The sequence below is a fragment of the Crinia signifera genome, chromosome 2 (assembly GCF_055691185.1).
Source record: "Crinia signifera chromosome 2, ASM5569118v1, whole genome shotgun sequence".
Lineage (NCBI taxonomy): Eukaryota > Metazoa > Chordata > Amphibia > Anura > Myobatrachidae > Crinia > Crinia signifera.
Window position 1 is genome coordinate 286346003 of NC_139218.1, and position 72089 is coordinate 286418091.

General features: G+C 43.8%; 1 long non-coding RNA gene across 1 annotated transcript; it reads right to left on the reverse strand.

The window, feature by feature from the left end:
• Positions 1–15041: 15041 nt before the first annotated feature.
• LOC146059059 (uncharacterized) lies at positions 15042–47026 on the reverse strand. The gene is made up of 3 exons (XR_014470125.1): positions 46984–47026; positions 17892–18045; positions 15042–15904 (listed from the first exon to the last, which is right to left on the reverse strand). It is a non-coding gene; the product is annotated as an uncharacterized LOC146059059 (long non-coding RNA).
• Positions 47027–72089: the final 25063 nt, after the last annotated feature.

A 72089-nucleotide genomic window follows, 5' to 3' on the forward strand; every position in this document is an offset into this window, starting at 1 on the left:
GCTGGTATGCAATGCTATGCGGTATTTCATTGTACAAGCACTCCTGTTAATTTAACATGAATATCACATCGCACGCATCACACACCACTAAGTATGGTATGCGATGGGCGCTATGCTAGGAAATAAGTACCGGATATAATTATATCATCCAGGTTGGAAATAGTTTAGGGGTGACCCAAATAGGTGTTGAACTGCTGACTGCTCCCAGCAAGAGGTGGTGACAGGTTATCTCCTACAATGCCAGCAGTCCGACTGAGTGCAGAGAGAATTTGTCATCATAGGTGTAAAATTTGCCAAGCAAAGCTTTTTCATTGACAATGTGAGCGCCAAAGTTGCTGTGAGAGATCCACAAAATATCTGTTAAAATGCCAACACCGCTCATAGCAACTGTTTCTTTTTTGGGTACAATATTTAACTAAGCTTCATTTAATTGACTTGGCTGTATTTATTTATACTAAAAGAACATGACGCAGGTATTTTGAGGATCGCTCACTGCAACGTTGGCACTCAAAGGGTTAACAATATATTTTTATAAAGAAAATGGAGATTTGAATTTAATATTTTGCCATTCCTAATAAAATACTGATAGTCAGGTGGTCCACAGCTTATACTTCAAGTGCTATTTGTTCTTGTAGAAAACTATAGAAATAATTTTTTTTAAACCAAGTAACAATGGAAGTCCTCCATGAAGAATTTATAATTCTTGCCTTCTCTATTAATTCAAGGATCAGGGGTGTAACTAGATATTCGTATTCCCCATAGCAAAAGTTTGTAAGGGCCCCTATGTACCAATTAATAGTAATACATATACATAACTTAGACAGTAAAGATGGACCCCTTTCAACTCTGGGCCCCATAGCAGCTGTACCCCTTGCACCTACAGTATGGTAGTTACACCTTTGTGAAGGAACTACAGCTGTTTCTGGAATAGCGGAACTGCTCTTTTTGGCCTCTGGTTCTTCTCACTTAACTGTCTTAATACATTGTTGAAATATCTATCACATTGCCACGAGACCATTGTGGATGACAGAACATAATGTATTCAATTAAATTGCAAGACTTCCTAGTGTGCTCAGGGCAATTGACTATACATATATAGGGGTCCATTCTGATGATTGATGGACTGCGGGACATGTAAGGGAATGTGTCTTCGTGACACTTTCCCTCACATGGTTGCGAAGGGCAATTCTACGGGAGCGGAAAATTATCCGCCTCATCCTGGTGCACTTTAAGAGCAACATTCTCAATTTTTATGTCTAAATCATAATCTTTACATTAATTTCTACTCATCCTCCCATTTACAGTGGGTTCAGAAATGGTAGCGGGAGGTACAGAAAAGTCATACTCCAACTTTACACTTTTGGACACCCTTTTCACACCACACAAATAACCTGGGGATTTGGGGTGTTGCTGGGTTGTCCTGGGTCACTGTGAGGTGTTAAAGGGCCTTTTGAAAAATCCCGGGTCCAGTAACCCGACAATCCGACCCGTTTTTTTTTTCTGGGTTGGACCCAGGTTGCTGGGCAGTGCGAACGGATAACCTGGGTTGAGCGATCCGGGTCCCGTTCACACTATAGGGAGGAGGCAACATAACTTCCAAGTGCTGCCTCCTCCCCCACCCCCCGGTGATGCGCCGCCGCCCTGCCCTCCCGATGATGTCAGCAACCTGGCTTTTTGCCGGGTTGCTGTGGGAGCTTCCCCTTGCGAATGCTTGGTCACTCCTGAGACGGACCCATGCCAAATCCTGGGTGCGACCTGGCATTTGCGATGTCAAAGAGAATTACACACTCATGAATCTGTGATGCCATCTTCAGCTTTCGAGGTTTATTTTCAAAACATGCTTCTTAATGTGTTGATGCGTAAAATTTAAAAGGGGAATAATTTTTTTTGCAGAAAAAATCTTGCCTTTTTAAATTTAGGGTTTAAATATGATCATAAGCGTTGGTTTTACATCCCTGCACTTTGTAAATAAAACCACTACAGTTCTTTTTATCCACTGATTTGCCTGTTTTAGATTATTACAGTGCCTGAATCAGAAATGACAGACTGTGTTTGGCCCTGGATTTAAGAATAGGCATTCTAGTCCATGAAAGAGCAGTAGCAGGACCAAACCTGCACATTAAAGCCATGGTCTGAGCCTTTCCTTGCCACTGCAGTTTGTGTAATGTCATTTTGGCAATTTTACATTTTCTCGCAGCAACGTTTCCCTTCATATAGTGAAAATTGGCTTGCCTGCACAGTCTATTTTTTCCCCGCAGGGCAAGCATTGGCATCGCAAGCTGTATACACACTGTGTGATTTGTGCCAACCTTTCTTCGGATTTTGACAATATATACAAAATCAGAAGCTTATATTGCTCTGTGTATATATGCATTTAATGGGCGGTATTCAGTCTGGCACTCTGACTGTTGGAACGTCCCGACAGCCAGAATCCCGGGTCGTTTTCCCTCTGCTAGACAAATACTCAACAGGTGGAATTCAATGTTCCACCTGTTGATTGTCGAAAAGTGGGACGTGTTGGTGAAAATAGCTGCAGATTGTCGAAAAATGGCAGTGAAGTCAACAATCCACGGCCGTTTTTTGACAAAACAGATCCAACTTCTTTAAAATAATTTTTCTGTTTTGTCGGAATCCGCTTTCAATGGTGTCGGAAACGGCAGCATTGAATAGGCGGTAAGCTCTATTTCCCCTTACGGAAGTAGCGGCCGAGATTGAATAATCCCCTCTGGCTACCAGCTTTCAATCAAGATTCATGATTGATTTACACCAGGGCAGGAGCAGGAGATTGTACAGAAACAATTGACAATACATCACACTAACATATTTATCATGCAAGAGACACACAATGTATCTTTCTGTATGTTGTGCAGGATCACCAATTAAATTACATTCAACAAAAAGTGCAAGCACTTTTATGCTGCTTTCACATCGCCTAAACGGGTAATGACCTGGTATTTCTAAATGGGTCTTTAAACCAGGGCCATCTTAACAGTATTATGGGCCCCTGGGCAAAGCTGTGCAGTGGGGCCCCCATCTACACAACAACTCACAAAAATTTAAATTGTCCAAACTTAGAAAAGAAATGGAACGTTATGACATTATTATGAATAATTTTTATTTAAATTATATTTTTTATTGACGCATATGTATTCACAGAAGAAGAAAACCTAACATGAAATAAGACATGGTCAAACCGTTGAGTGTGTATTATTCCAGATGCAAACACAAAAAAAATATGCCAACCTTTCAAGGCTCTCAAGTCCCTTAGACAAGGCTGTGTACAAGGTGGAAAAGGTGAATCCTTGTACACAGCCTTGACAAAGGGGCATGCTAGCCCCAAAATGTTGGCATATTCTTTTTGTGTTTAATATACTGTAATTATTTTACACAGGCACAAAAATTTAAATTGTCCAAACTTAGAAAAGAAATGGAACGTTATGACATTATTATGAATAATTTTTATTTAAATTATATTTTTTATTGACGCATATGTATTCACAGAAGAAGAAAACCTAACATGAAATAAGACATGGTCAAACCGTTGAGTGTGTATTATTCCAGATGCAAACACAAAAAAAATATGCCAACCTTTCAAGGCTCTCAAGTCCCTTAGACAAGGCTGTGTACAAGGTGGAAAAGGTGAATCCTTGTACACAGCCTTGACAAAGGGGCATGCTAGCCCCAAAATGTTGGCATATTCTTTTTGTGTTTAATATACTGTAATTATTTTACACAGGCACTGGGGTGTTGCTGGGTTGTCCTGGGTCACTGTGAGGTGTTAAAGGGCCTTTTGAAAAATCCCGGGTCCAGTAACCCGACAATCCGACCCGTTTTTTTTTTCTGGGTTGGACCCAGGTTGCTGGGCAGTGCGAACGGATAACCTGGGTTGAGCGATCCGGGTCCCGTTCACACTATAGGGAGGAGGCAACATAACTTCCAAGTGCTGCCTCCTCCCCCACCCCCCGGTGATGCGCCGCCGCCCTGCCCTCCCGATGATGTCAGCAACCTGGCTTTTTGCCGGGTTGCTGTAGGAGCTTCCCCTTGCGAATGCTTGGTCACTCCTGAGACGGACCCATGCCAAATCCTGGGTGCGACCTGGCATTTGCGATGTCAAAGAGAATTACACACTCATGAATCTGTGATGCCATCTTCAGCTTTCGAGGTTTATTTTCAAAACATGCTTCTTATTGTGTTGATGCGTAAAATTTAAAAGGGGAATAATTTTTTTTGCAGAAAAAATCTTGCCTTTTTAAATTTAGGGTTTAAATATGATCATAAGCGTTGGTTTTACATCCCTGCACTTTGTAAATAAAACCACTACAGTTCTTTTTATCCACTGATTTGCCTGTTTTAGATTATTACAGTGCCTGAATCAGAAATGACAGACTGTGTTTGGCCCTGGATTTAAGAATAGGCATTCTAGTCCATGAAAGAGCAGTAGTAGGACCAAACCTGCACATTAAAGCCATGGTCTGAGCCTTTCCTTGCCACTGCAGTTTGTGTAATGTCATTTTGGCAATTTTACATTTTCTCGCAGCAACGTTTCCCTTCATATAGTGAAAATTGGCTTGCCTGCACAGTCTATTTTTTCCCCGCAGGGCAAGCATTGGCATCGCAAGCTGTATACACACTGTGTGATTTGTGCCAACCTTTCTTCGGATTTTGACAATATATACAAAATCAGAAGCTTATATTGCTCTGTGTATATATGCATTTAATGGGCGGTATTCAGTCTGGCACTCTGACTGTTGGAACGTCCCGACAGCCAGAATCCCGGGTCGTTTTCCCTCTGCTAGACAAATACTCAACAGGTGGAATTCAATGTTCCACCTGTTGATTGTCGAAAAGTGGGACGTGTTGGTGAAAATAGCTGCAGATTGTCGAAAAATGGCAGTGAAGTCAACAATCCACGGCCGTTTTTTGACAAAACAGATCCAACTTCTTTAAAATAATTTTTCTGTTTTGTCGGAATCCGCTTTCAATGGTGTCGGAAACGGCAGCATTGAATAGGCGGTAAGCTCTATTTCCCCTTACGGAAGTAGCGGCCGAGATTGAATAATCCCCTCTGGCTACCAGCTTTCAATCAAGATTCATGATTGATTTACACCAGGGCAGGAGCAGGAGATTGTACAGAAACAATTGACAATACATCACACTAACATATTTATCATGCAAGAGACACACAATGTATCTTTCTGTATGTTGTGCAGGATCACCAATTAAATTACATTCAACAAAAAGTGCAAGCACTTTTATGCTGCTTTCACATCGCCTAAACGGGTAATGACCTGGTATTTCTAAATGGGTCTTTAAACCAGGGCCATCTTAACAGTATTATGGGCCCCTGGGCAAAGCTGTGCAGTGGGGCCCCCATCTACACAACAACTCACAAAAATTTAAATTGTCCAAACTTAGAAAAGAAATGGAACGTTATGACATTATTATGAATAATTTTTATTTAAATTATATTTTTTATTGACGCATATGTATTCACAGAAGAAGAAAACCTAACATGAAATAAGACATGGTCAAACCGTTGAGTGTGTATTATTCCAGATGCAAACACAAAAAAAATATGCCAACCTTTCAAGGCTCTCAAGTCCCTTAGACAAGGCTGTGTACAAGGTGGAAAAGGTGAATCCTTGTACACAGCCTTGACAAAGGGGCATGCTAGCCCCAAAATGTTGGCATATTCTTTTTGTGTTTAATATACTGTAATTATTTTACACAGGCACTGGGGTGTTGCTGGGTTGTCCTGGGTCACTGTGAGGTGTTAAAGGGCCTTTTGAAAAATCCCGGGTCCAGTAACCCGACAATCCGACCCGTTTTTTTTTTCTGGGTTGGACCCAGGTTGCTGGGCAGTGCGAACGGATAACCTGGGTTGAGCGATCCGGGTCCCGTTCACACTATAGGGAGGAGGCAACATAACTTCCAAGTGCTGCCTCCTCCCCCACCCCCCGGTGATGCGCCGCCGCCCTGCCCTCCCGATGATGTCAGCAACCTGGCTTTTTGCCGGGTTGCTGTAGGAGCTTCCCCTTGCGAATGCTTGGTCACTCCTGAGACGGACCCATGCCAAATCCTGGGTGCGACCTGGCATTTGCGATGTCAAAGAGAATTACACACTCATGAATCTGTGATGCCATCTTCAGCTTTCGAGGTTTATTTTCAAAACATGCTTCTTATTGTGTTGATGCGTAAAATTTAAAAGGGGAATAATTTTTTTTGCAGAAAAAATCTTGCCTTTTTAAATTTAGGGTTTAAATATGATCATAAGCGTTGGTTTTACATCCCTGCACTTTGTAAATAAAACCACTACAGTTCTTTTTATCCACTGATTTGCCTGTTTTAGATTATTACAGTGCCTGAATCAGAAATGACAGACTGTGTTTGGCCCTGGATTTAAGAATAGGCATTCTAGTCCATGAAAGAGCAGTAGTAGGACCAAACCTGCACATTAAAGCCATGGTCTGAGCCTTTCCTTGCCACTGCAGTTTGTGTAATGTCATTTTGGCAATTTTACATTTTCTCGCAGCAACGTTTCCCTTCATATAGTGAAAATTGGCTTGCCTGCACAGTCTATTTTTTCCCCGCAGGGCAAGCATTGGCATCGCAAGCTGTATACACACTGTGTGATTTGTGCCAACCTTTCTTCGGATTTTGACAATATATACAAAATCAGAAGCTTATATTGCTCTGTGTATATATGCATTTAATGGGCGGTATTCAGTCTGGCACTCTGACTGTTGGAACGTCCCGACAGCCAGAATCCCGGGTCGTTTTCCCTCTGCTAGACAAATACTCAACAGGTGGAATTCAATGTTCCACCTGTTGATTGTCGAAAAGTGGGACGTGTTGGTGAAAATAGCTGCAGATTGTCGAAAAATGGCAGTGAAGTCAACAATCCACGGCCGTTTTTTGACAAAACAGATCCAACTTCTTTAAAATAATTTTTCTGTTTTGTCGGAATCCGCTTTCAATGGTGTCGGAAACGGCAGCATTGAATAGGCGGTAAGCTCTATTTCCCCTTACGGAAGTAGCGGCCGAGATTGAATAATCCCCTCTGGCTACCAGCTTTCAATCAAGATTCATGATTGATTTACACCAGGGCAGGAGCAGGAGATTGTACAGAAACAATTGACAATACATCACACTAACATATTTATCATGCAAGAGACACACAATGTATCTTTCTGTATGTTGTGCAGGATCACCAATTAAATTACATTCAACAAAAAGTGCAAGCACTTTTATGCTGCTTTCACATCGCCTAAACGGGTAATGACCTGGTATTTCTAAATGGGTCTTTAAACCAGGGCCATCTTAACAGTATTATGGGCCCCTGGGCAAAGCTGTGCAGTGGGGCCCCCATCTACACAACAACTCACAAAAATTTAAATTGTCCAAACTTAGAAAAGAAATGGAACGTTATGACATTATTATGAATAATTTTTATTTAAATTATATTTTTTATTGACGCATATGTATTCACAGAAGAAGAAAACCTAACATGAAATAAGACATGGTCAAACCGTTGAGTGTGTATTATTCCAGATGCAAACACAAAAAAAATATGCCAACCTTTCAAGGCTCTCAAGTCCCTTAGACAAGGCTGTGTACAAGGTGGAAAAGGTGAATCCTTGTACACAGCCTTGACAAAGGGGCATGCTAGCCCCAAAATGTTGGCATATTCTTTTTGTGTTTAATATACTGTAATTATTTTACACAGGCACGGTGCCTCGCTACGCTCGGCACACTATTTTATTCTCCCACCACGCCCTAGTGGATGGTACAGATGTAGCGGGATTCATCTTTGCAGGGGATGGCGATGGCGTCGCCATCCCCTGCCCCGCCGCCATCTGTATGCCGGAAGGGGACGCGCGTGCACGAGGTGCGCGCGCGTCCCTTTCCAACGGTGCTGCCCTTGGTCACCCGGTGCCCACACCCGGTGCCCCCCGCAGCCTCCTCGGGTACCCCCCCCCTGCCTCCTCGAGCGGGAGGCGGACAGTAATGCGTCCGCCTCGCCGCCCCGCCGCCCGGATACTGAGACGCTCGTGCGTGGGGGACGCACGCGCGTCTCAGTCAGATAGTGGCGCCGTGTTCCTGGCGATCCGCCAGCAGCATGCTGCTGGCGGATCGCCAGCAAGGATGAGCCAGGATTCATCTGTAGGGCATGAAATACTGCCTGTCGGCACATGTTGGCTCAAAAAACAGTGAAAAACCCCATGTCGACCTTTTGACTGTCGACCTAGACATTGTCGAACTAATGACCTGTCGAACTAACGATCTTATGACCTATAACCATGTTGACATTTTCCCATGTCGACCTAGACCCTTGTCAACCTTTTCCAATGTCGACCTAATGGTGTCGACCTAATGACTGTCGACCATCATGCTGTAGACCAAATGAACCCCTTAGTTTGGCAGCAGCAGCTTACTTTATTTTGAAGGGCCAGGGAGCCAGCCAGGACAGGAGGCTCAGAAGGAGGATTGTCCATGGTTGACTGATGTGGATGACTCCCAGTCCCAGTAATGCTGTGCAGGGCTGGTGCGGTTGGGCATCGCCGATGGTGATGGATGGCAGTATTATTCAGGGCCGTGTCTGCCGGTGTAGTATAGGGGTGCAATCAGGGGTGGGGGGCCTGGCCCGGGTCTTACTGATGGGGGGGTGGAAGGCTTTGGGCCCTCAATGTTTTGGGGCCCTAGAGCAACTGTCTTTAAAGCCCATGCATTAAGAATGCCCTGCTTTAAACGGGTCTGAGCCATAAAGACCCTTTCCCACTGCATGTATATTACTGGTTAATTACCGTTTTTGTACCTTTCACATAGAAGCCATTTTGAAAGGTACAAAAACGGTAATTCACCAGTAATATACCACCCATTCCCTTGCAGGACAGGTACCAGGGGAGGACGAGGACTAGTGAGGGATCTTAAATAATGTTTAAGATCCTTTCTCACTGCCAAAAAATGGCTCCTAAACGTGTAGGACACTGCTTTTTACCCGTTTAACAGATACCGGTATTTGTTAAACGGGTAAAGCACCCTGGAGCTTTCCCACTGCAGCTCTACCCCTTTAAAAAGGCGAAAAAAATGGCAATTTACTGTTTAAGAGCTGCAGTGGGTAAAGGGTATAAACTAAATATATATTATTGTTAGGAGAATGTTCAAAGCAAAACAAAAGGTAAAAAGACAGAAAGGTGAAATAGATCTGATTTACACTGTTACAGTTTAAGTCAGTATGATGCAGATCGGAAACCGTGAAGCGAGGGGGTAGAGGTTAATAGGAACTGCAGACATACCAGACACTGCATTAATACAGCTTGAGGGCAGATAACATAAGACATGAAAAAACAGACACGATAACTGCAGAGACATGCACAATGATTAAATAGTGGCGGGGGCTTATTTACACTTGAATGAAAAGTAAAAATCTGTATCTAGAAATATACTAGCCCGCATTCTAATTGTAAACCTCCAGGGACTATGGGGGTTCTTTTGGTTCACTCTTTCTGACAAATTCCTTCTTAGATGGACAAAACCATGAGCACTGCAGGTGGGGCAGATGTTACTTGTGCAGAGAGAATTAGATTTGGGTGGGGTTTTACTTCAAAGTGAGATCTATATTGAAGTGTAAAAATAAAGCAGCCAGTATTTACCCTGCACAGAAACAAAATAACTCACCCAAATCTAATTCTCTCTGCACATTTTACATCTGCCCCCCTGCAGTGCACATGGTTTTGTCCATCTAAGAAGGATTTTGTCAGAAAGAGTGAACTGGAATAAGACCCTATGTTACTGGCTGCAATACTCCTACTACCACAGCAGTTAGAAATGTTGACATCAGCCTGCTGAGTATGGACTGAACTCCTGTACCAGAGGAAGTGAATGGAAATACTTTTTAGGTTATTGCAGACTTTACTTATTAATTGCATATGGCAGTGGTTCCCAAACTGTGTGCCTAGGCACCCTGGTTAGCCTCAGGACACTTGCAGGGGTGCCTTGGGATGGTGGACCTAGATCAATTCAGATTATGAATGGTCAATGGCAGCCACCAGCACTGGTTTTGCCTGTTACAATCATAATATATGTGGACAAACAGAAGCAAGTCCTGTCCCTCACCAGATAACTATGACATATACACACAATGCACTTACTTTAATATTTTTTTCTGAATTTCTCGATAAGAAGCATTTGGCCTAGGGGTGCCTTGAAATTATTTTGATGCTCTAGGGTGCCGTGATTCAAAAAAGTTTGGGAACCCCTGGCATATGGCAAAATGCACCCCCTACTGGGAAATATAGGGTTGGTACAGAGGAGCCCTGTGCCCTGCATTATACCTTACAATATATCAATATTAGTTTTATGCCATTAAAATAAGAATATATATTTTTATATTCTGATTACAATTGCTTTATATTATGGAGTATTCAGTTTTGTGTTAATCATCTATTTTTAATAAAAGAATGAACAGCTGTGTCTTACAAGGTGACTGTATTAGTGACAAAAGGAGGGGCTGGATTAGGGGGGACATTTAGTATTTTTTACTATGTTTTAATGCACTGCACTGAAAAAGAGGAAGAGAAGATCTAAGTGTTGCTCGAATACAACATAAGAAAAATTGTATTGTATAATATGTGTCAGTTCCTGACATGGATGTCCCAAGCCTGGAGAAGTGATGTAGCTGACTGTTTAGGGGGAGGGTCTGAGCTCTTTGTATCATTAGACTCCACCCCTATTACATAAAACTGTTGTGAATCACAAGTCCATGGGCAAAGGGTGAGGCTACAATGAAGCAAGTGACATCATTTTATACTTGCACCTTCCATATGGGCCTGCAATTTCTGATATTATCTCCCCAACCTGCCCACTTCACTGGAGATCAACCAACTCTTCCGGCAGTATGGGAGACTACTCAGAAAAATCTGATGTTTCTTGCACCTTCCAAGAGAGTAAGCAAATGTGTATAATACCCAGCAGCTGAGGTGCCACAGGGAAGATTGTGGGAGGTAGGAAGAGCCAACAGAGACCTTAGATAGCAGATCCTGTAGGGCAGACTCACATGCTTTTGCAATTTGTTGGTTGCAGAGCTGCTGAGATCCCAGGACAATGTTGCAGTAGATTGGTGGATGACAGCTACGCTGCTGCTACCATTAAGGCTAGGAGCCATGTGTGAAGTCAAAGCCACCACTGAGAGTTCGGGATAGCAATTGTTGGCCATTAGAACTTGCCTGCCGAGAGAGAGAGATGCTTGTGCGAGTGCAGCCATGAAAGTGATGCCAGGAGAGCCAGGATGCTAAGAGCCAGTGCTTTGGATGCAGAGACACATGGACAGCCCACAAGAACCAGACTCTGAGAGAGTCAGGCTGCAGTGGAGGAGACGCTAACAGTGCCATGGAACAGGTCTACTAGACATAGTAAGTGCACACTTGACTCAGACATGTGTCCACTGAGATCACAAGCAAGACACAAATATACGTTATTTGTACTTGTACTACTTTAAATCATGCTCATTGAGGCATTAAGCTACCTACAAGTGGAAGATTTTTTAAGATTACAATATGCAGTGCAGCATCTACAGTTTGAAGTCACCCTGACAACTCCTGCTTATTTTATCAATGATTGTGGCCCAAGCACAAGCCATTAACCCAGATGTTATACTGTGCCAAGTTTACCCACAGTACTGTAAGTTCAAGCAGTAACGGGCAGTATATTGTTTCTACAGCTGATGAAGTTCAGTGATTTAATTTAAATGCATTTAAAGTCATTTCTACATCTACTCGGGATAACACATAACACTTCCTGTGATAAGGCTTATGCAGCATACAAGTCAGTGAGCTACCTTACTGTAACTGAGACTGTCAAAACTGAGCATCCTAAAATCTGATTGCCCCCTTCACCCACTTTTATGTGCGCTGAAGCAAGAGCCGGCCATTTAAGTCAACACCTTCTTTACCAGAACCCTTTGTGCTAAGTATCTATACAGGACTTATTGCATAAATATAATTGTTGAGTAATGTGTTTGCCTTCCATTACTAATTTAAAGTAAATGTTATTTATGTTGTTACTTATGTAGAGCTACTGTAATACATTATGAAGTCATGGATGTGATTTCCTATATTCTAGTCTTAAGTGTATTATGGCCATAGTGTGTGTTGCAGTAGGGCCTTTCAGTCACATGACCAGCATTCCAAGTGTACAGTATTAAATCTACTGGATGTACTGCAAATTCTAAAGTATTTTGATTTCTGTATTTGAATCTTATTATTTCTGAAACCAGACATGATCCCAATTACACACAACACACAACATTAGGGGTGTCATGTTAGTATAAAGAGATATTAAGTTCAACCAATGTGCAATAAATTGACAAGGCATTTATGATAAGGCCACCTTAGAACATGAACACCAATGCATTTCAATTACACCTATGGCAACCATTGGGGATTGCTAGCAACCTAAAAGTAATAAAGCAAGGTATGTAATAATATAGGGGTTTATTCTAGCTAATTCTTTCTGACAAAATCCTTCTTAGATGGACAAAACCATGTGCACTGCAGGGGGGCAGATGTAACATGTGCAGAGAGAATTAGATTTGGGTGAGTCATTTTGTTTCTGTGCAGGGAAAATACTGACTGCATGATTTTACACTTCAATATAGATCTCACTTTGAAGAAAAACCCCACCCAAATCTAATTCTCTCTGCACAAGTTACATCTGTCCCACCCACAGTGCACATGGTTTTGTCCATCTAAGAAGGATTTTGTCAGAAAGAATGGACTAGAATAACCCCCATTGTTACAGAATAATTGATAATAGTAGTAGGCGATACAATGCATAAACCATGTGATTATTTATAGCTATAAATATAAATGCTTAAAAAAGGGAAATATAAACATTTGATTGGATAACTATACAACTAGTCAAGAATCCAGTAATCTAACTAAACTGATTAGTTGAGTAGAAATTTCTATAATCAGGATGTATTTTAACTTTGTATGCCTGGATTAATGTGCTTCCATGAAATCCCATTTTATTTGGAGAGGAGGTAGTAATATAAGTGATCTTAAATATTAAAAAGTTCACTGATATTCAGTCTATTAATGCATAGCGATGTTCAGCTGAGTTGGATGGATCATAAATATCTTGCATTAGATGGGGTCTTCATTCACATAACACGCCACTGAGAAACTGGAAGCAGTCTCCTAACATGGTTAAGCTTACATAGCCAAAGGGTCGAGGGTATCCAATTAGCAGCATGGTTTACTGCATGGCTAGTAACCTGCGCTATCTATTCAATTAGCAAGGTTTACCCCTGTGCATTAACATTAGAAATACACATCATATAGAATCCAAACAGGTAAATGACACCACACTGGCTTTCATTTATTTTATTCAACATGATGAAATATAATGGGAGACCCCTCTCTATGCTGAGATTACATTTTAGAGGAGCGACTGGAATGTAGTTCTTCCTCTACCTATGATTTTTTCTGGGCGTCTAAGAATGAATGTTTTTTTGGTACTTGTTTCCTAGCAGGGCGCCCATCGCATACCATCGCATACCATCGCATGCCTTAATTAGTGGTATGCGATGGTATGCGATGGACCCGATTTTCAGGTCCTAAGAGCCGCACTGTACAATTTTAAAATCGCATGCCATTAAAATGGCATGCGATGTGATTGATGCGATGAAAACAATGATTTAATTGTACACGCTGCGCTCGCCACGCTTTGGGTTGGCGTTAATAGTGGCAGTGGCGTTAACGATGGAGGTGCATATAACATACTAATCACCCTTCAGGGTGATTGTACAATGAAATCATCGTTTTGATCGCATCGCATGCGATCTGGTCGCATGCGATCCGATGCGATCAAAACTATGTAACAAGATTAAAATCGTGGGTGCCGTGCTAGGAAACAAGTACCGTTTTTACTTACATTTCCTCTAATAAAGCAGTTCTTGGTAGTAGGAAATAATGCTGAGAACAGCTTTCATTGCCCAATTGCTTTGTTCCTGCTCATGATATGCATGGTCATGGTGATGCTAGTCACCTTTCACATTGCCACCTAACAAAGTTAACAGCTCCTTTGCAGCCTATAACTAACATAAACATTTCTCTTCTCTGCTAAGGAAGGTAAGACTCGAGGAGGCATTCTTTTCCAAAATAAGCATGTTTCATCCTCATTGAAGATAAGCTCAGAAGGGTAACCATCCTTTTCATTTCAAGCTTTGAATTTTGCCGGAAATCCTGACTGCCTTGCTCACTGTTATAGCAGCTTCACTGGAAATATGTTTGTTATGGAGCTTATTTGCACTAATTGACAGCATTAAATGAACCTTAGCCATGTACGAATGTTGCCTATGTTTTCTCTTCTTGAATATAATTCAATTTACTTATTACCTTCTTCATTATTTTTTCCTGATTTAGGTGGATGCTTCATCGTGTTTGTTCATCCACACATATATTCATTTTCTATTTTATTGAGCAAATGGCTCCTTGATCAAATCACCATCATTAAGGATAACTTAGCAGGTCATCTTGGCAGTAGCTTTTATTTGTCCACTTTAAAAAAAAAAATGTTCTGATGGTAGATATAGACAAGTTCAAAGACACCCTAAAAAAAACTTGCACTCAGCTTCATCCACACGCCCTATCCATGCTAATGCTATTCCATATATATATTAGTTGCACTTCATTGCAATTTTCCATAGATTATGGGTGAAAACTGTCAATGCAGTAAGAATGTTTACACATGTGGTGGATGCAGAGTAGTGATGAAGATGAGGACAGGTTAAGCATAAGTGTAGCACTCTTATTGGCTGATTCAATGGTAGCTGCTAACTGGCATGATAATAAAAGTGTGCTTCAAACAACAGAGAGAGTTTATGGGGTACATTTACTAAGGTGGTAGTTAAATTGAAGATGGAATGTTTCCCATAACAACCAATCAGATTCTATCTATTATCTTCTAGAACTTGTTATATAAATAAGACATAGAGGGGGAAATTTACCAAGATGTGTATTATACTTCCCATGTGATGTTGCTATGGGCAACCAATCAGATCGACTATCTTTTAGAGGCTGCCAAGTAAATAAGAAGGTCTGTCTTTAAACTATCAGAACATACTATACAACAAGGGATAAGCTACTATAAACATAGGTTGAACTAGATGGACGCAAGTCTTTATTCAGCCTCACTTACTATGTAACTATGTAAGGTTGCCCATAGCAACATCACATGTAAAGTAGAATACACATCTTAGTACATTTCCCCCAGAATCTCATCGGTGCTATTGGCAACATCCCATCTTCAAAAGAACTCAAACCTTAGTAAATGTTCCCCTACATGTCACAATAATGTTATCAACATAAGATATTACACATTACATTTTAATTAGCCACATTTGATATCCACAGTAATAAAATATCACATACACATTAATCAGATATGTAAAATAAGTCAACATTTTCATCATCCACAGACATTGAAAGAACAACTATTACAAGCATAAAATACAGTCAAAATATATATATTTACATAATAATATACTCTCCACTGACCACTAAACATGAGAGATAAATATAGGTATAATTCCTACTGGAGTGTTGCTCCTGGGTTGGGTAAAATAAGTTATAGGGCCAGATGCACTAAGCTTCAAAACTGATAAGATGGATTGGCTAGTTGTTTATCACTCTCCATTTTATCACTTTTGAAGCTTAGTGCATCTAGCCCTTAGTCTGCTCTCTGTAGTGGTCTGGGCCCATGGATTGTGGTAGATGTAATAATACTCTGCCAACATGCAGCTCTTCTTCTTCTTCTTCTTCTGCTGTTGAGCCACCTCTGATAGTGCTTCCTTTTCCTGTTGACCCTTTCTCTACCTTCTTTTATCTTCCATCTCTTTTTACTGTACATTGCAGAAACAAAATATTCAAAATAAACTAAGAAATAAACTTTATTTTTTTACAAGATGGTTTAAGATTCAAGTTATTTACTTGAGAGTATAGTGGCAGAACAATGATATATAGACAATCCAACCTAAAATAATTCAGCACCAATTGGACTAAATTTAATAAGCAGCAGGTTTGGCGTCATTTTCATGTCAAATGGCAGCATTTACTAAGCATGGGCTTTTATTGTCTAAACTGAAGACTCTATCAATTGTCAGTGGTTTCTAAATGATAACCCGTCATGGTATGTTCTGTTTGACAGCAGTTTCTGCTGTAACCACTATGGAATAGAAGTTAAGCACTAGACAATCAATGCACAGCTCACATGATCAGTGCACGCTTCCTTAACTGTAGAAGTACAAATATATTTCAAAATTCAGGGGTAGATTCATTAAGCTCGGTGAAGTGATAAAGGGGGAAATTTACTACACATCAATACGAATACGAATTGCCATATTTTCGGGATAGTAAATGTCAAGAATAAGTGTATTTCTGAATACAAATACACCTATTTTTTACGAATTACCTTTAGTAAATTTCCCCCATCATGTTTACCAGCCCCAGACTGGCCAGTGTAGGGATTGAATCCCTCAGGAAGTTAGGACTACCCACAAAAATGAAGTTCCACCTCCCTAGGGACAATGACTATTCCCTGCACACCTCGATGGTGGTTACAGGGTTAATCTTAATACAATAATATTCATTACAGGCAGTTTATAATTCTCAGGAAGCCAGAATGCTGGTATAGACTTCCTGGCACTTGTAGTCTCCATATATAAAAAATATGCAGGGGCGTGACTGTTCGTAAAGATGTGACCGTGTCTTTACACAAAAAGATTTATGAAAAACCAGTAAGCTCAGCATGGCGTTCTGCACAGGGAGGAGATTGCTGCTGCATGCGCTGGGAAGAGGAAAGAGGCTGCTGCTGATAGGTAAGAAGTGGAGGCTGGGCCGTAGTCCTGGGTACCTATGGCGACCTTCCAAGCCCTGGACCAAGTAAAGAGTATCTCTCCCTGATCACTCCTGACTTTAGAATCACCCCTTCCACCAAATGAAACCTTTCTCTGTAAATAACCATTTGGATTAGGCTTATTGATGGTTTATATTAGGCAAATATGCAAGGGAACATCAAGACTAGCTTATTTACCTATCATCTGCCATAACTAATTTGATTTACATTAATTTCAGACCCCTACAATTTGTTGTGCTCTCATTGGCTAGCACCTCTCATATACCCCAGGCATCCTTATTCCATATTGTACTGACTCTCTGATTTCATGATTCCACTAGATCCAAATGTATCTGTACTCAGTATTGCAAATATTCATGTATGTTCTTACCTGTTACCCGCATATTACATTATAACACCTCTATGCTCCGTTTCCAAACAAAGGATATTTTAGCAATAAATCTTATTTATATCATGAAACCATAATACATAAGCCAATTAGATATGCTATTTGAAGCTTAATAAATGTGTATGTAGCTAAAGTGTATATAAACAATGCTTTTATTGAATAGATTGAGTCTTTCACAAGTGCATTATTTGTATGTGTAGGATGTATATACAATACAGTCATTTTGTATTGATGGAAATCAGTAAGTCCCGTTTGTACTGAGCAGCACTCGCAAGTTATTTACTTTGTATTTACAGTAGCCATTTCTGGATAATGAGTTGTTGTTTTTCTTGAAAAACATTTATTAGAATGAGCACAATATCCTTCTTAACCTTCAGGAACACTGTGCTTACTGAACTAAAGCCTTGTATTCCTTGCAGAATGAGAGCCACTCCTGTTTAGACACTGCAGCCAGGGTTTGAGATCAGTCGACAATTACAAAGACTGCTCTTTCAATTTAACAATCGGTGCATTAGGCTAAAATAGTCGCACAAATACTGCCGCAATTGAAAAGGTTTGTGGTGCAGAAGCAATGTCCTCCTTTTACCTGGATCTTATCCCCGGTGAATGAACATTAGCAGAATATTCTTTTTTGGCCTTTCGTTTCACCTTGATCTTCTCACCAAATGCAGATCAACATAATACTCCCATTTCTATAGTATTTATTGCCTTGGTCATGATGTGAGGGCCCTTTTTTCAACCTGAATAGTGTAAAAGGGGAAACATATTATTGCAAAGAGTCATTATTGTGCTGGGAATGTATAAACAGCTGAGAAGAATAGAGCGACATGCTCATAATGGGCAGTGAAAGCTCTTCATTTTGTTAGCATTGTCTACCGTTCCTTTCTAAACAACCTCCCTTTTTTCTAGCTATCAATACAAAGTTCTTTTTAGTAAAATGAAGTGTATTCATGCTGACTGAAAGAGGCTTTTAAAGTCGAACTGTGCCCACACAATGGGAAGGCCACGCAGGAGCAGATCGCGTAGGGAAGGGAAACTTGGTCAATGTTCATTACTCAAGGCAAGACACTCACGGCCTCAGTAGCGTTTTGTATAGAATCAGATAAACTTTCTCCATGATCAACAACTGAAATAATTTTTCTTAGCTGTCAGGTTTCTTTCTCTCATTCCTTCCCCCTTTCTCACACTTTTTTTGCAGCCTGGCAGAAGCTACTGATCTCATCCCTTGGATACTGGTCTGATAAATGGGCTTCTTTCAGTTGGTGGCAGGCTTCAAGCAAAATAGATAATCCTGGATAATGTGGACACAGTTTTCATTTCTTGTCACCCAATTAAACTGCAATTATCCAGAGTGCAACAGCAGAAAAAGTGGAAAGAATGGAGAGAGAATAAGAAGTGATGACTCCCCGGGCCTCTTTATACTGTTCACATTAGCCTAGATGTGTTCTATTCTGATAATAAAGTGCGAGTCTAAGCACACAGCAAGAAGCAGGCCAGCTGCAACCTGTCGCTACAATAAAATGCTACAGCAACTTCTATGGGAAATGTCACTTTTGGCTATTTCAACATGAATCTTTCCCTTCTCACCAATGACACTGAACCGAGATTACGTTTAACTGATTGTTATATAAACAAATGGACTCTGTTGTGACCCAAAGCATCATCCGTCAGTAGAAGATCTATGAATTGTATAGCTATTAATAATATACGTCTTTGCTTAATTCCAATTGCAACACAGTAGTGATTCTCACAAATAAAACTGTATATATTTTCTTTCAACAATGCCTTGCTGATGTAACGCTCAGTAAGTGGAACATAAAAAGTCATTTTGTAGCAAATGAAGTAGATCGCAGCATATCTTTCGCAAGAGTGCCCTTTGCCAGGATTTATGGTACACATCGCTGAACCAGAGAGCATCTGACAAACATTCATTGAAAAAGTCTTAAACATTTAAAGGGAATGTCAGAGTCATTGCTTGTTACATTCATTTGGTCAGGGGCTACCACCACTAGTCTCTCACTCACTTGCAACCCTCTACAAAATTCTCCAGGCTAATTAAATTGACTCAACCAATCATAGAAAGAAGTAAATATGCTGATGTGGAAAATGAGAAAGTAATACAATTAACCCACTTACATTTTAAGTACTTACAAAAAATATATATATATTATTAATAATAATAATAATAATAATAATAATTTCATGATCTTTTTTGTGTATATTGTTTTTTTTAAGAACTTCATGTAAGTTAATAGAGAGGCATTTTTGGAGCATATTATAACCTATATTCACACACTCTTACAAAATGTATTTATAGAGGTAACATTTAAAGAAACATTATCATAAAACATTGAAACTTCAGGAACAGGCTTCTATAAATGTAACAAAATTACTCCCATCAAGCCACCAAACAAAAGATAATTGCCAGTAAGATATCATGCTATGTTCTACTTTAATATCAACAATACTGAAAGATCTGTAAATGTAACATTTAAGCCTATTGATTGCCCTCAGACAGTCAATAAACCGAAACATTATAAGATCCGTGTCATCCGTGTCATCTCGTGCCTCGTGTCATCTCGTGTGTGTGTGTGTGTGTGGGCCCTAGGCAAAGCAATGTAATGGGGCACCTACCTAAGTAGAAAAATCATAATGCCCTGTGGTGTGTCCAGTGGTGTAGCTAGGTGCCACGGAGCCCGGAGCAAGAGCATGTTTAGCCCCCCCCCCCCCCCGTTTGTAGTAGATGTTCAGCATTTGCCATGGTGCTCTGATGCCGCGGCCTGCTGAGGGCTTCTGTGGCATGGGAGCAATAGTACCCCCAGCCCACATACAAGTAACAGCATGGGGCCCCTGTGAGGAACACTTCTGAACAATACGTTTTGTTGTCTGAAATAATGAGAAAACACAAAGATAGCAGCCAGCGTGTACCAATCCTCTACTGTGCGCGTTCATGCCAGGCTGCCCAAGGTTACAGGTACCCAGTCCCATAGGGCACCACATGGTGCAGGGTAATACATGGCACAAGGTAAGACATCACATAGTGACACATCGCACATGAGAACACAGGGGGCACAGGGTAACCCATGGCAACACAGGGCACAGGATAACATAGGGTAATCTATGACACAGGGTAACTCATGGCAACACAGGGTGACACAAAAACAAACGTGACAAAGAGGGTCACAGAGTCATACATGGTACAGAAGGGCATGGAGGATCAAAGGGTACAGGGAAGTGCAGTATAATAAAGGGCACAGCAGTGCACAGGGGGGTACAGAGTAACACATAGCACAAGCGGGCACAGGGGAGAACAGTATAACACAGGGCACAGGTGGGCATGGGGGAGCACTTGCCACAGAAGATCAGAGTAACACATAGCTCAGGTGGGCACAGTATAACACAAGACTCAGGGCAGCACAGAAGGCACAAGGTCACACATGACACAGGGGGCACAAGGTCACACATGGCACAGGAGAGAACAGTATAACACAGGGTCATACATGAGGCACAGAGTAATACAGGGCACAGTATAACACAGTGGGCACAAAGTAACACATAGCAAAGGTGGGCACAGGGGAACACATGGCACAGAAGAGCGCAGAGTAACACATAGCTTAGGTAGGCACAGAATAACATAGGGGCACAAAGTTATACAGGGGCACAAGGGCACAGAGTCACACAAGGAGGCACATGGTAACACAGGGGGCACAGAGTAATACAGGGGGCACAGAGTAACACAGGGGGGCCCAGTATAACACAAGGGCACAGAGTCACACAGGGGCACAGAGAAATACAGGGGGCACAGAGTAACACAGGGAGGCACAGAGTAATACAGGAAGCACAGTATAACACAAGGGCACAGAGTCACACTGGGCATTACGGGGGGCGGGAGCTCATTCCCCACTAACTCTGCTGCTGCTGATGGTGGTGGCATTACCCTGGCACAGAGGGAGGAGGGAGAGGACGGGCACAGTACCTGCTGCTACTGGTGGCCGGCTGCTGGGTGACACTGGGAGGCAGGCGGCTGTGACTGTGGGCGCCGAGCGGGGCACATAGACAGACTCACTGCAGCCAGGTAGCCCGCATCGGCGCGTCCCCTCATCCAGATCCAGCTGACAGGGCTTGCAACAGCCCTGAATGCACTGCCCGCTCCCTGCTGTGCCCGGGAGACGTGCTGCTATTTTCAATTCACGTCTCCCACTGGACTGCTAGCCAATAGGTGCTCGCGGTCCAGCAGCCAACAGTTGATTGGCTGCTGGACCGCAAGCGCCTATTGGCTAGCGGACCAGTGGGAGACAAGGAGCCAGGAGCGGGCAGGGGCGCGGGCGAGCTGGCGGTGCCGGCACTGGCACAGCTCCGGCGCCATGTTATCATACGGCCCCCGGAGCTGGTGCTCCGCCCTCGCTACGTCCCTGGGTGTGTCTCCACCTGCTATCAGCCATCCAGCAATTATTATGGTTACAGCCAGTAACTGTTTGGGCTGCAGGCCGGTAGGGAATGTTACCCAGCAGCTCTGATTTCGTGTAATTCACAACCAAATCAGACGGGCATCAATCTTTATTAGCCTCACAAGAAACTCCAGAGGCACCAGCATACCCCCGCTTGAAGTCCCCTAGAATTGTGGGGCCCTAAGGCAGCTGTCCTGCACATCTATGCCTTAATTTGGCCCTGGACAGATGTATAGATGAACAATGATCCATGGATTGGCACTAATCTGCACTTAGGTGTATCGCCTGCATACAGTAGGTTGTCCTAAAGTGTATAAAATCTGTAAATACTAATTAGAAAGCAGTGTTACAAATGCATATATTTTGCAGTTAGACGTGTGATCAAACAGTCATTAACACAAGCACTCACTAAACTAAGGGGCCGATTCAGATTCGCTTGTATCGATCTGAATTTGGCCCCAGTCCCGATGGTTGGGGTCTGAGCATGCACATTCCTGCGCATGCTCAAACCCCGACAATGCGCGGCTTTGGCGGTGAAGGATTGCCGGGGACAAATTGGTGGTGGACACAAGGCCGGAACAGGGAACCCCATAAAAACACTGGGCATTCCCCTTGGAATGCGGGTGAGCCGATGCCTGGCAGGGGTTAGGCTGCCCGTCTTCGTCCTAGTGCTCATAAATAAATTTCAATTCAGACTGCAATTTATTTGCGAAAGTAGGAGAAATCATTTGATGGCCATAAACCATCGAATGATAACGCCTGCATGCGAGGGGATGTGTTCTCGTACACATCCCTTTGCATGTTACTGAGGGGATTCGGTTGTGGTGGGGGGTGGCCTTCCTGGCGGGCGGCTTCAAGCCGCTCACTAAGCAGCGATGGACCGCTGCTTGGCGAGCTGTACCGAATTACCCCCTAAGTACAGGTAAACACTTTAAAAACCCAACTAAACACAATTTTTAGTGTTTATTAAATCTAATCAGACAATGATGTTAACTGTTATTTGTCACCTGAATTGGTGCCATTTTCATAAAACTCTTCTTTGGAAACAAATATTTCTCAATTTTTGGTACAGCCATCTTTGGCTTGATGTTGGCAGGCTGAACTTTACGTCATGCATCAACATAGATCAGGACAATGCATATGTTAATCTTTGCCCTTTCCCTTGTGCATAATGTCTACACTCCTGTTCCCAGCAATTTACATACACCCAAGAGTGCTTATTTTTATATAACACACCAGGACAATGGTGGTCCATTTGTGGAGGGTATCTTTTGTCTTGTTGCATTGTGCATTCTCCTGAACTGAGTGCAGGAAAGTACTGACAGTGGTAGGCATTTTAGTTGCATCTTCCCTTACAGATGCATCCTCATTCCTGCAAGTCCTCAACAACATCCTCTGCCATCTTGTATGTACAAGCAAGGGGATACATACTGTAAATGATCCCAGCAGTTGGCCGTCAAAAGACCAACACTGGCATCCTGCTACAGAGGATACAGACAGGGGCTCAATAAGTGACCTAATCCTCTCCCTCTACCCCCTAACCCTGACCCTCCCTGCCTGCAGCCTAACCCTAACCATCTCCACAGCCTAACCGTAACCCCCGAACCCACCACCTAAACCTACCCCCACCCGACAGCCTTACCCTAAACCAGCAATCTTAGTTCCCAAACCTAACAACCCCTCCCTGCAGCCTTACCCTGACCTTTACCCTATTATAACCTAACCCTAAGTTCCACCCTATTGCCTAACCCTACCTGACCCTTACCCAACCTAAACCTAATCCCCCTGGCATACTTTGTTTGGGGTGCCGGCTGTCGTGGTTATGTTGTCAACTTAGTAAAGTGTTTTGGAAGCAGATGGGATTCCGGCACCTGTATTCCGTCAGCAAGCATCCCCAAGGTAAGGGCCTTGCTGTGGAATGCAGCATGGCCCCCAATACATTGCTGCCAGCATACACACTTGCCAATATCAGCTCTCCACCAAGTCCCCATCACTAATGAGGTCATGCTGGGTACACATCGCCTAGTTTGTACCCATCATTAGTATGTACTAATCATTCTTATGACAGACATCAAGCCAAGTGTATATAAAGGGGCAGCAACTACAGGTGAAAAATATTTTTTGCCTTTACACAAAGCTGGAGCATCTGTAGCAGAGATCTACATGATATCATTTAGTAATACATAGAATATAGAAATAACAATCTAGCAATTGTTTGATAACTACAATCATAATAATCAGTGCACACTTGTACCAGCCCTATAATAGGTAAAATAGATGTATCTATATAATAATCGTCTGTGGTCTTTCCCATCTCTGTCATAGCAGTGGAAGCCAGAGTGCGTGCCTGTGGTGTTGTGGTGGAACCAACTGGGGGGGAGGGGGGGGGGGAAGAGCAGGGGTGGACCGAGGGGACCAAAATATGCTTGGTCTAGATCCTAGTAATAAAGTGTCCTGTTTATGTCCTGTCCATGATATATAAACGCCTCTCTCTGCATTTACAGCATATACACAGAAACATGTCATTTCTGCAAATGAGGTAATATGTTATAGTGATGTTTTTGAGAAAAACAAAAGACAACAGAAAAAGCTGCAGGGTTGTTTAAAACACCCCTCAGTTCATCCTATTGTTGCTAAGGGCCTTATCCTAGTTCACTCTTTCTGACAAAATCCTTCTTAGATGGACAAAACCATGTGCACTGCAGGGGGGCATATGTTACTTGTGCAGAGAGAATTAGATTTGGGTGGGGTTTTACTTCAAAGTGAGATCTATATTGCAGTGTAAAAATAAAGCAGCCAGTAGTTACCCTGCACAGAAACAAAATAACTCACCCAAATCTAACTCTCTCTGCACATGTTACATCTGCCCCCTGCAGTGCACATGGTTTTGTGCAACTAAGAAGGATTTTGTCAGAAACAGTGAACTAGAATAAGGCCCAAGTAACCTGTAGTGAACATATTCCTACAAATACCCTGAAAATAAAATCTACTCATTGCAATAACTGGGGGCCTTATTCTGGTTGGTGCGGATATGTCCGCGTGCGTTCGTTCCGCCGATGTTTTGTGTCTGCGCATGTGCAGAGGCATATCTGCGCATGTGCAAAAGGGACATACGTCCAAATTCCGCATGAATTGTTTACTCTACGAACAGGGGGAGGAGAGGGGCGTGAAGGGCTGTTTGGGCTCATTACCATATGTGTACACCCCGCGTTTCATGGGCGCTCCCATGAAAACGCTGGGCGTACGTATGGTAATGCGGCCGTGACGCACGTGTGGGGGGTGGACTTATGACATTGCCGGATGTCAGCTGCCCGCCCAGATCCCTGCTTTTGCATGGAGAAATGCCCGAGTGGTCTGAGCACGCGGGTGCTGCCTGACCACTCGGGCCTGCATTCGATGGTCTGCGACCATCGAATGATGGGGGAGGTTCCCAGAGATTGAAGAGGTGTATTCATGAGAAATCCACTCGTGCTCCGTGCGGTCAGCGGCTTACCGCATTCGGACGCAGTGAGCGATCCGTACGAAAGGGGGGGTTTAGGACGCTCGGTCCTGGCCGCATATTCGGATCCGGCCGCACCAACCAGAATAAGGCCCTGGATTATTTTCTTACAACCCTGTGGTAACGATTGTATGGCTTAATACAGAAGGAGAACCATTAACCCCTTCCCGACATTTGACGTACATGTACGTCATGGTCGGGAAGTACTTCCCGACATTTGACGTACATGTACGTCATGGCTTCTAACTGTCACTGCGTCTATAGACGCGGTGACAGTTAGGAGATGTCTGCTTTCCCTGACAGCAGACATCCCCCCTCGCCGCCCAGGGGGGGCAGGGGTGCCCCCCCCGGTCGGCGATCGCTGTGATTGGCTGTTCAAATCTGAACAGCCATTCACAGCGTTTCCTGTGTTACCGGCGGCTAAGCCGCTCGGTAACACAGAAAACGGTGGTGATCGGTGCAGCACCGATCACCACCGATGAGCAGCACCCCCCTCCCACCCACCCGGCACTCACTCGGCAGCTCCGGGGCAGCAGGCTCACCCGGCTCCCCCAGCAGCAGCAACAGCCTCAGCGCACGCAGCGCTTCCCCCCTCCCACCCCCCCCGCAAGCCGCAGCAGCAGCAGTAAATAATAAAATGGAATGGAATGAAATATATATATATATAAAAATATATATATATATATATATGTGTGTGTATGTGTATATATATATATATACACATATATGCAGGGCTATTTTTGTGCAGGCTCCAGCAGGAACTGTGGCCCTTATTCTAGTTCACTCTTTCTGACAAAATATTCCTCAGATGGACAAAACCATGTGCACTGCAGGTGAGGCAGGTGTTACTTGTGCAGAGATAATTAGATTTGGGTGGGGTTTTACACCTGCCACACCTGCAGTGCACATGGTTTTGTCCATCTAAGAAATATTTTGTCAGAAAGAGTGAACTAGAATAAGGGCCACAGTTCCTGCTGGAGCCTGCACAAAAATAGCCCTGCATATATGTATGTGTATATATGTATATATATATATATATATATATACACATATATATGTATATATATATATATATATATACACATATATATGTGTATATATATATGTGTATATATATATATGTGTATATATATGTATATATATATGTATATATATATATATATATATATATATGTATGTATATGTATATATATATATATATATATGCTTCCAGACAGATATTCCCGACATATGACGTATATATACGTCATGGTCGGGAGGTACTTCCCGACCGAAGACGTATATATACGTCATGGTTTTATAAACTGTCACCGCGTCTATAGACGCGGTGACAGTTTGGAGATGTCTGCTGTCCCTGACAGCAGACATCCCCCCTCGCGGCGATCGCTGCGATTGGCTGTTCAAATGTGAACAGCCAATTGCAGCGTTTTCTGTGTTACCGGCGGCTAAGCCGCTCGGTAACACAGTGATCGGTGGTGACCGGTGCTGTTAAGTACAGCACCGATCACCACCGATCGCCAGCCCCCCCCCCCTCCCACCCGGCAGCCCCCCTCCCTCCCACCCGGCCGGCTGCCGCAGCGCCAGCACCCCTCCCAACCCCCCACCAGCCGTAGCGCCAGCCCCCCTCCCAAAGCTGGTGACCAAAATGGGGTCACATGTGGGGGGGTTCCACTGTATTGGTGCTTCGGGGGTCTTGCTAATGCGACATAGCACCCACCATTCATTCCACCACCAAAAATCACTCCTTCCCTTCTGAGTCCTGCCATGCACCCAAATGGTATTTTTGGGTCACATATGAGGCATTGCCGTACTGGGGAGAAATTGGGGCACAGATTTTGGGGTGCTTTGTCTCCTTCATTCCTTGCGAAAATGAAAAATTTTGAGCCAGAACTGCATTTTTGTGTAAAAAATTACATTTTTTTACACAAAAATGCAGATCTGGCTCAAAATTTTTCATTTTCACAAGGAATGAAGGAGACAAAGCACCCCAAAATCTGTGCCCCAATTTCTCCCGAGTATGGCAATGCCTCACATGTGACCAAAAAATACCAGTTGGGTGCATGGCAGGACTCAGAAGGGAAGGAGTGATTTTTGGATTTTGCAGCACAGATTCTGGTTGAATGACCCCTGAAGCACCCATACAGTGGAACCCCCCCACAAGTGACCCCATTTTGCAAACTACACCCTTCAGGGAATTCATCAGGGGGTATAGTGTACATTTCAAACCCCCAGGGGTTTCACCAATTTTGATACAACTGAGCTGTGAAAATGAAAAATTAAATTTTTTCATTTTCACAGCCCAGTTGTATCAAAATTGGTGAAACCCCTGGGGGTTTGAAATGTACACTGTACCCCTAAATGAATTCCCTGAAGGGTGTAGTTTGCAAAATGGGGTGACTTGTGGGGGAGGTTCCTAACTTTTAGCACTTATGGTGCCTAGAAACCTACATGGTGCCTAAAAAAAAATCTCATAAAAAGGAGGCTCCAAAATCAAGTAGGTGCTCCTTCTATTATGAAGCCTGTGGTTTGGTCAACGTGCACACTAGGGCCACATATAGGATATTTATGAAAACAAAAGAATTGGGGGAATCAATTTTTAGTCACATTTCTCTAGTAAAATCTACTGTGTTCGTTAGAAAAATGTATTAAAATTGAAACTCTGCAAAAAAAAAGAAATTTTGAAATTTCACCTACACTTTGTTTTAATTCCTGTGAAACACATAAAGGGTTAACAAACTTCCAAAATGCTGTTTTGAATACTGTGAGGGGTGCAGTTTTTGAAATGGCATCAATTATGGGGGTGTCTCACATACAAGTCCCTCAAAGTCACATCAGAACTGAACTGGTCCCTAAAAAAATTAGTGTTTGAAATTTTCTTGAAAATTTGAGAATTTGCTATTCATATTTGAAGCCTCCTAGTGTCCAAAAAAATGAAAAGGAGGTTGAAATAATGATTGCAACATAAAGTAGACATATGGTCTTTGTTAGTTATTAACTATTTTGAGTGGTATGTTTATTTGTCTCACAAGCAGAAAATGTGACATTTTGCAAATTGCAAAATTTTCCATTTTTTCACGACATTTTGGTATTTTTCACAAAAAAACACAGACTGTATCGACCCAAATTTACCACTAACTTGAAGTACAATGTGTCACGAGAAAACAATCTCAAAATCACTGGGATAAGTAAAAGCAAAAAAAAGTTATCCCCACTTAAGTGAAACATGTCAGATTTGAAAAAAATGGCTCTGTCAGGAACGCAAAAACTGGCTCTGTCAGGAAGGGGTTAATTACATTGTGCTACTTATGCTTCCCCTGTTACTTCAGAAACACAGTTTTGCGCCTTTAGATCATTTTTGTTTTTTTGAAAAACAGTTTCCATTTTGCATGTGTTTTTGTATTTATAACGTTATTAGAGATTTTATTTCTTTTTGTGCACTAATCTTTGTTTCTTTAACAAAAATAAGGAAAAGATGATTCAAAGAGGAATCAAAGCAGCGCATCTGGACAAACACACCATCAAGTGTGTCTAATAATTGCTTGGGTTCAGCATTTGGGAGAGATAAATGAGAAGACTTTAAATGTATCTCTGAGATGTGCTATCACAGACATTGCCATCGGCAAGTTTTATCCAGTGAAGAAACACGAAGGCCTTGCGAGATAAAGATGATAGAAGGGGTACTATCAGGTGGCAGCCGGGTAATTACAACTTTCTATTTAGGCTGTGTAGTGATGCTGCATTGGATAAGTGGAGAATAATGAAAAAAAGGAGCAGTGATAATGTAGGAGCTAAATGGCAGAAAATAGCCTAGCATTGCCCACAAGCCTTGAGTGCCTACAGGGACTTTCAACTATCTTATTCAGTTTTCAACCACAGGAAAAAAATACTCTGTCCCTTTATTCTTCACTTCCTAAATTTGTTTCTAGAGGGACAAAAGAAGAAACTAGAATGAAATCTGGGATATGTGAAGAGAATATGACCTTTAAAAATAGCTCTGAAAGTCGCAGTGTTATTTTTATTCAGTTGAAACTCTCTAAAACCGTATTGTGGCCTTGGCCTGGAAAAGTGCACAATAAATACTTAGCCCTATGAAGCTTGTGTTTTAGGTTGGTTACCTACAGTGCAAATACCAGTACCACTACATGTGAAATGTAATAGAATATGGTTTGATATACCCAACATACACCTGAATTCAGTATTTAGATCAATGAAGAACATTTTTTTGACAGCTTCTCAGACGAACACAAAGTGAACACAAAGTCTTGGAGCTCTTATCAGGTCAAAGACTTGTCCTATCAACACCACTCTTGTGAGTATGGAGTAATTGGAACCCATTGTTCTATATCCATACCAGAGCAGCATTAACACCATGGGGCCTTATTCTGGTTCACTCTTAGAGGCAAATTCCTTCTCAGATGGACAGAACCATGTGCATTGCAGGTGGGGCAGATATAACATGTGCAGAGAGAATTACATTTGGGTGGGGTTTTACTTCAAAGTGCAGTGTAGAAATTTTCCCTGCACAGAAACAAAATAACTGGTACTCGTTTCCTAGCACGGCACCACCAATTTTAATTGTATGCAATCGGATTGCAAAAATCGGTTCAATCGCATCGCATACAACCAAATGCGATTGCCCCGACCGACCCGATTTTTTACATTGGAACCAATGTTAAATGCCCCCCCATTGTTAACGCCACGCCACGATCAACGTGAACCTGAAGCGTGGCGAGCGCGTGGGGCGGCAGTACGTGTCCTCCGACCTTTTCATACGCCGACGTGGAGTTGATTTTATATAGTGTGGCGAGCGTATTACGCGTTCCCTCGCGGGGCTTGCTGCGCTCGCCACACTTCGGGCTCGGTGGCTCGCTGTGCTCACCACACTATTTAAAATCAACTCCACGCAGACGCGGATAGTGGGGGTATGAAAAAGTCGGAGGACGCGTAGTGCGCTCGCCACACTTTGGGCTGGCATTCATCGTGGGGTGGCGTTAACAATGGGGGTGCATTTGACATAGAAATTACCCATCAGGGTGGGTATACAATAAAAAATTGGGTATGGGGGGCCATTTAACATTGCTTCCTATGTAAAATCGGGTCCATCGCATTGGTTTTGCCTCATTCCCATGATTGGCCTTCTGAAAATGTCTGTCCCATGGCATTCGCCTAAATGTTTGCTCACCTTACCTACTATAACTTACGAAGTGGACCCCAGATGGCTGCCTCACCTGGTACTTTAAAGAGCAGGTTCAGCAAACCATAAAATTGTTAATGCAGTGGGTATCAGGCTAGTTCACTGTTTTCTTATCCTTGTATGTATTATTTCCACATGCTGCTCATTCGCACATTGGACCTATACTAGTTTAATCATTCCCCTGCGTGTGCTTGCAGGGGAGCGATTTTTAGCGACTGTGCATGCTCATAGTCATGTATGCACATGTGCAGCCACTGTGTGCGAGCGGCCAGGGCGCTGGCACACAACAGTGTGGGGCATGGGGCGGCAGGCCAGGGGATGTGCCAATGGGAACACCTAGCGGTTCATGGGCGTTCCCATAAAAACACTGGGCATTCTCATGGTGATTCTACAATGACGCGGGTGCGGGGGATGGGCAGCTGTCCTCATCGGATGTCAGCTGCCCACCAGCTTCCGGCACAGGGCGACCCCAGATCTAAGACACCACAGAGGTGTCTCAGATCTGCAAGCGCTGGAGAAATCATTCGATGGTTGCCGATCATCCAATGATTTCTCCCCTTCACCCAAGGCTGTGAATGGAAGTTTATCCTAAACTTCCATTTGCCGACATGTGGTGGATCGCGGTTTGCGTGGGGAGGGCGGGCGGCCGTGCGGGTGGCATCTGGTGGACTTGCAAGGATGTGAAATTCGCAGCCTTGCGAGTCAACCAGAATAACCTCCATTGTTTGTAACCAAAGTATTTTGCCCAATCATGTCTACATCCCCTGGTGCAAGGTGTAGGATGAGGTGGTTTATTTTTTATTTCCCCCATGGTGTGTCCTTAGTTCTAAGCATTGCCTATTCTGTCTAGGGAATGATACGAAAATGTATCCTTCATACTTGGAATGAATAATCTTTGCAGTTGCTGAAGGAAACCGGCTTCTTTGCCCTTTGTATTATGTAATAATGGTTTCTGTGTTTTATGCAAAACATTTTTTTAAATACTTTATTGTGTTCATAAGTTCTATACTGTATTATGTCCGCACTGTCTTTTTTGTGTGCCTTGAGTCATATTGGACGAAAATAATTATATTAATAAAATTATTATTATTACACCGTAGAACCACATTATTAAAACTCTGTTGATCTTTAGATCCCAAAAGAGATCTACCCCCTTCAATCCCAGTGGTCTTCTCCTGTAGTCAAGTTACAAATCCCAGAACACCAGATATGCTAAGACTTATACCTCCACAAAATCCTGATGGCAACAATATTCATATTATTGAGCTGCTTTAATTTATGAATACATATATTGCTACAGCATCAAATGTCATTAAACATTTTAAATGTAAACTGACTGTACTCACATGTAAAGATGGCTACACAATAGACGATAAAATAATTGATATCCACAATAACGACCCTCGTTAACAATATTTCTGACTAGGGGGCACTTACTTACTAGTTGACCATTAGCTCATCTGATGAACTGGGTCATGCTGGAGGCGGGTGCAGTAATGCCTCCCAATGGCTCTGCTAGACAGGTTAGACAAATAAGAAAGGTACCACAGCCTATTTATCCATTGATCTAATTGGGCGTTGCCTGCTGTACTGGTAAATTAATACATTTTCACTTTTTGGCATCCTTTTGTATTTTGTAGATATGACATATATGTGCTCTTTGAAAACATTTATATAAAATGCACAGAGAAAATCTGATCTGCGAAGGGCAGACTAATATGGAAAATAAACTCCAGCCCTATTAGGGGCAGCCCTGATAGTGGTGGGGTCTATTGAGAATGTCTGACAAAAGAGGATAGAATTCTCTCTCATAAGGACTAAGGGTTCTGTACTAAGGGCAGTATTCAATGAAAATATTAACGGCGTGCAGCGAATCCTGTTTAGGATTCGCTGCACAGTCGCCGTGTTCCGGAGCCTCGCTGTCCCGCTGCTATCCCCGTATTCAACGAGGCAGAGGCTCGCTGCCCCTGACGGTGAGTGTGAACCGCCGCAGGGAGCCTGAGGATGGCGTCAGGCAGGGAGATGGAAGTCTCCCTGCCTGCCCCAGAACGTATGTGGGGGGGGGGAGGTGGGCTCCCCGGGAGCCAGGCAGCACAAGCTGCCCCCCGGGAGAGCCAGCAGGGGACCAAATATGCACTGCTCCCGATCGTGCATATGTAATGATCGGAAGCAGTGAATATATGAATATGTAATGAGCGGCTTTCTGCTCCCGGCCCCCTGCTGGCTGCTATGTGTAAAAAAAATATATGTTTTTTTAAATTAAATATATATTCAAGTGCTATAAGCACATGAATAAAAAAAGCATGCCCCTCCTCAGAATAAAATTCCTGATTTTTTTACACCAAATGTAAAACAACAACAACAACTTTATTTTAAAAGTTCACTTCCACTTCTCCATGAAAAGATGGCAATTTGATACACGGCGACACACTGCGAAAATCACTTAGAAAGACGGCGAGAAGTGCACGTTGATCAGGATGATTCGCTTTCTGACCTAAAAAATCACCCTCCAACGCGAAAATAGCACAAATTCGCCGTGAAACAGGGCGAATTATCCTCATTGAATACTGCCCTCAGCCTTGGAGAGAGATAAAGTGTCCGGTGATAAAGTACCAGCTCCTGTCATATTTTAAACACTGGGGCAGATGTATTAAGCCTGGAGAAGAGATAAACTGGAGATAAAGTAAAAGGAGATAAAGCACCAGCCAACCCACCAGCTACCAACTGTAATTTTCAAACACAATATATTGGCTGGTGCTTTATCTCCTTTCTCTTTATCTACAGTTTAATTCTTCTCCAGGCTTATTAAATCTGCCCCACTTTCTGCAACATGGCAGTTAGGAGCCGGTGTGCTGATACTATGTCTATTTTATCTCTATCCAAGAATTAGTACATAGACCCCCACCTTTATTATGCTTTCAGTGCTGGAGACCCGACAGACTGTCAGTGCGGGGTGAGATTCACCGGAGGACCAGCTTTGTGGGAGTGAGGAAGGGTATGTATGTGTGAATGGATTGGTGTAAAAGTTATGCATTACAATTTTTACAATTCTGTGTGTGTGTCTTTATTTGAACATTCTTTATACAGGCAATTTACAAGTCTAAGGGGGCCCGTTTCGACAGGTCCCAGCATGCGGGAGAGGCCTTCTGGGAATTATAGTTCTACTGTAAAAAGCAATATTATTTTATCTAATTTTTACCCTTATTTTATCAGCTTGGCATCCACCACCCAGGGATGCCAGGGACAGTTCTGGGCTTCCCTGGGGTATGGGGGATCCTCACTCCCCCAGGTACCCTATCCAGGGTTGACCAGCCATGGCCGTCATGTGTAAAAAGTGTCATAATACTGCTGGCTTTTGGAGCCTGGTGCTAGGTCCAAAATACTGGGGACCCCCAGTTTTTTTGTTCCCCATATTTTTGGAACCAGGACCAGTTCAAGAGCCCAATGCTGGTTTCTTACATACAGGGGAACCCCACAATGTTTGCCTTGTATTTGGGGAACCAGGACCAGCTCAATGAGCCCAGGGCTGGTTATGCTAGGGAGGGGGGACCCCACGCCACTTTTTAAAAGTTTTTTTTAAAGGTTTACACAAATCCGCATACTCCCATGTCTAAAAAAAATCTCATTACTAAAAACTGCTCGTCTAAAAAATAGCACATTTTTGTAAAAATAGCTAGAAATCACATGCGATTTCTGACTTTGTCTAAAGATTCACATCCTATTACGTGTGCAAATTTTGGAAAACAAATGTACACGATTTTTTAGCTGTCTAACAAATCCCACCATATTACATATTGCCCTTTGATTTAATAACTCTGGCCCAAAAGGGAGTGTGGCCATGGATGGAGTGGTGGCACTTTGTAGTACAACCCCTATTTTTGTCATTTTGAGGGGGGTGCCCAGCTCTCCCTGAACAGCTGGATAGCCCCCCCCCCCCCCAATTCACCTCCCTGCACTAGTTGTCAATGATCATTAGCTTCTTAGCAAAGCAGTGGTGATCACAGGCTCTGTCCAACCTCCCTGTATGGAGGACAATATGACGGTGGGACGGTGTCCAAATAACAAGTCTCTTCTGCTGTAATCAGGACAGTTGGGAGTTATCTCCTACATCAAGCAACATCTGTAACTCTGACTCTGAGGTGGCAGACCAATACAAAAATATTACTGTTTGCTCACAATAAGGGGGGCAAATCCCGGGATCGGGATCGGCGGGATCCCGGGATTTGGCCCCGAAAACGCTGGGATTTCAATCCCGGGATTGGAGTTTCCAATCCCGGTATTTCGGGATTAGACTGCGCATGCGCAGTCTAATTCCGGGCAGCGTCTGAGCACTCGCTCAGACACTGCCCGGCTTCTCCCATACCTGGAAATGTAGCACTGCAGGCAGCGTGACGAGATCATGCTGCGCAATGCACAGCCCGCCCATCTGCCCCGCCTTCCCGGCTCCCGGCGCCCGGCCAACGGCCCTCTCAACCCGGCTCCCGACAGCACCCTGCACCAGCCCGGCCACCCACTCTGCAAAATGTAAGTAAATAGTGGGCGGCCAGGGCATCAATGATATGTTCTGCCCGGTGCCGCTCATCGCTGGAGGTCACCAGTGCCACTACCGCCCCATGGAGCTCAGACACAGGTTACCAGCCCGGGTCATGAGTCCTAGGGATGCCAATCCCGGGATCCCGGGAATCCCGGGATTGAGCATTTTTCAACCCCGGATCCCTGGATTGAAAAAATGCCTCGGGATTGGCATCCCTACTCACAATGAAGGAGTACTGTACAAATTTTAGACACTTAAAAAAATGATGCTTTCATCTAATGAAATAATTAATTGTCTTTCCTAATTCAACAGACTGGTGTGTAAGCCTAAGGGAAGTTAAACTAAAGTGGTAATGATTAATTCCCTGTGAGGACTGCTGTACAATGGACTGCAGCAGACATCTGATACTGTAAAATTAGTGCAGTGCTTTAGCTAGAGTCCCACTATTCCAAGGCAGGTCTACTTAATACTTATACTAAGTATCTAATGTGATTTTGATGTGATTTAGATCACTTTTACAAACACTACTTTAATAAATCTACGATTTCTATTTATGTGTATGGGAAGAATACAATGATGGCTGTTATGTGTATTCTGTCCAGGGGTGGATTGGTAACTAAATCCGGCCTGGGAAAAATCCTGAAGCAGCCCAGCACTGACCCGGCTTTGGGGAGGGTGGTGGTAATGCTACTGACCCCGCCTTGGGTCTGGTGGTGTACCGCCACTTACCCGGCTTCGGTGCCATGCTGCGGCGGCTTCAGCAAGGCGGTGGGCAGCCTTGCTGAACCGCTCAGTCCAGGGTGACGTCACCCAAAAGAGACCCACGGCCATCTTCACACTGGTCAACGCTGCAGTTGACCGCGGCCATATTTACTGTGGGCAGCCAGGAGTTGGTTGTTGCGGCCGCTAACCTCTGTGGTAGCAAGGTCCGCGGCCTGCGGTCCAGCCAGGGGGGAAAGCAGCCAAACCTGGATCGGCCCACCGGAAAATGGCCCGGTTTCCCGGCGGGTCAATCTGCCCCTGATTCTGTCTATTATGACCTAAAGTAGTGTTTTGCCATGCGATCTCCCTCTTACATAGGATTGGATTACTATTATTCTGACATCATTTTAAATGAAGGGAAAGAAAGCTTAGTATACAGTAGAAAACAACAGACCTGTATTAACATTTAGCAAGTTAGATGATTGCAGTAAGGAACCTTGTTTTAACAGTGATTGCTACTGTATAAAGGAAGTAACACAAAAAAGTTTGGAAAAGAATTGAAAAACAAACATATATTATTGTATTCCATCCTGCAGCTAACTTTATATTTAAAGCTCTGCTTTTTATACGTGTCGTTTTGTTGTACCATTATATTTTAAATGTGTTCCAAATTGAACAGTAGCGAGACAGCTCTGAATTATGATAGCTGGCTGCCTGCCATAGTCGGTTCTTTAGTAAATTAATGAAAGCAGTAGCAGGGAGGAGACTGAAAATCCATGCTACTTTTTATGGAAATTCAGGTGAATTCTGCTTTAGACATCCAGACAGCAGAGAATTAATTAAAAAATCTTGGCATTTTAGTTTGTATTTTTAAGCAGATCTTCCAGTTCCTCCTTTACCTAATAAATAGATAAAGTATATATAATTTTTATAGATGCTGGTCATTCATTATTGAGGCTTATGCCATGTTGGAATGCTTTTTCCTTGACAAAGGTGTACATTGCGACTGAAACGTTGGAAGAACCCTACTTGGTATGTCTTTTCATCTGGAATATATGTATTGAACTTTACTCATGAATAGTAGACTGGAGAGTGCCCTCAGTTCCCTGTGTGGGAAAATCTGGAGACCCATCCATATGTCTTCTTTGTTTGGTCACAGCGAGTGGAAGATCTTTGTATGTTTCATCATGACAGATGAGGAAGATGTGTCTGTCAAATTACATCAGAGATGGGTCAGGGATGGTCGTTGTCCTTCCATGTTTAAGTTGGCTGGCTGAAGGCCACACAGTGACCCTTTACACCTCACAAATCAAGCCCAAACATTGACATGCTCAAAAATCAATATACACTGTTTAGCCGTAATGGCAATCACACATTATGCCGTACACTGTGACGCCAATTACACATTATGCTCCACACCGTGATGCTAAGTACACAATGCACCACACACCGTGATTCACATTACAGCCCACCCCATGATGCCCATTACACATTATGTCACACACCATGATGCCCTTTACGACGCACACCATGATGGCAATTACACAATACTCCCCACACCGTAATGCCCATTACACATTAGCACATTACACAGTGCCACAGACGCATGCCAAAAATTGGGTGTGGCCAATGAAAATGGGGGCATGATACACATATGCCCCCAATAGTTCAGTTCCAGATACAAATATGGCCCCAATAGTGCAAGATACACATATGCCCCCAGTGTCAGATACAAATATGCCCCCACAGTGCCAGATATGCCCTCATAGTGCCAGATACACCCCCCACAGTGCCAGATACCCATATGCCCACACAGTGCCAGATATGCACCATAGTGCCAGATACGCCCCAACAGTGCCAGATACACATATGCCCCTAACAGTGCCAGATATGCTTCCACAGTGCCAGATATGCCCCCACAGTGCCAGGTATGCCCTCACAGTGCCAGAAACACATATGCCCCCACAGTGCTAGAATTTCCCACCAACAGTGCAACTCACCATTGTTGCTGCTGCTACTACCACCATCTGCTGCTGCGGCTGTTGTTGGGGAGGGGGGCGCAGTACCTCTCCTTCCCTCACCCCAGTCCAGTGTCCCCCTGCTGTTTGTCTCCTCTGCTGCCGCTTTCAAGGAGATGAGAGCGGAGGGGTGTGCTCAGTGCATCGTGCGTAAATCACTGTGACTGTGACAGGGCAGTCAGCCAATCATACCTCGCGGGCTGACCCCTGATTGCTTGCCGGCCGTGAGCTCTGACTGGCTGACGGCCCAATCACAGGGACACAGGGGTAGATGTATGAAGCAGTGAAAAGGGAGGAGTGATAAAGTACCTGGTAGTTTATCACCGGCCAAACAGCTCCTAACTGTCCCTTTTTAAACCCAGCCTGCAACTTAACAGTCAGGAGATGATTGGCTGGTTATCACTTCTCCTCCGTTATCACTGCTTTATAAATCTACCCCACAATGAGGGGAAGGAGAGATGCGTGATGTGCTCTTCTCCCCTCTAAAGGCAAGCGGCAGTGGGGGAGCTGCTGAAGTACAGCTACATCTTTACTTCAGCAACTAAGATAGGTATACAGTATAGAAGCAGTAAGAAAGTTATTCACAGTATAGGACCAGTAAGATAGGTATACAGTATAGGACCAGTAAGAAAGTTATACACAGTATAGGACCAGTAAGATAGGTATACAGTATAGGAGCAGTAAGAAAGTTATACACAGTATAGGACCAGTAAGATAGGTATACAGTATAGGAGCAGTAAGAAAGTTATACACAGTATAGGACCAGTAAGATAGGTATACAGTATAGGAGCAGTAAGAAAGTTATACACAGTATAGGACCAGTAAGATAGGTATACAGTATAGAAGCAGTAAGAAAGTTATACACAGTATAGGACCAGTAAGATAGGTATACAGTATAGGAGCAGTAAGAAAGTTATACACAGTATAGGACCAGTAAGGGAATCGGGACATCTGTCAGAATGAACTTAGGTCTACAGTCATTAGGTCGACCCCACTAGGTCGACTGGCAGGAAGGTCGACCTGACTTAAGGTTGACATGGGCCAAGGTCGACATGGCTTAAGGTCGAATTTGCATAAAGGTCGACATGAGGAAGGTCGACTGGTCATAAGGTCGACATGGGTTTTTCACTGTTTTTTGATCAGAATGTCGACACAGTCGACATGGACACAGTTGGCAATGAGAATCGGACCCTCGCATCGCTCGCGATGCATCGGGCACGGTGCCTCGCTGCGCTCGGCACACTATTTTATTCTCCCACCACGCCCTAGTGGATGGTAGGGCATTAAATACCGCCTGTCGGCACATGTCGGCTCAAAAAACAGTGAAAAACCCATGTCGACCTTATGACCAGTCGACCTTCCTCATGTCGACCTTTATGCAAATTCGACCGTAAGTCATGTCGACCTTGGCCCATGTCGACCTTAAGTCAAGTCGACCTTCCTGCCAGTCGACCTAGTGGGGTCGACCTAATGACTGTAGACCTAAGTTCATTCTAATAGATGTTGAGTCTTTTTGTTCCTGCGCACTGTTCCCAGTGGTCGGGGTTAGCTGCTCCACTTATTGGGTGACTGGGCCAATCGAGGGTAGGCAGTAGAATGGGGGTTCAGTGAAGCGCTCCACCCCTTTGGTGTTTGGTGCGATGACACAATTATAAGCCGGTTTGTTTTGCTTAAATTGCCTTTAATGAAATAATAGTAGTACAAAGGGTTAACAATGTTTCATAGAATACAATATGTGCGGTTGGCACATATACACACAAGGATGGGGTGGGGGGGGAGGGGGGCTTTTTGGTAACACAAACAGCGGTGGTGGGATAATGGGATTGGGGTATTAGGGAATGTTCCGATTCCGGGGGTCTCTGGATAGGGACAGAGTCCGGGGTCGGATGATGGTTGGAGGGGGGGGGAAGGGGTTGTGGGCTTGTTGGCGGTGGGCACAGGTGCGGCGTCCCGCTTGTCTGTGCGCTGTTCCTTGGAGCCTTCCACAGGTCTTGCTCGGGGGCCCAGACTGGTGATACTGGGTGGCGTGCCGAGGGTAGTTGTTTGCCGGTGGTCGTTCTGATGCTGTACGGAGGGTGCTGCTGGAGTGTGCAGTGCTTGGGAGCTGGTCGGGTGGAAGGACGTAGCGGCCCGGGTCTGGGCGCTCCGTGTGCTTCCTTTCCCCGCGTTGGCTCGACTAGGTCCGGTGTCGGGCTATGCGCCGTCTGCCTTGCTAGTCTGAGGCCTGCGGTCAGGGGCGTGGAGCGTCTGGCAGAGGTCGCGAGCAGGGATTAGGCTGGTTAGCGTCTCCCCCGTCGCGAGTCCTTGCCGACGGACCCTGGCTACTTACCTCCTCCCGTTCCCGTCACGATCTTCCTTCTGCCCGGCGGATGTTTCACTTTGCCGTCGCGGTAGTCGGACGGTGTTACTCTCGCGCTTCCCTTCTGGTCCCGTATGCTTCTGCCGTTGCTTGGGGTGCTCTCACTCGCCGGGGTGCTCTTGGGGCTGTTTATGGTTGGGATAATGGAGCTTGTTTTCCTGGTGTTTCTCCAACGCGTTTCGGCCTGGTGCTGGCCTTCTTCTAGGGAGTTTTACAGTCTCTGTGGCTTGTCAGTCTTAAGTAGGCTGGGGGCGGGTCTTCTGTATGGTCTTTTGTCATCTGATTGGTGCTTCTGGTTCTTGCTGGTGTCTGATTGGTTGGTGCTTCTGTCTGCTTCTTGATTGGTGTTCTTTGATGCTTGTGTCTGCGCTGATCCCGAGCAGACACGTTTGTGGTTGCTAGTGGTAACCATTGTTTCTGGATTCCACGTTATTGGGTGGATGTGGGTTATATATGCACATTTGGAATGTGCAATTACGGTGGTGTTGTCTGTAAATATAGGATCGGGCGCAGGGGGCTTGTTTTTAAATAGGATATTTGTATGCTTAACCGGGCTATGCCTGTATAGGGCAATGAAGATTTCTTGTGTTGTTGGGCGGTGATGTCGTATTTAATTGGGGGGATGGGTGTTTTTCCGGTGGGGGGGGGGGGGTGGGAAACGGAAAGATGGAGGGTGGGACGGGGGGTGTGGTGATTGGCGGGCTTGGGGGGGGTTGAGGATCAAGGAAATAGAAACTAGAAATGGTACAAAAAGTTTGGGATTATATAGTCTGTTGGTGAATGTTGGTCGCTTCCATGGTTTTTAGAATGTCCAGGCGGATTTATTTCTTTTTTCCGACTATTGATTTGACCTCGTTGTCTAGATTGAGTCCTCTTGGGTTAAGTGTTTTCAGTTCGTACATCCACCTGAGTTCTGTTTTGTTGATGAGTTGTGTGTAGTCTCCTCCTCTCCAATTTTGTGTTACTCTCTCGATTCCTATGAACGTGAGATGTTTGGGATCACTGTTGTGGTGTTGTTTAAAATGTTGTGATAGGTTGTGGTCTTCGAACCCCTTCTTGATGTTGTTTAGATGTTCTTTTATGCGTGTCTTCAGGGTTCTTGTTGTTCTTCCCACATACTGTTTCCCGCAGGGGCATTCTAGAAGGTATATTACTCCTTTGTTGTCGCAGGTGATTTGACTTTTGATTCGATATGTATTGCCTGTTGATGCTGATGTGAATTCTTCCCTTGGTTTAGTGCTGAGTTGTTTCTGGTTCTTGCATCCGGTGCATTGGCCGCAGTAGTAGAAGCCCTTGGGTGGTTCCTTTCCGTTGATTGTGCCTTGCTTCTTGAGCTTTGGTGGAATGCAGCTGTGGACAAGTTTGTCTCGTATGTTGGGCGCTTTTCTGAATATCACTCTTGGTCTGTCCTGAATGTGCTCGCTCAGTTGTTCATCCTGTAGGAGTATTGGCCAGTGCTTTCTGAGGATCTGCTTTATTTTTGTTGCTTGTTGGGAGTAGTTGGTAATGAAGAGTGGTATTCCTAGTTCTTTCTTGGTGTCTTTGTTTTTGTATTTGAGTAGGTTCTTCCTTTCTATGGCTTCTACTTCTTTTCTTGCTTCGTTCAGGTGTTCGTTGTTGTATTGTTTTTCTTTGAATTGTGTTGTTAGTTCTTCACTTTGTTCATGGAAGTCTGTCAGTCTTGAGCAGTTTCGGCGTAATCTGATGCGCCCGATCCTATATTTACAGACAACACCACCGTAATTGCACATTCCAAATGTGCATATATAACCCACATCCACCCAATAACGTGGAATCCAGAAACAATGGTTACCACTAGCAACCACAAACGTGTCTGCTCGGGATCAGCGCAGACACAAGCATCAAAGAACACCAATCAAGAAGCAGACAGAAGCACCAACCAATCAGACACCAGCAAGAACCAGAAGCACCAATCAGATGACAAAAGACCATACAGAAGACCCGCCCCCAGCCTACTTAAGACTGACAAGCCACAGAGACTGTAAAACTCCCTAGAAGAAGGCCAGCACCAGGCCGAAACGCGTTGGAGAAACACCAGGAAAACAAGCTCCATTATCCCAACCATAAACAGCCCCAAGAGCACCCCGGCGAGTGAGAGCACCCCAAGCAACGGCAGAAGCATACGGGACCAGAAGGGAAGCGCGAGAGTAACACCGTCCGACTACCGCGACGGCAAAGTGAAACATCCGCCGGGCAGAAGGAAGATCGTGACGGGAACGGGAGGAGGTAAGTAGCCAGGGTCCGTCGGCAAGGACTCGCGACGGGGGAGACGCTAACCAGCCTAATCCCTGCTCGCGACCTCTGCCAGACGCTCCACGCCCCTGACCGCAGGCCTCAGACTAGCAAGGCAGACGGCGCATAGCCCGACACCGGACCTAGTCGAGCCAACGCGGGGAAAGGAAGCACACGGAGCGCCCAGACCCGGGCCGCTACGTCCTTCCACCCGACCAGCTCCCAAGCACTGCACACTCCAGCAGCACCCTCCGTACAGCATCAGAACGACCACCGGCAAACAACTACCCTCGGCACGCCACCCAGTATCACCAGTCTGGGCCCCCGAGCAAGACCTGTGGAAGGCTCCAAGGAACAGCGCACAGACAAGCGGGACGCCGCACCTGTGCCCACCGCCAACAAGCCCACAACCCCTTCCCCCCCCCTCCAACCATCATCCGACCCCGGACTCTGTCCCTATCCAGAGACCCCCGGAATCGGAACATTCCCTAATACCCCAATCCCATTATCCCACCACCGCTGTTTGTGTTACCAAAAAGCCCCCCTCCCCCCCCACCCCATCCTTGTGTGTATATGTGCCAACCGCACATATTGTATTCTATGAAACATTGTTAACCCTTTGTACTACTATTATTTCATTAAAGGCAATTTAAGCAAAACAAACCGGCTTATAATTGTGTCATCGCACCAAACACCAAAGGGGTGGAGCGCTTCACTGAACCCCCATTCATTCTAATAGATGACCGCATCCCCCAGTAAGATAGGTATACAGTATAGAAGCAGTAAGAAAGTTATACACAGTATAGGACCAGTAAGATAGGTATACAGTATAGAAGCAGTAAGAAAGTTATACACAGTATAGGACCAGTAAGATAGGTATACAGTATAGGCCCCTAATTGTCATCACTGAATGTTGTTATTAGTGTGATTATGTACTAAGCATTAACGCATACTTTTGTGGTAAATGTCGTGGGAGTGTTTTCTTTGAAGAAATATAGCAGTAAATGTTTTTTTCTTTGGGTCATTTAAAACTAATTGTCATAAGTGTCTTATGACATCTTCATAACTGAATCATAATAGTTCAGGCACTGTCTTTTTTTTCTCTAATGTATATAATGACTTCTTTTATGTACATAATGGCAGCAAGATGTGTCATGTTTTACATTAGCTCATAATATACTGAAGTGCACTGCCAATAAACTGGTGTGTGCGTGTATTGTGGAAGACACGTATAGTAGACCAGATTCAAAGATGTGCAGTATAGTATTTCTCCTGCTAGCGGAGGCATGCAAGGGGATGTGTTCTCGTACATGGTACCGAGGAGATTCCGTGGGGCAGCATCTCAGCCACTCAGTAAGCTGTGATGTTCGCAGCTTACAGAGTCCACCTGAATGAGGAGCTTGGTGTGCACTGAGGGACTATTAGGCATGACTGCAGCAATGGTGTAAAAGGACACAATCTTTTGTTAAGAATAATTACCTGATTTTTCTGTCTTATGTTTATGATACTCTATTACAGTCCTAAATTGTGTAAAAGTTGTGTATTGCAACTTTAGCATTTACTAATATTACTGTCGATCCATATATCTATGCTTTTATTACTCCTGATATACACCAAGACAGACAGGGAGCAGGAGGGTGCAGTGGGACATACTGTTGGTAGGCAGTAGGGAGCATGCTAGGGATGTGCTGTGGGTGGACAGGAGGGAGAATGTAAAGGAAGGGGGCAGGAAGCAGGAGGGTGCAGTGGGACATACTGTTGGTAGGCAGTAGGGAGCATGCTAGGGATGTGCTGTGGGTGGACAGGAGGAGGAATATGAGGGAGGGGGTGCGAGGAGCAGGAGGGTGCAAGGGTATGGTAGGGAATAGGGGGCATGCCAGGGATGTGCTATGAGTGGACAGGAGGGAGAATGTGAGGGAGGGGGGCGGGCAGGAAGCAGGAGGGTGCAGTGGGACATACTGTTGGTAGGCAGTACGAAGTATGCTAGGGATGTGCTGTGGGTGGACAGGAGGGGGAATGTGAGAGATGTGCTGTGGGTGTGCAGGAAGAGGTCCAATCATATGCAGCCCTGATTCCAACATCATCCATCTTCATCTTCTACTTGCATCAAGGTTGGTACACATAAGTCTAGTTTTTTGGGTATACATAACTGTTACATTGGGGCAGATGGAGAAGAGATAAACTGGAGATAAACTGGAGATAAAGTGAAAGGAGATAAAGCACCAACCAATGAACTGAGGAGTAGATGTATTAAGCAGTGATAAGGAAGGAGAAGGGAGCCAGAGGAAAAGTGGCCCATGGCAACCAATCAGCACTGAATTAACATCTGTAATTTGCATATTATAAAATTATACAGAGCAGCTCATTGATGGCCATGGGCCACTTCTCCTCTGGCTCACTTCTCCTCATTTATCACTGCTTCATACATATACCCCTGTGTTTGAAAATGACAGTTGGGAGTTGATTGGCTTTATCTCCACTTTAACTCCACTTTATCTCCAGTTTATCTCTTCTCCAGGCTTAATACATCTGCCCTATTAAGTGATAAAACGCAGTTAACCACAAGTAGAACTTTTATTAACCTTGTGGTTTCCACTAGTGACAGCAGTCACCCAGAGCCTGGCAACACATGCCACGCCTTTTGAGTGACCTTTTTTTTAACACATGATGAGGATGTGCATGCTGAGGATGTGATCTACACTGGAATAAGTGAGTATATGTTACTATGGATTCTACTTGGAGGTGAGAACATAAAGTGTAGGTAAGTATGTGTAAGTATGAGTATGTGCCTAATTCAGACCTGAACCAATTTGTTCTCAAAATGAATAAAACCATGTGCACTGCAGGTGGGGCAAATGTAACATGTGCAGAGATTTAGATGCAGTGGTGGTGGTGGTGGGGGCAGGGGGGGGGGATTGTTCAAACTGAAATCTAAATTGCATTTAAAAAATAAAGCATCCAGTATTTATCCTGCACAGAAACAATATGACTCCCCCAAATCTAACTCTCTCTGCACATGTTACATTTGCCCCACCTGCAGTGCACATAGTTTTGCCCATTGTTATATAAATGTGTCAGGTCTGAATTAGGCCCTATGAGTTTAAGTCTGTCTGTTCTATTAAAGTTACACTTTACCCGTGTGTTTTTCTTGTCTAATGCCTCACATCAACTTGGCACCCTGTAATACCTGTAAAGTGTATGCGGTCATATTGTTAAAATATAAGTATGTTATGCTTGGGATAGGGTTGTATTGATAAGGTAACCGGTTACCCCCATGGGGGATATGAAGGACATATATGTATAAATACGTGCCTTCACAGAAGGCAATGGGGACTTTCATGAACATAGGACTGAAACCCCTCTCAGAGGGAAGTGGACTGGCCTAAGCAGGAACTCCATACCCATTCGTAATGACCGCTTGGTCCAAAGCCTCCAACGGCAGGGGAGGTTTGTTTTGAACCCCAAACGGACCGGCTGGTGAACACAACCAAATAAAGTTGGACTGCTCGAGGGGAGAGCGGGTATGGAGGGGCACGAGGAGAAGGCTATAAGAAGACTGAGCGAGTAACGGCTGTTGCGCAGTCCGGAGAAAAAGTAGAAACTGGCAGAGCTACGCAGCAGTCAGGCTGGAAAGCGATGCTGAGGAAACGCTGAAAGACTCACCCGGTTATAGGGGATAGCCAGCTTTTGTTCCGGTGACCGGCAGCGATAAGCGACCGCGACGGAGAAGCCCTATCAGGGATCCTGCACGGAGGCGGCACATGGAGAGATTGGAGGCGGGCCACGGCTGGTGGTGACGCAGTATCGGAGGCGGAGTTCTGGCCCAGTAATTCTGCAAGGAGGCGGCAGCTGAATACTGGGAGGCGGGCCGCGGCTGGCAGTGACGCAGTATCTGAGGCGGAGCCCCGGCATTGCTACAGAGCCGATGGGCTGGTATATGACGACGCAGAGTGAGCGAGGAGGCAGTCCCAGATGGAGTAGGCGGTGCTGAATGGTCGTAGGAGGTGGTGAGTGTGAATCCTACCCCAGTTAACCCTTACCCATATAATTGCACTCAGCGGGTATTGTCATCTGCACCTTAACAACGGGGAAGAGGGCGAAACCCGACCTACTTGGTCAGGGGAGGCCCTCCAAGAGATTATCTCAACCCCTCCGTTTAGACAGCCGCTATCCGTCCGCATTCTGCACCTAGTCGCAGCACCGCATAGAGGGCGAAACCCGATCCTGTGGGTCAGGGGATGCCCATTAGTCGTTGCCTAGATTGAAGACACCGACAGGTCCTGTAAAAGTGAATACAGAAAAGTCCTGGCTAGAAGCAACTGGAAGGAGGGTTAAACCCGGCTCAGATGCCAGGGGAAGCCCACAAGAAAAACAGGATAGCCGTAGGATTTCTTAAACGATAGGAGAGAAGAATATTCTGGCTAGGAGCTTCTGTTAAATCATCATCTGCAGTGGCAGGGAGCAGAGGGTGAATCGTACTCTGTATGTAACTAGAGACAGAACAGACTCACTGCAGGACTGATATAGTAACTGTATCAACCTCATCAAAAGAACTAAACTATAGAGATACAAAACAACTACTCTGCAGTTCACGTAGAAAGTACTTTGAGATTGCCTGTTTGAAACGTAGTAAATTCATAGAGAATGCCATTATAGTAGATTTGTACTTACCTAGAGTTAGATTGTAGTGTAGGTTAGAGCTGTTAAGGAACCTGTAAAAAAGAGAAAAAGTAAAGTTTAGTACTCTCACAAAATAATATAGACATTATTGCGCAATAATCCAATATTACACCCGGGTTAAGAATTTGGTGAAAGGCCTATCACAACATAGAGTCGATTGTGCATTTTAAGTAATGTTATGTTTATCTGTTATTGAGCCACAAAGGTAAGCGTTATTGTGGTCTACGGACGGAACAACGAGGGAGAGCAGAAAACCTGGGAAACCAGGTCACGTTCCGGCATAATAAAACTTTTGTGGCTATTGTTGTTTGGCTTGCATGCCAGTATATTATTGTTAATATTCTATTACTACCAGTTATTATAAATAAATATTGTTGAATTACACTCCTGTGAATATTTGGAAGAAATAACCGAAAGCTATACCACACTGCCCATTGGAGACGTATCTGAAGGAAAAAGGGGTTTACATAAAAATTGGCGTCACACGAACAGGATACGACCGGGAAAAAGATGTCGGATGAAGAAGCAGAGAGAGGAAAGGCATCAGGGAGTCAGGAACAACCAGAACAACCCGTGTTGGTTAGCTCCTCGTCCAACCCGACGCCTGGTCAGAATGTTACAATTGGAGGAAATGCCATTACAATGCCATATTACTTTGGCACGCCCTGGTTACCGACGTATTCGGGGGAGTATCCAAGGAGAGAAACCACCACATTTACGGACTTCCAGAAGAAAATGCGGTCCACGTTTAAAATATACCCGTTGACGGTACCACAGCAAATAGAGATTCTGGTTGGCCAGTTGAAGGGATCGGCACTAAGAGAAGTGTTATCCTGGCCAGATACAGAAAAAGAAACCGTAGAGCATATCTTTAAAAGGTTAGGCACTACCTTTGATGTCACTACCCTGTCCGAGTTAAAATCCTGATTCTATTCGAGGAAACAGAAGGCCACGGAGACGTTAAGAGACTTTGCCTTGAGTATCTTAGAAGCATATCAAGATATTAAGGCTATAAGTAGCACAGAGATTGTTGATGTGGATAACACCCTGATTAGCCGACTCGTCGAGGGAGTCTATTGTAGTAATATCAAGTCACAGCTGAAACGATTACAGAAAACGGGAGTCTCGTTTTTGGACTTCAAAGAGGCCGCTATTAAATTGTTTGGAGCAGTACCAAATGCAGAGGTGTCGTTTCCAGAACTACCAGGTTATCAAGAACCAAGTGCAAATGAGGAAGGGGAACATTTGGGGACAGTCGGAACCTCCCGGAACATCCCCACTGCCACTCAACACGCCCAGGCGTCCGCTCCTGATCTACAAGGTGTACTAAAAAGCCAGATAGAAGACCTCTCCTCGGAGATGGCCAACATGAGAAGAGACATTCAGAGGTTGGTGGATCAAGGGTCCTCGGGGAGACGGGACGGTGGCTGGCACTCCGGGTCTCGCAGGCCTAGAAACGAATGGCAAAGTCGCACACAAGGACCGGGAAGAAGGGCCTCTGACCAGTTTGATTCCCAGGGGCGACCTATTTGTAGGCGATGTGGCCGTGCGGGACATGTAGAAAGGTTTTGCTGAGAGGAGGAGTCTTTAAACATGAAGACCCCAGGGGCAGGGACCGACCCTCGGGGGTCGTCACCCCAATAGGTCAGCAACCCGAGGGCTGGTGTGAGAAATATGTGGGACCATGCCCCATCATACCAGTCCAGATTGGCGGAGTGAAATTTGTGGCAACTTTAGATACCGGGTCCCAAGTGTCCACCATCCAGAATAATACGTACCAACACTTCTGGGGCTTGCAGAACCCGTCACCTCCTCCTCCTACATGGATGCGATTACTAGCCGGTAACGGCCTCGACATTAACTGTACTGGATACTGTGAATTTGACTTTAAAGTAGGTCCGGCCCTCTTGTCCAACCAGGGTTTTATTATTACCGACGTGGATGACCCCACTGTCCCCGCCATCATAATTGGCATGAACATTTTGGCATGTTGTCCGGAAGCACTAATTGAGGCTTTGACATTTGAGGTCCGACACCTGCCTCCAGAGCAGAAACCTCCTCTACAGAGAGTTATTCGGGCTCTTCAAGCACAACAATGCTTCCTAAACACAGAAGGAGGAGTTGGGAGGATTAAAACAACAGATCACAAAGCCATTTTCCTCCAACCAAATTCTGAGACTGTCGTGTGGGGCAAAGCGAGATGCGGTCCCGCGGGTACATCCTACGACGCTATTGTGGAGCCTTGTCTCATTCCCAGCAGGACTGATATCATTATCGCACGGGCTCTGGTGACGGTACATAACGGCCGAGTCCCGGTACGGATCCTAAACCCTCACAATTATGTTGTGAGGTTGCATCGCAACTACACCTTGGCCGCATTATCCTACGTCACTTTCCAGGACATCTATGATGCGGTAACTTTGAATATGATGCAGACGGAAGGGGACTCCGCTGCTGATTGGTCGAGATGGTGGGAAGAACTCCACATCTGAGAGGAACAAACTCCCGTGGAGTTGAAGGAAGGCATACTAAAGCTTGTACAGGAAAATGCGGATACTTTCAGTAAGCACGCAGCAGACTTTGGGAAAGTGGAGAACGTCCGACATCACATTTCAACCGGAAGTGCACCTCCTATCAAGGAGAGGTATCGTCCCATAGCCCCGGCTCTTTACCAACCTGTTCGGAAATTACTAGAAGAGATGAAAGCCTCAGGCGTGGTACATGAGAGCCATAGCCCGTGGGCCGCGCCGATCGGGATTGTGAAAAAAAAAGATGGAACTTTGCGTTTTTGCGTAGACTACCGCAAACTGAATCAGGTCACGCATAAAGACGCTTATCCGCTACCACGCATTGAAGAGTCGCTCACAGCCCTAAAGGCGGCCACCTACTTTTCGACACTCGATCTCACGTCAGGATATTGGCAGATTCAGATGGCAGAGGAGGATAGGGAGAAAACGGCTTTCACTACACCCATGGGGCTCTACGAGTTTGATCGCATGCCATTCGGGTTATGCAATGCCCCCGGGACATTCCAACGAGCCATGGAGCACTGTCTGGGTTACAAAAATTTCGATATGGTACTCCTGTATCTGGACGATATTATCATTTTCTCAGAGACCTATCGCGAGCACCTAACCCACTTAAATGAAGTGTTTAAACGTCTGGCCGAGTATGGTTTAAAAGTCAAGCCTTCCAAATGCCATCTGTTAAAAGAAAGTGTAAAATACTTGGGCCATGTAGTTAGTGCCGCCGGCGTGGTTCCTGATCCAGAGAAAATCGAAGTGATTAAAGACTGGCCTGTACCCACCAACATTAGGGAAGTGCGTAGCTTCCTGGGATTTGTGGGGTATTACCGCAGATTCGTCCAGAACTTTGCACAGGTAGTAAACCCCATCCATGAATTACTACGTGGAGTTGATAAAAAACATACCAGCAAGCATCAGCCGATTCAATGGACCGAGCGCCAGCAAAGTGCATTTGATACCTTAAAAGAACGGATGACTGAGACGCCAGTGTTGGCTTATCCTGACTTCAGCCAGCCTTTTATATTACATACCGACGCTAGTTATTTGGGGTTGGGAGCTGTTCTGTCCCAACGACAGCATGGCCAGGAGCGCGTCATTGCCTTCGCCAGCCGAAGCCTCAAGAAAACAGAAAGGAATGATGCCAATTACAGTGCCTTCAAACTCGAACTCCTGGCACTAGTGTGGGCCGTTACAGAAAAATTCAAGAACTATTTATTCTCCAACTCCTTTGTAGCCTACACAGACAACAAGCCGGTCGCCCATTTGGCCACTGCCCAGTTGGGTGCTTTAGAGCAGCGATGGTACTCCAGATTAGCCAACTACGACTTCACCATAAAATATCGCAGTGGGAAAATTAACAAGAATGCTGATGCGTTATCACGACTTCCTCGGAAGGATCATGTAGAGGAAGAAGAATCAGACTTATGGGAGGAACTAGAAATGCCTGCCTTTTACACACTCCTTGACCGCCAGTCCGGCTCGGATCCTCAACAGCAACAAATGTTCATGACAAACGCGATAACAGTCGGTGAAGCCGACCATGAATCCCGGTGGGCCCAACTTCAGAATGAAAGCACCGTATTAAGGGGATTAAAGGCACTGCTCTCCTCTAAACAGAGTTGGAGTAGGGAGAAACGACAGCAAGCTGACCCTGAGCTGATAAAATTGTGGGGCCAGCGAGATAAGATACGCTATAAGAAAGGCCTTCTCATAAGGTCCACCGTCCACCCGAAAACTCACATGCCCCTAACCCAAATTATCATCCCCAGACAACAGAGAGACGAAGTCCTCCAGGCGTATCACGATTGCTCGGGGCATTTCAGCACTGGTAAAATGGAAACCATGATCCGTCGGCGGTTTTACTGGATTAACATGACCCCGGATATAGAAGAGTGGTGTCGGTGTTGCTCTACTTGTGCTGTCAAGAGACCTCCTTCCGGGAGACAGAAAGCCTCTTTGCTTTCCATCATCAGTCACCAACCATTAGAAATAGTTTCGATTGATCATGTTAAGCTGGAACCCAGCTTGGGCGGCTACCAATACGCCATAACTATCATCGACCACTTCTCAAAGTTTGCTGTGGCCCTTCCTGTAAAAAACTTATCAGCTAGCACCACCGCGGAGATTGTGTGGAGGGCCTTTGTGCGGCCCTATGGCTATCCGCAGAAGATTCTGACCGACCAGGGACCAGCTTTCGAATCCCGACTTTTTCATGAGTTGTGTCATCTTTATGGCTGTAAAAAAATACACACTACAGCCTATCATCCCCAGGGGAATGGCACATGCGAGAGAATGAACAGGTCGTTAATCAGTATTTTGAGAGCCATACCCGATCCAGAACGGAGAAACTGGCCGACCTTGCTACCGGAAATAACCTTTATTTACAATAACACTGAACACAGCACCACAGGCTTCACACCATACTACTTGCTATTTGGAAGAGAGGGAAAGTTGCCTGTCGACCTCAGGTTGGATGTCTCCCCTGAGCATAGTTCTGAGGAACTGCTACAGAGTGATTGGGTGCGAGAGCATCAGAAGCGACTCCAGGCCGCCTATAAGATTGTTGACCAGACGTCCAAACAAGCTCAGCACCGGCAGACGGAACAGTACAACGAGACGGCTAAGGCCGCACCTCTGGACGTAGGTGAACTAGTATGGAAAAGAAATAACTGACGACGCAGCAAACTGGATTCGTTTTGGGAAAAGATTCCGTACAGAATTATAGACAATGCCAAGATTGATATAGATGTGTATCGAGTGGCAAAACTAGGCGAGACTGCAGCCATTAACGTTCACCGAAATCAATAAAAAAAATGCTACCAGGCAGATCTCGAAATACTTAGGGACTCCCCGAAAGTAAGTGAGAGCCCGAATCCCATTAATGAAGTTACCAGTCAACAATTCTTTAATGAGATGTTAAAGATGTTCTGGCCGATTCATGGGAACCTGTTAGTAACTTCCTCTGATGTTAACCCAAACGCTGTGATGAAAACTGTTCATGTGAATGTGGGAGGAGAAACTGATGCTCCCCTGCTTGAGTCGGCTGTCCTGTCTCCCGGGCCTAGAGCTAGTCCGACAGGGGGACCGGAGGATAGAACAGCCGACGACACTGTTAAGTTAAGAAGGTCCACTAGGACCACCAAGGGAGTTTTACCCCATCGATATTGTGTTTGATAGTTATTGGGTGCTGGAGGACCAGCAAGTTTTAGCGGGGAAGTGTGTAATACCTGTAAAGTGTATGCGGTCATATTGGCCTAAGCAGGAACTCCATACCCATTCGTAATGACCGCTTGGTCCAAAGCCTCCAACGGCAGGGGAGGTTTGTTTTGAACCCCAAACGGACTGGCTGGTGAACACAACCAAATAAAGTTGGACTGCTCGAGGGGAGAGCGGGTATGGAGGGGCACGAGGAGAAGGCTATAAGAAGACTGAGCGAGTAACGGCTGTTGCGCAGTCCGGAGAAAAAGTAGAAACTGGCAGAGCTACGCAGCAGTCAGGCTGGAAAGCGATGCTGAGGAAACGCTGAAAGACTCACCCGGTTATAGGGGATAGCCAGCTTTTGTTCCGGTGACCGGCAGCGATAAGCGACCGCGACGGAGAAGCCCTATCAGGGATCCTGCACGGAGGCGGCACATGGAGAGATTGGAGGCGGGCCACGGCTGGTGGTGACGCAGTATCGGAGGCGGAGTTCCGGCCCAGTAATTCTGCAAGGAGGCGGCAGCTGAATACTGGGAGGTGGGCCGCGGCTGGCAGTGACGCAGTATCTGAGGCGGAGCCCCGGCATTGCTACAGAGCCGATGGGCTGGTATATGACGACGCAGAGTGAGCGAGGAGGCAGTCCCAGATGGAGTAGGCGGTGCTGAATGGTCGTAGGAGGTGGTGAGTGTGAATCCTACCCCAGTTAACCCTTACCCATATAATTGCACTCAGCGGGTATTGTCATCTGCACCTTACCAACGGGGAAGAGGGCGAAACCCGACCTACTTGGTCAGGGGAGGCCCTCCAAGAGATTATCTCAACCCCTCCGTTTAGACAGCCGCTATCCGTCCGCATTCTGCACCTAGTCGCAGCACCGCATAGAGGGCGAAACCCGATCCTGTGGGTCAGGGGATGCCCATTAGTCGTTGCCTAGATTGAAGACACCGACAGGTCCTGTAAAAGTGAATACAGAAAAGTCCTGGCTAGAAGCCACTGGAAGGAGGGTTAAACCCGGCTCAGATGCCAGGGGAAGCCCACAAGAAAAACAGGATAGCCGTAGGATTTCTTAAACGATAGGAGAGAAGAATATTCTGGCTAGGAGCTTCTGTTAAATCATCATCTGCAGTGGCAGGGAGCAGAGGGTGAATCGTACTCTGTATGTAACTAGAGACAGAACAGACTCACTGCAGGACTGATATAGTAACTGTATCAACCTCATCAAAAGAACTAAACTATAGAGATACAAAACAACTACTCTGCAGTTCACGTAGAAAGTACTTTGAGATTGCCTGTTTGAAACGTAGTAAATTCATAGAGAATGCCATTATAGTAGATTTGTACTTACCTAGAGTTAGATTGTAGTGTAGGTTAGAGCTGTTAAGGAACCTGTAAAAAAGAGAAAAAGTAAAGTTTAGTACTCTCACAAAATAATATAGACATTATTGCGCAATAATCCAATATTACACCCGGGTTAAGAATTTGGTGAAAGGCCTATCACAACATAGAGTCGATTGTGCATTTTAAGTAATTAAAGAAGAAAGTAACTGTGACTTAAATGATGAGCGCTGGAATATATAATGGTGGTACTCCCCTGATTTTGATGTTCTTCCACGGAGTTCCTCAACAGGTTTATTGGGAGTAGTATATGTGGAGAGAAAATTTGTGGAGATACCTCGTGTAGTACTGATATTTCAATTTGTATATACAATTCCAAAGCAATCCTATATCTATGCTTAAATGACAAAATATATACGGGGAGTTCTCCCCTTATCAAGTTACTCACAAGTGTCGGAGTAAATCAGGCGTATCAATAAGTCCTTGTTGTATCCAAAGAAATAAGAAGTTCTGCAGTCACAACTAAGATAAAAGTAGTTTGACTTTATTATAATGTTTAAAATAGTAAGTGTAGAACAAATGGGGTACTCATCTTATGGGTTCGCAGGGGTCAGCTGAAGAGTGGTATCACCAGGAAGTAACGGGGCCCCGTTTCCTGGAGTGGTCAGCAGTCCTTTGTCCCCAAAGTGGTGAGGTCCCCCAATGCAGGTCAGTCAGCACCAACGCGTTTCGATCGGCATAGGATCTTTATCAAGGTGTTGCTGACTGACTGGGCTGCAGGGTTTAAATACCCTGTGAGTGATTACTGATAGTGATCTCCTGTGTAGAGTCCGGGCAGTATGTATACATTAATAGTTCTTCATAGTTTTTTATGTCCCTTATTGTATTATCCATGTTCCTGGGTAGTATAGTTTCTAGTGTAGTTCCGGCCGGCGGCCATCTTGCTTCCGGCGGACGTGACGTTCGTGCAGCGTCTGACGGCGTCCTTGTTGTCATGGTGCTTGTTGCCGTCTCCCGATTGGTTTGTATATTCGTTTTCAGTGGTTGATCTTTTGCGCAGCCATCTTGTGATTGGCAGCGTTGTACATCAGCTTATTCTCCGGCGGACATCTTTCGGTTGGTTGTTTCCCCGGCGGACATCTTTTGGTTGGCTGTGTCTGTCAATCGTCCTTTTTAATGTACCAGGCTGCATCTTGGAATTTATCTAGATATAACAAAGATTGTGTTTGGAAGATATCCATATCTTTCATAAAGGTGCATTTTCATTTGAAAGAGTCATTCATTTTCATAAAGTGAACTAGTGCTAATGTGGAGAGAGCTAAAGTGACATGGTGCTTATAAATATTCCGGAAATTGTGAGAGGAGTAAAAAATTGCTATAAGTTAATACAAGTTAATAAAAATATGTAAAAGCCTAAAAAATCTGAATACATTAGAAAGATAAAATATAAAAATATATTTTAAAGGAACCATTTTAGTTCGAAGTCCCTATTCAGACCAATGGGTTCTAAGGTCCTACAATTATATATGCACTGCATTTCTTTCTGTGCAAGACGTTTTGCCAGATTTTTATCTCTCTCGGTAGTTTGTATTTGTTTAATCCCCCAAAAACCAGAAATGTTATGGATTGAGCAGTTATGTTCTTTTTTGAAATGTGCCGCTAAAGGGTGTGCTTCTAAACCCTTTTTTATATTTCTGAGGTGTTCTGCGATGCGGGTTTTAAGGGGGCGAGAGGTTCGTCCGATGTACCACTTATTGCACGTGCATTTGATGGCGTAGATAACGCTTGAAGTATTGCATGTGATGAAATCCGTTATTTTCATTTCTTGTTCATTAATAATTACGGATTCTGTTTTTGATGTGGATGGTGCTGTTGTATTTTTGCACCCCATGCAGAGGCCACATCTGTAGAAACCCTTTGATCTGTTATAGCTATATCTTATTTGATCGCCCATGTGCAGGCTTCTGACTAGCTTATCCTTTATATTGGCTGCTTTTCTATAAATGTGTTTCGGCTTTTTTGGCAGCAAGGGTCCAATTATCGGATCCTTTTGGATAATGGACCAATGCTTTTTGAAAGATTTTTCTATTTCATAGTGCTGGGCATTGAAATCTGTGATGAATGCCCACTGATAGTCAGAATTGGTTTCTTTGTTTGTTCCATTTGGTTGTAGTAGTTCTTGTCTTCCTACTTCTTGTGCTGCTCTTATTCCTTTCTCGATGTCTTCTTCTTTATATCCGCAATTTTGGAATGATTTCTTCATTTCCTTAGCCTGTGATTCATAAATATCTATTTCTGTGCAGTTTCTTTTTAATCGTTTGAACTGGCCATTGGGGATGTTTGAAAGCCAGTTCACATGGTGGCAGCTATCGGCATAGATGTACCTGCTTGAGTCCGTCGGTTTCTGAAATGTTTTAGTGCAGATGTTTCCATTTTTTATATATATTGTGAGATCTAAATAATTAATACTGGTTTTATTGATCATAAAGGTAAGTTTAATATTGTATATATTATTGTTGAGGTAGTTGCAAAAAGACTGTAAGGTTTCCTCATCTCCTTTCCAAATAAATATAATGTCGTCGATGTAGCGCGACCAGGACACCAGGTTTGCCTTATATGGGTTCTGTTCCCAGATAACTTCATTTTCCCAGTGACCCATAAATAAATTCGCATAACTGGGGGCAAACCTGGTGCCCATGGCCGTGCCTGTGCTTTGGAGATAAAAACAACCTTTAAAAATGAAGTAGTTATGCTGTAAAATGAATAAAATTGCTTCCAAAATGAATTCTTGTAGCTGGGGTTCCAATTCTGATTTTTCAAGGGCCGCTTTTGCGGCACTAATACCTTGATCATGGTTAATGATGGTATATAAGGAACTTACGTCCGCACTAACCAGATAATAATTATCTTTCCATTCTATATGATTTAAAATATTTAAAATGTCTCGAGTATCTTTTAAATGTGATTTATTCTTAAAAACAAGCGGTTGGAGATAAAAATCAATCATTTCTGAAAGATTAGCTGTTATAGAGTCTATACCCGAGACAATGGGGCGTCCCGGGGGGTTTACAGGGTCCTTATGAATTTTGGGTAAAACGTATATAGCGGGTATTTGGGGATTTTCTATACAAATAAATTTTCTTTCCTTGGTATTTAATACGTTTTCATATTTATTTACAAGGGTTTCTAAGTTAGCTTTATATGTTATGGTTGGGTCTTTCTTTAGTTTTCTATATGTTGTTTCATCATTTATTTGTCTATATACTTCTTCCTCATAGGTTTTGGTATCCAGGATTACAATTCCCCCCCCCCCCTTGTCCGCAGGTTTGATGACTATTTGATAATTTTTCTGTAAGTCATTCAGTGCCCTTCTTTCCTTATAATTTAGGTTGCAGTTGATTTTTTTCGTCTTTACTTTCTTCATATCATCCATTACTCCGTGGAAGAACATCAAAATCAGGGGAGTACCACCATTATATATTCCAGCGCTCATCATTTAAGTCACAGTTACTTTCTTCTTTAATTCTATGTAAAGGGTGTTGTGTTACCCTTCCACTGTCACTTTAACCAAGAGCTGCTTTAAGCGCAATCTACACCTTCTCACTCTTTCTTTTCGATACTGCCTTTCAACACTAAAGAAAAGGAGCGGATTGCTGCTAAAATTATGTTTTCCTTAAGGGAAAATAGACCAACCAAAGCTGGATCATTATTCAGTCTAGTAGAAGAGAACATTGATGTTCTAGATGACAACCTAGATAGCATCATGAAGTCCCTAGAAAAAGACCTACTAAAAGAAAGTCGAATATGGTGGGAAGTGGCCATATTAGAAAAATACATAAGCAATAGAATCGTCCCTAAAGGACTCATCATAGAGAAAAAAGCCTCATTTACCTCCTCCTCAGATCAATTCCAGACAGATTGGGAAAAAATTCTCAAAGAATGTTCACTCTCACTGATGACTCTCATTATCAGAGAGAGAATGACAGAATTAAAAGATCTGGGCATTAAAATCGAAGCAAGTAAAAAACTCATTACCCCGTTTAACAACATGCCTGAATATATAGAGCTAGAGGAGGAAATACAATCACGTCTTCAGAAAGCTGAAACACAACTAAAGGAAAGGAAGATAAGGAAATTCCTCAGGGATACTAAACCGAAAGGAGAAAGAAATACGGAAGACCAACAACACAAAAACATAACCACACTAAGGACAGAAACAGAAAGAGAGCATAACAGAACACCAATAAGAACAAAAGGATACCAAAGGAGAAAACAGTACTACAACAATAGGATAGACCCATATCCCCAGAGGAGAGAATATGGTGATCAGAGACATGGAAGAACAAACTGGAGAGATGAATATACCAGACCAGAACGAAGAGAATCACCAGAGTGGAGACGTGGAAGACGACACTATGAATCGGATAGGAATCATAAAGAAAATTATGAAAGATATGAGATACATTCAAGATACAGACCAGAAAGAAGTCCGTTACCAACACACAATCGATATGGACCCTTGAATAATGAACATACTCATAATTCACGCAATTTTTTAGAGAAGAAACGGTACAACAACCGTCCAAGATAAAATATACAAAAAGAGGAAAGAGAGGCGGCCAAAAAAAAAAAAAAAAAAAAAAAAATAATAAAAAAAAGTCAAAAACCATAAATCTGGAAAGAATAGATGCAGATAAAACATCAGAAGAAAAAACTGAGGGGAAAGTTAAATTATTTAACCTAAGTGCCTACATCCTAAAAGAAGAAGAGCGAAAAGTACTTGAAAAAGGTATGAAATACGCACCGACTGCGAAAATCAACGAATTCGAGTTATTCGTTGACATACAGAAATACGTGAGGAAACTCACTATTAAGAAATTCTTTCTCACAAAGGAGACTACAGACGAGGCAGAGGAAGGAACCACTTCCATGTTTAGGCCGAAGTCCACCTTTTATCCCGCACACCTCAAAGGGAGTTTTATGGATACATTCGCAGTACAAGTAATGGATGATATGAAGAAAGTAAAGACGAAAAAAATCAACTGCAACCTAAATTATAAGGAAAGAAGGGCACTGAATGACTTACAGAAAAATGATCAAATAGTCATCAAACCTGCGGACAAGGGGGGGGGAATTGTAATCCTGGATACCAAAACCTATGAGGAAGAAGTATATAGACAAATAAATGATGAAACAACATATAGAAAACTAAAGAAAGACCCAACCATAACATATAAAGCTAACTTAGAAACCCTTGTAAATAAATATGAAAACGTATTAAATACCAAGGAAAGAAAATTTATTTGTATAGAAAATCCCCAAATACCCGCTATATACGTTTTACCCAAAATTCATAAGGACCCTGTAAACCCCCCGGGACGCCCCATTGTCTCGGGTATAGACTCTATAACAGCTAATCTTTCAGAAATGATTGATTTTTATCTCCAACCGCTTGTTTTTAAGAATAAATCACATTTAAAAGATACTCGAGACATTTTAAATATTTTAAATCATATAGAATGGAAAGATGATTATTATCTGGTTAGTGCGGACGTAAGTTCCTTATATACCATCATTAACCATGATCAAGGTATTAGTGCCGCAAAAGCGGCCCTTGAAAAATCAGAATTGGAACCCCAGCTACAAGAATTCATTTTGGAAGCAATTTTATTCATTTTACAGCATAACTACTTCATTTTTAAAGGTTGTTTTTATCTCCAAAGCACAGGCACGGCCATGGGCACCAGGTTTGCCCCCAGTTATGCGAATTTATTTATGGGTCACTGGGAAAATGAAGTTATCTGGGAACAGAGCCCATATAAGGCAAACCTGGTGTCCTGGTCGCGCTACATCGACGACATTATATTTATTTGGAAAGGAGATGAGGAAACCTTACAGTCTTTTTGCAACTACCTCAACAATAATATATACAATATCAAACTTACCTTTATGATCAATAAAACCAGTATTAATTATTTAGATCTCACAATATATATAAAAAATGGAAACATCTGCACTAAAACATTTCAGAAACCGACGGACTCAAGCACGTACATCTATGCCGATAGCTGCCACCATGTGAACTGGCTTTCAAACATCCCCAATGGCCAGTTCAAACGATTAAAAAGAAACTGCACAGAAATAGATATTTATGAATCACAGGCTAAGGAAATGAAGAAATCATTCCAAAATTGCGGATATAAAGAAGAAGACATCGAGAAAGGAATAAGAGCAGCACAAGAAGTAGGAAGACAAGAACTACTACAACCAAATGGAACAAACAAAGAAACCAATTCTGACTATCAGTGGGCATTCATCACAGATTTCAATGCCCAGCACTATGAAATAGAAAAATCTTTCAAAAAGCATTGGTCCATTATCCAAAAGGATCCGATAATTGGACCCTTGCTGCCAAAAAAGCCGAAACACATTTATAGAAAAGCAGCCAATATAAAGGATAAGCTAGTCAGAAGCCTGCACATGGGCGATCAAATAAGATATAGCTATAACAGATCAAAGGGTTTCTACAGATGTGGCCTCTGCATGGGGTGCAAAAATACAACAGCACCATCCACATCAAAAACAGAATCCGTAATTATTAATGAACAAGAAATGAAAATAACGGATTTCATCACATGCAATACTTCAAGCGTTATCTACGCCATCAAATGCACGTGCAATAAGTGGTACATCGGACGAACCTCTCGCCCCCTTAAAACCCGCATCGCAGAACACCTCAGAAATATAAAAAAGGGTTTAGAAGCACACCCTTTAGCGGCACATTTCAAAAAAGAACATAACTGCTCAATCCATAACATTTCTGGTTTTTGGGGGATTAAACAAATACAAACTACCGAGAGAGATAAAAATCTGGCAAAACGTCTTGCACAGAAAGAAATGCAGTGCATATATAATTGTAGGACCTTAGAACCCATTGGTCTGAATAGGGACTTCGAACTAAAATGGTTCCTTTAAAATATATTTTTATATTTTATCTTTCTAATGTATTCAGATTTTTTAGGCTTTTACATATTTTTATTAACTTGTATTAACTTATAGCAATTTTTTACTCCTCTCACAATTTCCGGAATATTTATAAGCACCATGTCACTTTAGCTCTCTCCACATTAGCACTAGTTCACTTTATGAAAATGAATGACTCTTTCAAATGAAAATGCACCTTTATGAAAGATATGGATATCTTCCAAACACAATCTTTGTTATATCTAGATAAATTCCAAGATGCAGCCTGGTACATTAAAAAGGACGATTGACAGACACAGCCAACCAAAAGATGTCCGCCGGGGAAACAACCAACCGAAAGATGTCCGCCGGAGAATAAGCTGATGTACAACGCTGCCAATCACAAGATGGCTGCGCAAAAGATCAACCACTGAAAACGAATATACAAACCAATCGGGAGACGGCAACAAGCACCATGACAACAAGGACGCCGTCAGACGCTGCACGAACGTCACGTCCGCCGGAAGCAAGATGGCCGCCGGCCGGAACTACACTAGAAACTATACTACCCAGGAACATGGATAATACAATAAGGGACATAAAAAACTATGAAGAACTATTGATGTATACATACTGCCCGGACTCTACACAGGAGATCACTATCAGTAATCACTCACAGGGTATTTAAACCCTGCAGCCCAGTCAGTCAGCAACACCTTGATAAAGATCCTATGCCGATCGAAACGCGTTGGTGCTGACTGACCTGCATTGGGGGACCTCACCACTTTGGGGACAAAGGACTGCTGACCACTCCAGGAAACGGGGCCCCGTTACTTCCTGGTGATACCACTCTTCAGCTGACCCCTGCGAACCCATAAGATGAGTACCCCATTTGTTCTACACTTACTATTTTAAACATTATAATAAAGTCAAACTACTTTTATCTTAGTTGTGACTGCAGAACTTCTTATTTCTTTGGATACAACAAGGACTTATTGATACGCCTGATTTACTCCGACACTTGTGAGTAACTTGATAAGGGGAGAACTCCCCGTATATATTTTGTCATTTAAGCATAGATATAGGATTGCTTTGGAATTGTATATACAAATTGAAATATCAGTACTACACGAGGTATCTCCACAAATTTTCTCTCCACATATACTACTCCCAATAAACCTGTTGAGGAACTCCGTGGAAGAACATCAAAATCAGGGGAGTACCACCATTATATATTCCAGCGCTCATCATTTAAGTCACAGTTACTTTCTTCTTTAATTCTATGTAAAGGGTGTTGTGTTACCCTTCCACTGTCACTTTAACCAAGAGCTGCTTTAAGCGCAATCTACACCTTCTCACTCTTTCTTTTCGATACTGCATTTTAAGTAATGTTATGTTTATCTGTTATTGAGCCACAAAGGTAAGCGTTATTGTGGTCTACGGACGGAACAACGAGGGAGAGCAGAAAACCTGGGAAACCAGGTCACGTTCCGGTATAATAAAACTTTTGTGGCTATTGTTGTTTGGCTTGCATGCCAGTATATTATTGTTAATATTCTATTACTACCAGTTATTATAAATAAATATTGTTGAATTACACTCCTGTGAATATTTGGAAGAAATAACCGAAAGCTATACCACACTGCCCATTGGAGACGTATCTGAAGGAAAAAGGGGTTTACAACCCGCCATACAGGGGTACCAAGGATAGCTTCAGGCCTCAGCCCTGGCCTTGGGTGCCCTGGAGGATGGTACTCCTTTAGTGGGGGGGAGGGGGGGGGTCCACATTCCATCAGGAATTAAAAACCAGAGCTGACTAGTAAGCATGTCCCCGAGCTGTGGCATGACATGCTATTATCGATGGAGTGCAACAAGCCTGGGAATCAATGCCTGAGTCTCCCTTTCCTACTAGTATACTTGTTGCTGTTTTCAGGAGTCACTTCCCATTAGATATAGCATGATCTGGTGCTCCCACCATCATAGTAGAACTAACCAACACTGTAGCACATAAGTCTCGACGGTGCAGGACCCCAAATTGGGTGGCACCCCTGTTCGACCACACTGCAGGTATGGGTCTTAGGCTAGATCTGCCATGTAATCCCTTTATATTCAGTAGCCGTCCGGTTGTTCCAGAAGAATATGGAAGTATGCTTAGTACACCATACTGAAACCATTGTCTTGCTTTAATAATATTATATCTAAGAAGAATCATGCATTATTTTAAATAAAATACACAAAAAACATGTGTATGTTTGTAATAAATCACAGCCCTATAAGCTATTTGTCTCTGGTCTGTCTTATCTGGCAGAGACTAGAAATGGAACAAGTGTATTGTTAAGCAGTTCAGACATTTAACGAGGCTTACCAGTTATTAAAGAGGTTTATATCCCACTAGTCAGTCATCTGTACAATACATGTCATTTGTTTCTAATTACAATGAAATTAAATTTATCATTGGAAAGGTTTTTCCAATGATTGTAATATGGGTAAATTTGTATTGCGCTTGAGATGACCATGAAAAATGCTTGAAAAACTGGAAAAAAATGTACTTTTGTTTAGAAAACACAATAAATGCCAAAGCCAAGAATGTGAAAGGCTGAGACAAGGTAGATATTTTTAAAAAATCATTTTTTACAAATAAAATAAGATTTGGACACTAGTAGAAATGAAAAATCTAAAATCTAATGCCAAGGGTGAAGATAAATGGAATGTTTGTAAGGTCACACCATGCAATACCGCTAATGATAAATGAGACTTAAGCGGACATTCACTTTACCCATATGTTCTCTGTCCTGCAGATTTCGCCTGAAAATGTATTACAAAAATCACGTTTTCTTAAAGACACGGTCTTACATGGGATACATTATCTTAAATATATGTTTTTAACATAACTTATATCAAGGTAAAAGTGTTTATCACACTCATGCCTATTTATGTGCATTAAATACAAGCGCCATCAGTCATGCAGAGAACAGAAGGGTTGTGGATGCATAGCCTGAAATGGTCAACATGAAGGCAAATAAACATATTCATTTTATTCCTATTGTGGGCTAGAACAGAGTTTGTGTTAAATTCAATGACGGCATGTATTTACTTCGGTATCATTGCTAGTGGCTACTTTGCATGGTAGCCACTTTACCACATGGTAGGACTTTACCACAATGTGGTAAAGTCCTACCTCCAAACTATTCTGATTGCAGCAGGACAGTCCTGCTAATTGGAGATTGCCTCGTTGTCCTACCTATGGGTCGCAGTGTCCTGCAGGTGGAGAGGGGAGAGTTGGGAGAGCCGTGCTCACCAATGCAACCACAAAGTGTTTAGAATGGAAGTCATGGCCTCCAGGACATACACCACTGCCTTTTTTAGGGGCGGCCATGTCTATGGTATGGCAGGTCCCTCTGGCCATAAAGAAAAAGATGAGAGGTATGGTAAAGGTGGCTGCCTGATGACTCCTAGGGGGTTAAGCCTGCCAACTGCTGCCAGTGTGTGTTGAATACAATGTTTTTTTCTAAATATAAAACTTTGGATTTGCCAACTGGGAAAAGGGCGTGGGGGTGGGGGGTGGGGGGGTGGGAAGTGCAGGGGATCAGTGGCACTTGGAGACTTGAAACTTGTGCAAAAATAACAACTTTATCCAATCATGGTGCAAAAGATAAATCTGATGTTTCGGGGGTATGGTGCCCCCGTTTTCAAGGTGCACCTTGAAAATGGGGGCGTCATACCCCCGAAATGTTGGATTTGTCTTTTGCACCATGATTGGATAAAGTTGTTATTTTTGCACAAGTTTGTTTAAAGTTTGTTTAAAGTTGTTATTTTTGGCGTGTCAAAGATGCAACTTTTTCTTTGACTTTCAGAACCTCTTGTGTGGGAAACCCTCTCTGTACAAATTTTTCGGCCATTAGATCAAGGGCTGGGTGCAGGTCCGCGGCTTCACTGGTAACTCTGTGGACACGCATTAGCTGAGCCTCTGGGCTTTTGAAACGTCGGTTACCCACACCGCTTGACTCCTGTCCTTCTTTCCGTGTGCCGCCGCCCCCCCCCCCCCCAGCGTTTTATATATATATATATACATACAGTATATATGGGTGTGATGTGTTCAAACAAAAATATAAATTACAGTGTAAAAATAAAGCTATCCAACTTTTGCTGCCTACATAAAAAAGCAGACAGTATTTACCCTGCACATTAATAAATAAATGTAGCATGGCAACTTGGTTTGTCCCAGATACAATGTTACTTTGCTATACTTACAAACATGAATCATTGGGTCCCCCTCCCGCCCCTTAGAACGGTGAGCAACCCTTCTGAATGCCCCCACATGCCCCTGGCCTCCCCTGCATCTTCCTATTTTGTGTCATTTTAGCTCCTCCCCCTCTAGATACACCCAGGAATCGCAGGATTTTTATTGCAATGGGGCAGGGCTTGATGATGTAAGGCTCTCTCCCCTCCCCCCTATTGGCAGTTGAAAGTCTCCTCTCCCAGCTTCTCCTGGAAAGGAGACATTCATTGTTGGCAAGTATGGCCCTCCCCTGTCCTGTCTCTCTGGGGACCAATAAATGCAAATGAACGATATGCATAAAGAGCTAAATATGGATGAATGCATACACATATCGAGTGGCGGCAGATTTACAATGCTCAGCCTGTTGATCATCAATAAGCCTGCCCCCTGACTACTGTGAAACTTGCCAATGGAATTCAGAAGGTGGTCTTATTGACAATAGACATGCTGAGCACTGTCTATCTGTTTCCTGTGCTGCAGTGATAACTGCTAACCCCTGTGTAAGTGTCAGGAACCAGGTTGAATGGTTCATTCAGTTTTGGTTTCTGTTCAGTTTGTGTTCTGCATTTGACTCACTGGTGGCCTCCAGTGGTAGGTATGTGCCATATCAGCTCAATATTCTGGGAGCTAATTATTCACTAGGCTGTGAGGTAATTAGCTTGTTAAGCACAAGCCTGGGAGCTGCCTGGATCTCCAGCAGGTGTAATCAATCACTTGAGCCCTTTATAGGGCAGGCTCTCCTGCAATACTCTGCCAGCTTCCTGTTAACCAATGTTTAGTTCCTGCTTCCTGTGCAGGGAACTCTCTGTCCGCTCTCAGCTTCGCTACCTGGTTCCTTGTTCCGGTCTGCTGTTTGGATCTCAGGATATATCCTCTGCAGCTCAGCTCCCAGTTCCTTCATCTCATTCTGGGTCCCATTACGTTTGCGGCTCTGCTTCCATGCCTGGCCCTGATCCACTGTTACCTCCTTTCCATGGGTCACGTAAGTGCTCCTGTGGAGCCTGGTTATTTTCCATTTGTTCTTTTGGAGAGCTGCCAAGCTCTTTTGGTTATTGGGCCATTCAGCCCGTTGTTTAGTTTGTTTGGGTTCAGGATTGCGCCCCGCCGTGGGCCAAGCCCATTTCCTCCCTCTGGTAGTTACCAGTTATTTACCTTTGTTTCCTTTTGCTTGCCCTTTCTATGCATTTAATAGGCAGGGCCTCCCCGTTCAGTTCTGGTTTTGTTTTGGGGATTCGCCTCTTAGCCTTGTCTCCTGTTTGTGTGGAGATTCCCCGTACTCCGTCTCTTGTGCTTGTGACTGGGTCGCATTCCCGTCATTGGCCAGGTGCTGGCATTTAGGGGCATTTTTCAGTTAGGCCCGCTAGCTAGAGTATCCTCTTAAACCACCTCTGATGATCACTAACTCTTTTTCCTTCAATAAGACCTAGCTGCATCGGGGTTGGAGCGGGCCTAACTCGCTCCTTCGAACGCGGTGGCCAAAGGTGAAGCCTAGTGTTCGCAGGGGTTTGTCATCTGCCCGAGGTGCTCAATAGAGTTAGAGTAGGGTTCGCCGTGGCCGTCCTAACCAGCGGTCCCGGCTACGGGCTCACGCCTGATTTCCAGCCTCCGGTAGTTACATCCAGCGCCCAGGCGGCACCCGTAACAGTAAGGCAGAAAGCACATATCTTACATACATCTTTACATGTATGCCGATATGTGCTGGCCAGCTCCCCCTGCAGCCTTTGCATGGCACTTCAGTCCAAGGGTAGCAGCAACCGCTGTAAGTGTCGATAATTGAAATACGTACCTTATTCAAAAGAAGCCTGCAAGACACTCTAATCCTTAGATGTATTCCAGCAGCTTTAGACAATTTGCCTTAATGAATGTGTGTTTAAATGTAATGGACTTTTAAAGATACTTTTTTCCACATTATTGGAGAATTTGAAGTTAAATGAATCACAAAACATTTGCACTGACTGTAGATCATTGACAGTAGAAGAATATATTGTTTCCTTATTTTCCTCACTGGTACACTCATTACACAATAGTACATGCTTGGTCACTTAAGCTACTGTTCAAATTATCTTGGCTTAATTGTTTTACAAACTAGTTTATGGAGAAACATTACATTAATTAAACTACACACGTGGGTTCTGTTCTATACTTGTCACACAAAAAGAGTCATTTCCACTATATGAATTTGTCACATATTTATCAGTGCTCTCATACCATAATTGTATAGCCATAGTATAATTTATGCCTAATATAAAGCGACAGTCATTGAAGTAATGTAAGCCTTGCACACAGATATATAACATTGTCATATCATATGGGCACACTATTTATCATGCTTTGTGAGGGGAGGGGAGAGAATAGAAGAATAGAAGAGAGAGAGAGATTTATCAAAGCTTGGAGAGAGATAAAGTGGAGTACGATACAGTACCAACCCATCAGCGCCTGTCATTCTTCAAGCACAGCCTGTAGGGGTGGATTTAGGCATTAAGCTGCCCCTAGGTACAATATTATCAGGTGCCCCCCCCCCCCCCCCAGCCCCTAGACAGATGCTGGTCAGACTGCCTAAGAACCATCTCTTCCAAGTTAAGCATAATTGGGATGTAGCCCTTGTTCTGTGTAAAAATAACTACCGGTAAATTGTGGAGCTGCCCCCACCCCCCGCCTCCGCCTGTGGTTTCACTAAGCACATGTCTTATGTGACTAGTGGGAAACCCTGCACTGCTGATTGCTTAGTACTTTATCTCTTTCCTCTTTATTTTTTCAATCTTTGATAATTCACTCCATATTTTTTTCTTATTTAAGCTTGCCATACACGTGTGTGACTTCACCTCTCAGAGAAGTCACACGTGATCCACACCCTTGAGACGACCGCAGGATTGCATGCGATATATCGTATGCACTCTTTTTGCATACTATATATCCAGTGACGGCTCTTAAAATTCTGGAGGAGGGGGGCTGCCTCAATGCAGCCCCCCCCCCCCCTCTGATGCCGCTGCGTTCCCCATCCGCCGGTCCCCTGCACGGTGCCAGCGCATGCGCAGTAACTTCATACATACTGCGCATGCATGGGCTGCCTTTGCAGCAGCCCCCGGAGGCTTAATCAGGTTCCCGGGTCCGGGCGCATGCGGAGTATGGTCCACGGTACTGCGCATGTGCAGAACCCGCTTTGGGGGCTCCTGCGCATTTACGCACAGAGAGGCATCCTGGAGGGAGGGAACACCTCCCAATAGGACTGCCTTAAGTGACTGGCAGGTCGGACTTCCAATAGGAAGTCACTGCCAGTCACAGTGAAGCCAGTGCTGTCTCACAGACTGCATCTGGCTTCACTTTTGGCAGAGACAGTGGCGGATTTTACCTGGGGGCCCATAGGTAAAATCTGCCACTGTATACATCTCATGCAATCCTAGCCAAGTCTGTCTGCGACATGCACGAGACTACATATCGCATTAAACCTGATGTCAATCACATGCGATTTGGACGCTTTTCATGCAATTTATCTCCGCAATCGCTAGAGTTTGGGCCCCTTTAGATAAGCAAGCATAGCTGGAAAATAATGTATTACACTGTATTTTCATTAGTATAGCTGACTATACCCAATTACCCATTTATTTATTTTACATCATTTACTAATCAAATACTTCCCTATGGAATAGATGAAGGCTAGAAACTGAACAGAAGTCATGCAGCAATCACATTCTAACCACAATGAAAGGTGGGCAGAATTTGCATAGAGTTGGATTTCATGTTGTTAGGGATATTGTAAGGTGAAACACCACTCTAGTCTTGAATCACGGTGCACATGTAAGCGATCAATGAGTGGAAACCTCCTAGCCCTCTATTCACTTTGGTAAACACTGGCTTGTCTGTCATTTCCTTTTGTTTTCCTTTAAAATACAGTTGCCACCTTATCTGGCAAAAGCTTCCTTTAAAGAGAACTGTTCATGTAAAGTAATCTCTCAGCGAGAAGGCCAGCCAAGCATTTATCTAGCAGTTAATGGTTAATTAATTTTGAAAATGTATATTACAACACAATAAAAAAGAGAGAAAAGAAGGAACTGACAATAAAGTGAAATGTCCCTTCTTAAAATTGACTCCTATTTAGTTCTTCCAATGTCATCCAAAACACAGATAACTTTTCTTTCATGAATTGTTCTCCTGAATGATTTATACATGTTGTGTTATCTGAGGCCTTTTGCATGTCCCCCTGTGGTTTCATCCAGCCATCAACCGCACAATTGTTAATTTTAACACTATAAAAGGTTCTGATGAGGAAGAGATAGCGCGTTGGTGGTAGAATTAATTGAAATGTATCTTCCAATCGCACCGGGTCTTTACAAAAATAAAGTGTTGGTTTTTAAGATGAAATAAATTTCCATTTATGAAGACCATGAGGCTTTAGGGTGCGCTGACAAAGAGATAATTCATTGTTTCTTTTTTCTATGCGTTCTGACTACACAGAGAACACTCTTGGGCAATCTTCTGTTCCCAAGCTGAAGTTGTGAAGATATGAAGAATTATTTCTGTATTTTAACTACAAAGTTAACGAAACCGCTCATAAGATCTAAATATTTAATTACATTTAAACAGATACTGTAGCTTTTAGATGTAGGACTGTGTCAGATTTGGAAAATCATAAAACAAGAATCTAGTTCTTATACATGGTGTTATGGTGGGCCTACAGGCGGGATTCCGACGGTTAATATACCGCCATCGGAATGCTGACCGCAGGTACTCGGACAGGGGAGGAAGCGCAATAAAGCGCTGTGCAGTCTTGCTGAAGGCTCGCCATACTGCGGGCTCAGTGTCTCGCTACACTTGCCACAGGTTCTATTCTCCCTTTATGGGGGACGTGGACCCCACGAGGGAGAATAGCCCCTGTCAGTTGGGATCCCGACTTTTGGGCATATTTTTACTGACTGTCAGAATCCCGACTGACGCTCCATATTTCAGCATCCCTTTTACTTTTTCTCCTTTTTCATAGACCTGTTTGTGGTGTAATATCTTGGGTCAGTCATTCAACCTGCCCAGTGGTAAGTGACAGCTTAGTAGCGCTTAATTATCTCTATCTCTGTTGTCTTTGGGTGATAAAAATGTCAGCTCTCACAACAAGAGTTTGTTTGTACAGTAATTATAAAGCTATTATTTGCCTGTCAGGTATACAGACATAAATGTAGTTAGGCCGGTTCGGAAGACTATGACCTGTCTGTCAGCTATTCAGTTTCTCTGGGCTTGGAATCCATTATCACTCTGGACAAATAAATTGCAGTATAATATTACAGTAAAGTAACACATGTATTTGTTTTATGTATTGCAGTATAATATGTCATTAGTATTTAACACGTCATTAGTATTTAGTAATATTGTATATTTGTATTATTTTAGTAAATATATTCATTTAGTATTTGGTAATAAACACACCGGACATTAAGCTTTGTCAGCTTCCTGGGGAATCCATATGATTTAATTAATCTTCCTGCCCCCGCAGCCAGTCTGTTCCTTCTTACCCCACTACCTCCCGTCCCTATTCTCAATCCTCTTGTATCCTATCACATGTGAATGTCACTCCTAGCATGAGCAATGGAAGCTGGGGCACACTCTAACACTCTATGCACAATAGGTGTGACTTGTACACAGCCATGATTAGGTGACCACGCAAATGAGCGCCATGACTAATTAATATCAGGTTTCAATTTTATAAAATATATATATATACAATAGTAGTCCAGGCACTCAGGCAGAAATTAAGCTCTATCCAACCAGGAAAATTACGTACAGCAAAGCAAAGGGCACTCGCAAGATTTGTATAACTGCAAGACGGCAGTATCAAGCAAAAAGACACAATGTACACAGGACTGTGTGGGTCAACGTTTCGAGCTTGTGGCCCTTTATCAAGACATGAAAATCAAGTGTAACATACTAGTAACATAGTATGTTACACTTGATTTTCATGTCTTGATAAAGAGCCACTAGCCCGAAACGTTGACCCACACAGTCCTGTGTACATTGTGTCTTTTTACTTGATACTGCCGCCGTGCAGTTATACAAATCTTGCAAGTGCCCTCTGCTTTGCTGTACGTATATATATTAGTAAGGATTACTAGGATTTCTGCAATCCGGACGCTATCGAACAGTCGAATCCGAGCTGCAATCTGAGCGCTGTTTGAGGTTTCCCGCTTTGCTTGGGTCGCAGAACGAGGCAAAACGGCATCATCCCGCCATGGGATTCTCACGAGATTCAGACTCATATTATTCCCTGCATTGCGCTGCCAACTTCACTCCGGCATTGGAGGGGGTTGAGGGAGGTTGTGTTTCTGTGTTTCTCTGGGAAGCTGGCGTGGGGTGGTGACCTGGTCACAGTGGTGGTGTCCTGTGGTCTTCTGTGCAGTCCATGCCTGTGCTGTCTGCTGCCAGTGCTGGTGTCCTGTGCTCTCTAGTGCTGGTGTCCACCTGACAGCTGTATAAGTACAGTGACAGTCCAGTGGTACTGCCATTAAGTCCTGTGGTACTGACATTTAGTCCAGTACTGACGTTAAGTCCAGTGGTACAGCTGACAGTCCAGTGGCACTGCCGTTAAGTCCTGTGGTACCGTTTCTAAGTCCAGTATTGCGGTTAAGTCCAGTGGTACTGCCATTAAGTCCAGTAGTATAGCCGACAGCTGTAAAAGGCTAATGACAGTCCAGTGCTACTGCCGTTAATTCCTATAGAACTGCTGTTAACTCCTGTGGTACTGCCATTAATTCCAGTACTGCTGTTAAGTCCAGTGGTATTGCCATTATGTCCAGTGGTACAGCCGACCAGCCATA